This window comes from Chelonoidis abingdonii, chromosome 6 (genome assembly GCF_003597395.2).
Source record: "Chelonoidis abingdonii isolate Lonesome George chromosome 6, CheloAbing_2.0, whole genome shotgun sequence".
NCBI lineage: Eukaryota > Metazoa > Chordata > Testudines > Testudinidae > Chelonoidis > Chelonoidis abingdonii.
The window spans coordinates 73065610-73131622 of record NC_133774.1 but is presented as its reverse complement, the minus strand read 5'-3'; the positions used below and the strand labels follow the sequence as shown (position 1 = coordinate 73131622).

Sequence of the window (66013 nt, the reverse complement as noted above, 5' to 3'; positions counted from 1 at the left end):
TGGTAATTTGTCAATTGAGAACCGTCCATGCTGGAGCTCTTTTTGGATTTGGGACTGCATGGCCACCAGTGCTGATCAGAGCTCCACACTGGGCAAACAGGAAATGAAATTCAAAAGTTTGCGGGGCTTTTCCTGTCTACCTGGCCAGTGCATCTGAGTTCAGATTGCTTTCCAGAGCAGTCACAATGGTGCACTGTGGGATACCGCCCAAAGGCCAGGACCATTGATTTGCGGCCACACTGACCCTAATCCAACATGGCAATACCGATTTCAGTGCTACGCCTCTCGTCGTGGAGGAGTACAGAGACTGGTTTGAAGGGCCTCGTTGTGTGGATGGGTGCAGCGTTAAATCGGTTTAATGCTGCTAAATTCGGTTTAAACGCGTAGTGTAGACAATAAATCAGATCCTGGCAATCAAGTTGAGCACCTAGAAAATGAGAAACACACAACTACTGACCACTTATGAATCGTTTGGTTTCAGTGACTTGCTCAGCATCACATAGGAACGTAGGCAGAGGTAAAGGCTGGAATTCAGTACTCCAGGGCAGCATTTAATTTCCATAACTAGACTCTCCTTTCTTTCCCTGCAGTATGTGACTCTGGTTGTTATTTTGGATGCTAGTGAAGTCTCCCTATTTAGTTGTTGATTTCTCCCTCTTTTATGTACTGAGTCTTCCTGCAGTTTTTTCTGATAAAGAGAATTTTTAAATAAAAACAAATAATGTTTGATTAGCAAATTACCTAGTTATCCTGGGTCCGCCCTGTATTTAATTTTTTTTTATATATATTAGCTTTAGGTTTTAACTTATCTTTATATTGTTTAATGAGTTGCCATCTTAAAAAGGGCCGGCTATAAGCCGATTCCCCAGAATCACACCCGGCGCTTTTATATTTATTTTTTCTACTCACCCGGCGGTGGGTGGGGGTCCACTCTGAGGCTTTGGCGGCGGGGAGTCTTTCTGTGCCGCAGAAGATCTGGAGTGGATCCCCCGCTGCCAAAGTGCCACCAAAGCCGCGGACCGCCATCTAGTATTCAGATCGGGCCCCGCCGTTCATAAAACCGGCCCTGATCTTAAATATATAATATATAGAACATTCTTCCATGCATCTCTTTTCCTAACTGTGGATATTGCACATTCTAAGCTTATGTGAGAGAGATGTAGTGTGGACAAGACCATCCCCAGTGACGATCTAATGTTTGTCCATATTTCTTTTTATCCTACATTTCTAATATGTGAATTCTTAAGTTTTATTTTTAAAAAAATCAATTTTACAAAAGTTTAACCTCATAAAACTAAATCCTGCATTATCAAAGTAGTATAAAAAAAAGTTTTCCTCCTTTAAATCTAACAGAAGGAACTTTGTTGAATGCATTCTATACTCTTGCAAGTCCAATTTATATGGATAACTGATTTCCTCACTCCTTGTGTCCTGGTGCAGAGAGAAGAAACTGAAAGGGAGAGTGCAAGAGTTAGTGAGTGCCTTAGAGAGACTCACGAAGAGCAGCGAAATCAGACATCAGCAGTCTGCAGAGTTTGTTAATGACCTGAAAAGGGCAAACAGGTAAAAGATCTTCTAGTGAATGGATGCACACATTGATTTCTGCATTCTGGTAGTGCACTGTAATCCTCTCCTTTCCCTAATGAGTACTTCCTACATCCTCAGCTTGCTTGCCAGTAGAGTCTCGAAGAATACAAGATTAGAGTTGGGGAAAGAGACTAATCCTGGTCACTGAGTGCTCCATAACGGGTGTGTGTGTGTCGGGGGGGATTCTATTGTGGTTAAAAATAGCATCCATTATAAAACAGTTCTGTTTAATCATGTTTGTGAATTATTGCTGTTCTCGGTCACCTCCTCCCTGGCCAGGCTCATGCATCTCTTCTTATCCTTTCAGATTCTCCTATTATCAAGTTTCCTTCCATAGTCCCACTCAGTACTTTAAAGTGTAGCACTGACAGTGATACAGACTGTGCCCCCATCTCCCAGTTGGTCTGCATCAATAGGCTTTGATGGACTGAGGGGTTACAATTGTTATTGGTCAACCATTCACCATGTAATTTGTCACTCATGAGCCATACTTTGTGTTAGAGAAAGTCTTGGCCATTGAGGTGGTGGGCAAGACTTGATCTTCAGCTAGCACCCATTTGGTGTCTCCTACTGAGTGAAAGGGGAGGTTGAAGAGAGGGCATTTGGCAACTAAATGTAATACACTGTTGGACTTCAAAGGGACACTCTCATGCTCTATATAGGTACTTGTATGGCCCTCATCATTGTAATGCACTGATGAGTGTGAGGTGATCAGGTATTACCTTACAGGGACATATTATTTATCCCCATTTTATAGGTGGAGGACTGAAGCACAGAGATTAAATGAATTGCCCAGGTTCATGCCTGTGGTAGGATTTGAACAGTGGTTTCACAAGTCCCTGTCCTGTTCCCTATCCACCAGACCTTCCTCCCTGCTCCAGAACTCACCTTCCTTCTCATAAATAATGTGGCATTAAAAATATATAATACTTTAATTCCTTTTTGTATTTCATTCACTATGGAGAGACTAGACACGTCAGTGTCAACTTCTAGTTCTCAGGCACTAACATACCTTTGTTGATTCCCCACACTTTTGGGAAAGGCTTGGCAGGGGACAAAAACAGTAAAACACCTCATCCATTGAACTATTTGTGATTATTATTATTTAATTAAAACATTAATGTTCTATACATTTTTCTTTTATTTACAATATCTAAATTTTGATCATAAACCTACCTGACAGTGTCCCCTTAACAAAACACTTTGTGATACGCACCGAGGGTCCAGTCCTAGGTGATATGCTGAGCAGCCTCTACTCATACTCACACCAGGGAGGTGCGGGTGCTCAGCACCTCAAACAATTGGGCCCGCAATCCTCAGACATCATATGATAACCTGGAACTGCATAGTGCACTACTGCAGCAAGCACATAGTGATGCATCACAATAAATTATCACAATTAGATACGTTGCTTTAATGCCACAGGCATTAATAAAACACCAACAGTTATTCTGACAGAGATATTTTCATTCACAAATTAGACCTGTTCTCCCTGATTTGTGATTTGGGCCTCTCGGGCTTCCATTTGATATTTTTTTATTTTCTGGGAGGAACATTAGTTCTCCTATGGCTGAGAGTTTTTATAAACAAGGTCTTGGCTTGTGAGAGAATCATTTTGTAAACCTTGAAAAAACATGTTCAAAGTTTTATATTAAATTTACGGGGTGGAATCCCTTTGTCAAATTTTCAAAAGTGGCCACTGGTTTTCAGTGTCTGTTTCTAGGTGCTTAACTTGAGCTAGCTTTGTTGAATGATCTTGTATTGCTGTCTGTTTCTAACAGTAACCTTGTGGCAGCTTATGAAAAAGCAAAGAAGAAGCATCAAAACAAACTGAAGAAACTGGAGTCTCAAATGATGGCGATGGTTGAGAGGCATGAGACTCAAGTGAGGATGCTCAAACAAAGAATAGCATTGCTGGAGGAGGAGAACTCAAGACCTCACACCAATGAAACTTCACTTTAAAATTTTATATATATATATATATATATATATATATATATATATATATATATATATATATATATATATATATATATATGATGACAATTAGTGCCATTAAAAACCAGTTTTTTTTTTCCTTCACTGATTTTAGGTAGTGAACACTATTAAGGATTTGAAACATAACGGGCATAGATCAGCCTTGTGGCTTTGTCAAGTCAAGCCAGGAGGAATGGGGAGACTATTTTGGCAAAGGATTGTTTATTGATCACTGCTTGAAATGGACAGTGTCTGAAGGTAAAGTTTCTGGTCATACCAAGGTTACATTCACAGTATATGTGATTATGTGTATATACACACACATGCAGGATTATCGCCCATCCTCAAATCCTAATGGGTCGCAGTCTCTCCACACTTTTTTCATTTTAATCTTGATGCACTCCCTTGCTTTTAATTTACTACTAAAACAATGCCAAAATAGCACTTATTCAGATGCTTTTGTATGTTTGTTTGGACACAGACTAAGCCAGTTTGATAATCTCCCAGCCCCCATGTTCTCTTTGTCCTGAAATCTTGCAGTAAGATTTGCTGTTACATCTATTGTATGTAGATATTTGGTGAGGGGAGGTGTGCAAGATGACAGCCTGTTTGTACCCTGCACCAAACTTGCAGTTCTCCACACACAATCCAGCAGATGTAGGAGGATAACTCCTGCTAATTCAGAGGCATTTTACCCAGGCAGGATTCCTGAACACAGCAACTAGAAAGCTCTTACTGCAAGTCTACAATGCTGTTTTCTTTCTTATGCCTTTACAGGCAGTATGTGGCCACATGCTTTCTATTTACAGTGCAGGGGCCAAGACTGGGTAGGAAGTTACAAGGAAGTTTTTGTCCTTCATGTTATATGGTAGTGCTGACAGTCAATTTAGAAAAAGTTGGGTTTATTTTTCTAACACACACACAGTTTTCCTCAAACCAGCCTCTGTCAGGTGCAGAGTAATATTAGACCAGCATAATGTTCCATTACACTTGTGTGTGACCAAGAGGCAGAAACCCTCTCTGCACTTATAAATAAGTTCCTTTTTGGTCAATACATTGTAAGGAATGTACCTATTCAAAATTAAAATAAATGCACATGAATGTGCATATACATATAGATAGACACACACACAAAATGAGTGAGCAAATGGCTGGCTCTTAGTACAGTGAGTAGAAGTTATATGAACACAGCCTTCTGATGGCTGTTGTAAAATTACATTTATAGGCTATTTTTTAGTAAGTTACTGTTATACTGTGTGGACTCTGTTCAAGCCAGTCTGTTTCTCATATCATGCTAGCTAGCACATTGTAAGACTGAATGAGTCTGGTGTTTTTAGTAGAGGCTGAGTGAATCAGAGAGATCAGGTTGCCACCCTCCAGGAAGCAGGAGGTGTAGTCTCAGGCATGGCACTCATCCCAGCTCCCTTGGGCCTTGTTCACATGGCTTTTGTTTTCTCACTGTTGCTGAGATTGTCTGAGCACTTAAAACAAAACAACCCACCCTCATCAGTTTATCAACCTGGAGTCAGTTAACTTTGTTGTTGTTGTTATTACTACAGTGCTGATATGTTTAGTATTGGTCAAGATTGAGGTGCTTTCCTTGGCAAACAGATTTTCAAAAGTCTGCTGTCATTCCCATCTGTTACACAGGAATTTGTTGGGTTTTTCCTCTGTTTTGTCTTGAGTTTCCTAGACATGTTTAAAGTGATGTGAATTTCTCTCTAAAGGCTTTATTTCCAAAGAGCTGTGGCTATGGTTCTCTACGCTGAGTAACGCTTGCCTAGACTAAGCCTTTGGCCTTCCTAGCTGGTATCATGCTTTGCTGCTTCTAGATGTTAAGCAGGCACAATGAGGGGATTTGCTTTCAGGTTTTTAGGGAGCAGGTTAAAAACAGCCTTAGGTGAGAGAGAAACTTCAGTGGTTCTTAATGTTGGTTTCCAGTGCTTTCCTTTGGCAATTGCTGTTCTCTTTCCTTAAAAGCAGTGAAGGTTGAGTAGCAAATCTGAGACAACATAAGCTGCACCCATGCCAAACCTAGCCTCCCGACTACACCAGCATAAATGAGGAGAAAGACAGCATTACTTACAAATGAAGGGCCACCTGGGAGAGCCCTGCTACCTGACTTGCAACCACAGGGACCCAACTACATCTGTTGGGTCTGGGTCAGGTGGGAAAGCAAGCAGACCCTTAGGGAGTTAGGTTGAGAGTGGCTTTGTGCTCACAGTACACACAGCGCAGCAGCAGATGTTAAGACCAGTGCATGAAGCCCTCCCTGAACAAACCCCAAGGCAGAAGGAGAGCTCGGCAGGGAGTGCTGGGTCAAGTCAGAAAACAACTCGATCCTTTCAGGGTGGATCTGTGTCAGGCTTAAACATTAGGCCCAAACCAACCACTACCACCTTTTAGTTTGGGTGGGGCCAATCCTCTTTACTCACAAAACTGTATAATCTCCCACTTTGAACTGCAAATGATGATTTTTGCAAACCCCATTATCCAAGCAATATTCATATTGATTTTTCAGTGTCTGAGTGCAGCTTTGTCCATAGAATTATTTTGCTAAGCTAGAACTGTCCTTCACTGCAGTGGAAAGCTAACTGTAGTTTGAAGATAAACATTTTTTTAACATTGACCCTGCAAAAAAATATATATCTGTTTTGCCCACAGGTGTCCCTAACTGTGGAATTTTTTTTCCTGTCTTCCATTTCCCATGATGGCTGGCCAAAAAGAGCTTGAAAGGAGGAACCCCTCTTAAACACAGCTTTTTCTGCCTTGTTTTAAAGTAGTTTCTATATTTTGGGCCCAGTACCACACTCACTAAAATAAGTGAGTTTTGTCATGGGACTTTAGTGGAAGTAGGATCAAAGGATATGCCTGTTTATCATTGGGAAATCTTTGCTGATGCTGAAAGAATGGGTGCAACCCTATTTAGAAATGATAGTGGGAGAGATGCACTAAGCCAGTTCCCACAGGTTCAAGGACTCTCAAACCATCAACTTTGTTACCTCCTTGAGATCAGCCCTACATTAGGCAGTAGTGTTCAAGTCCTTAGGGTTAAGTCTAGATTAAGTGGCTAGATAATAGGTCCAAAACTGTAGTCCCCTTATTCAGGCAAAGCTCACATCAGCTTTAGCAGGAGTTTTGGATAAGTAAAGGCTGCAGCTACTTGCTTAAGCAAATGATTGGGACATTTTAGTATAACACATTTAAAATACGCAGCCAAAGCTTTTGTCTGGAGTAGTTTGCCTCCTTGTTTACGGTTCATTAACAAAATTCTGTGTAAGCTACAACAATCTCCATGCTGGAAAAATGTATTGGTGCGGGAGGCAGCCACTGCTAGGGCCTGACACAAGCACCAAGAGCTGACGTGCTTAGCTGGCTGACTTATAAATAAAACAAAAAACCCAAACCTATAGGCATATGGTTCAGGGGCTACAAAAGGGACATAATGGCATGGTTCACATTTCCTGGTTCCTTTGTAATTTGTGAGAGGGAAGAAAGCACATCACTGTTCTGTTTATTCCTGCTACAGGGGTTCAGTGTTTGATCCCTCTTATTCTGCACATGTTCTTATACTGACCTCCTCACCATGGTATCTTCCATTAAGCAAAGTTACTAAGATCTGTCACCGGTAGCTAGTTCTCTCATCCTCTCCCAAGGGAGTGTTTTAAGTTCTTTAAATGAAAATGCTGCCCTGTTTATATATTAGAAAAGGCAAGGGTGAGGTGTGCTTTGCATTTGTGATGTGCTTAACTTCTGCAGGAATTTGTTGCAGAGTTGGGCAGGCTCCCTAGAAACCATGGCTCTGGCTTTAGATCCTGAAGCCAAGTTGTTGACCGCAATCTTTAGCCATACAGAGCCCTGGTGAACAAAGGACAGATCCTGATGCAGTATTCTGTAGGAAGCCATGCTGGAGATTCAGTAATGGTGAATCAAGACAGCTGAAATTCTTCCACATGTAAGTTTGGCTACCCCAGATTGCAGGACTGTTTTTGTGATGATTTTTCCTAGTATCAGTTTTAGGAGGCCTCCTCACAGCTCTACAACATATGACACCTGAGCTACCAACTAGTAAGACATTTGCAGCAATTGTTAAAATCCCTTGCACTTCAACTTAATTATAAGTTATGGCTTTTAACTTCTCCAAGGAGGAAGTGAAAGGGGTTCTGTTTAGTAGAGGGTTTACTGTTTTAAATTAGGTAGAAGTTTTTATAGGACCAGGCTTGCCTTGTTACTCTCCAAAATAAGGCTGAGCTGAGCAGAACCTGTCCTGTGTATAGACAATTTCATTAGGCAAGAATATTGAGCCTGAACCTCAAATTTCAAAAGGGATGAGGAATGATGTACAAGTTTTCCAACTCATAAGGATTACGTATTATTTTGTGATAGTGCCAATTTTAACCTGCCTTTTGAATTTGTTTTTAGCAGATGTTTTATTTCAAATACATTTAAAGAATGCTATAAAGATTACAGCAAATAATTATATCAAAGGGATTAAAGGTAACCTACTCAACATTTCTTCCATGATGTTGATGAGCAAGACAGTATTTGCTTTGTCACAACCTCTGCCATGGAATCTTCAACAGTTAACAGGGAGATGTGGGTACCTACAAAGTATTGCTTCATTTGTTAGTATATTAGAAAAGGGAGTGGGGATAGGACTAATAGGAAATGATTTGGTGTTAAATAGTTTAGTGCTTCTTGTAATTGGTTAAAAGTAGCAGTCGCCCTAGTGCGCTAGTTATAAAAATGACCACTTTAAAACAGTAAAATTCCAAAAACTAATATTTAATTATGCAACTGTTTACATAATACTTCAAGCTGGTGTTTCAGTTTTTATTTAAACTGACAAGTGTGCATTCTATCTTCTTCAGAAGTAACTTGCATCACCTGTAGACACTGCAACCCAACTCCCACCAATTTAAAAAAACCTCATTTGAGTTCAAGAGTTAGGTTCTATTTATAAGAACCTATTCAGTTCTCCTTCAGTCTCTTAACAGACAAGTGCAACAGTGTATTACTTGTATCTTGTTCTAATGACTTTTTAAAAATTGTCTGTGTGCATGAAATTTTATATTTCATATTCTGAAAAAGTACTTTTCTAATTAAAAGGTATAAAAAACCTTTACATCAGCTTGAATGTATCATTAGTTATTAGAAAGCACATGTGACTAAGTTTGCATTAATGTCAGTATTCCACTGTTTATACTGGAAGTTCTTCATTTAAAAATGTCACTTAACATTGTACTAGAGGTTGTAATTTTAGAGACTTTTCACCTAACTGATTTGCTTAAATGTGTTCTGCTTTTTAGTTCATTAGCTGCTGTAAAATAGTTTGTTTTATTTGATATAGAATTGTAAAAACTGCATTTATTTATACAGAGACATTTATAATACTTTTTATTTTACAAAATGTTCTTATATTCTGAATAAATATTTCTAATGCTAATGTATGGGTTTCATTTGTTTGTATATAACTAGTTACAGGACAAACTCTCTAAAACTTAACTTGATACACATGTATTGAAGGCTTGATAGGTAGTCTGCACCACCTGAGCTAAGATGTAAAAAAATTATTTAAGTTGTATGTCGTTAATTTGAGGACTGCTCTGTCCACCCCATGCATTGACCTGGTATTGCAGTGTCTCCAGGACCAGTGCATCTCCTTGGAGGTGGGGAGATCTCTCAGTGGTTTGAGCACAGGCCTGCTAAATCCAGTGCTGAGTTCAACCCTTGAGGGGGCCATTTAGGGATATGGGGCAAAAAACTATCTGGGGGTTGGACTAGATAACCTCCTGAGGTCCCTTCCAACCCTGATATTCTATGATTTTCACTTTGACAATGCTTTAAAAAAAAAATCTTAATCTCCTTAAATTATGTCAATTCCAACATTAGTATAGATGCCTTAAGTGGAGGAGTAGTTTTTCCTACTAGAAGAACAGAAGTTTTACCACATTCCCCTATACTCCCCCCCCCCCCATGAAATGGAGACAGCTTTCCAGGACTGTATTAAAAACTTAAAAGTAGGTCTGCAGCTACCTCATTCTCCTTGTACAACTCCTCTATGAATCAGGCCCTCCAATTAAAAGGCAAACATTTTTAAATGGAGTGATTTGTCATTAAAAGAATCAAATACATTATATGTACCCTTCCATTTCACAAATACTTCAAAAAGCACTGATAGAGGTCTGACAGTAAATCCTCTCATCCAATGTTCCAAACACTGGAGCTGGACATAAGGGGATTCTTTTGACAGTCAGTTTTGACTTTAGCAATGCTTGCTATAACTGGCACATGTAGACTCAGTGCTACTAATGGGCATTTAAGGCAATATAAGTCAAAACATTCTACAGTGTAAGATTGTTAGCTGCCCCATGCAGCACAGACATCAAATTTCAAACCACCAACAGTGATGTTCACACTCATACTTCATTATTACAGTAACAATTTTCTCCAGCAAGTCATACTTTAAAGCATTTTTTTTACTGTCAGAATTACAAAGGAACAGCCAATGACTCTAAATGTTAATGGTCTAACAAACAATGTGCTTCAATGTCTAGATCAGTGAATGTACACAATGCTTCAAAAATACATGTAATGTTTGTTAGTGCGGTTACAGATCTTACCTGAATTTGAAGAGTCGAATGGTGCTCTTCAGGACTAGCTCATAGAAACTGAATAAAACCTGTAACTTTGTAGTATTATGCTACTTAAACATGAAAATACATTTTATTTAAGCCAGTATGAGCATTTAACACCCACCACCAGTAAAGATGGACCTCATTCTTAAAGTTCCACTGATACCTGGCCTATACAATAGACTATTTCCTCATCCCAGAACTAATCCTTGTCATTGCTTATGTTTCTGCAAGACAATCATAAAATTTAGACATTTTTTGTACAGCATGGAATAATCTCTCTTTGGATATTGTATGTGGTTGTCTGTTACAAGGCTGAGAAATATTTGCTCTCTAGAAATCAAGTAGCTCTTAGGATTTATTAGCATTTCATCTAATAGTTTTCTTACGTAACAGGATTGTTCCAAACTGGTAAGAATGAAAGGAGATCCCCTCCAACTATCTGAATGTCCTCAAGAGAGCTTATAAGATTCAATCACGTTGTCACAATCAGCAAAGCAAATTAAGTTTTAATTATGTACATCAACATCTCACTGAAAAATCTGTTGCATTCATCACAAAAATTGTGGCACTTTCAACATTTAGAACATTATTTCTATCTTATTACTATGAAGTTAGATTACATATCTTTTAATATTAGAGACTAGCAAGTTGTTAGTTTTCACTTCTTTGTACAGTTTACCTTTTGAGCAAATAATTCATACAGAATGAATGTTTTAAACAATTTCATGGTACAGTTTCGTTAAATTAAATATGAACAAGTTATTTCTACACACAATTTTTTCTTGCAGAATTACCAAATGTTATGTTTTTTCTTCCTATCCACCCAGAAATCATTTGAACAGATAATTTCACAAGTCATTGCGTAAAACTCCTTAAATCCCATCCTGCTCCGTCCCCAAATATCCTGTATGTGTTAGCTGGCAATCAGGAGCATAGGCCTTTCTGTAATACAGAACGTGCCATCATTTTGGTTCATGTTTCCTACAGATTGTCCTAAAATTGGAGTCACATTAGAAACCATGAAAATCAATGTTTGCTTTTTTCTTTAATCTAAAGTCACTGTAAAATTAAACTAAGCATTAGGTCAGTAGAAGAACACTTAAAATTGAGGCATTTATTCTTGCATGACCCTGAATGTGACCATGAAGAAAGGAATTGCTACATATGCAGTGTCACACCCTCACAGTAAGGCTTATAACTTACTTGGTGTGTTCTTCTTCTCCAAGTGTGCATTTCACTACTATTCCATTTCTTATCAGTGCTTACGTACAGTATAAAAACAGTGCAAATACTAGCTTTTAGCCCATTCTCTTGCTCCTTCCATTGTTGAATAAGAACATTGCTACAAATATATAAAAATAAAAGGGGCAAAAAAGCATGACCAGAGCTTAACTTTCTAAACCTCGTTTACTGTAATAGTGTACTCTCTTACAGGTGAATTAATTTCATGTATAAACTCCACATCTTAAATATTTTGGTTGCTTCAGCACTAAAATGCTGAAGTGGACTCAAATTCAGTGCAGGGTAGTGGTTTTCAACCTGTGATCTGCAGCCCCCTTGGCATCTATAGACTATGTCTAAGATTTCCAAAGGGGCCCGCACCTCCATTTGAAATTTTGTAGGGTCCACAAAGGTTAAAAAAAAAAAATCATTGGTCTAGTGTAATTCCAAAAGCCATTTGAAATCTATACCAACAAAGCTAAAACAGGCTTGTGCCTATATTTAAACTGCAAATTACTTAAGTCTATAAAGGTTTACACTATTCCACAAGCTCACTTATCCAAAAGTTTTGGCTTCCCAACATAGATTAGAATAAATTCCAGTAAATTTAGTTTTACAAGATTAGTGTACCTTGAGGTTGGCCCAGAGAAAAGACACTGGACTAACTCAAGACATTCTAGCTCCTAGACTGAAGCAGTCAGTATGATTTATTAATTCAGGATTTGAACCAGGTAGCTAAAAATGAAAAGCTCACTGAGCTAACACTATACAGTTGGGCCATATGGCCAGTTTTAACACCTCAAGTTCCAACACAGAGATAGAGCTTGATTCAGCCAGCCAGGGTTTAGGGGGAGGAGAGGTGGGGGAAAATCACACTGGAAAAAACACCTCTTAAAATCAGTGATCCCAAAAGAAAATGCACTGTTCATATTAAAATGACAATCTGATTGGAAACATGTTAAGAATAACCAGACTGCACACTTTGCCTGAACATTAAAATGCAGTTATACATGCAGCATTTTAAACAGTCAAAGAGTAAACACAGTGAACATTGTTTTTGTAGATCTCCAAAGTAAACTGTGATCAGAGCACAGTATGTAAACCTGTAGTTTTGTCAGAGAGACTTACTATAAACTAAACATACAGAAAGGGAAGCTTTCAATTGTGAAATAAAAAAAATATTTTTTCCCCTTCCATACCGCTTATCTCCAGAGATAACTCTGTGCAGGATTCAATAGCACGCATGTGTATTGAAAAATGGGAATTTTTAAAGACAACCAAATTACAAAACATGCTAAGTTAGTCTGTAGCCACAAAATCCTCAAATTAAAAACCAAACCCCCAGACACTGCATAAAGTGAATTGGGGGAAAATGCATACAACTGCACTAAAAAAACTAAAATAAAATTACTGTTTATGTAGTACTAGAGACGGCTATGTGAACTAATTCCAGAATTTCCAGTACCTGCATTGAGCTTTTTGTCCATTAAACATTCTTCCTCATAATTTCATAAGTCTTAACTTCAAGGACACAAATAGGTGAGCCACAATTTGATTAGCAACTGTAAGTGAGTTGTTTTATTCCAAGCACAGTAGACTGACATGCTTACTTTTCAAGCATCTTCACACCAAGCAGCACTTAGGTCTCTGAAGTCCATTCACAATCAATTTGACTAGATAATCTTGTCTCTCCAAATGTCCACCAATCTCAAAACCAAAAAATCCATTGAATGAAACTCAATCATCCATTTGCTGTTTCTTCACTCTTTTACAGACATTCCTGTAAGGTGTACTCCTACACTTTGGAATACAAGTATAAAATGATTCATTTAACATTTTGAACATAAAAAAAAACACATAAAAAGGACATACAAAAACTAGTAAGAGTAAACAATCTGAAATGTTCACAGTGCAGGGCACCCTGAAACCCAAAGGCAGGTCATATACAAACATTTAATAAGCTGTTTGAGACCTCAAGAAAGAAGGAAACTGTCAATACATATTTCTGAAACAGTACCTTGTACACAAAGAAATAGAAATTATTGCATATTTATCAAATTTATTTTCAACTCACATTTATGCTAGATTTCATAAAAATCAGGCCTGTTTTCTGCAGCCTTTGTTCGGGATTCCTCAGTGAGGAAGCCAGGTATTTTTGTCATTAATGAAAACTTTTGCCTTTTAAAAAACAAAAAACCTGTACTTAGTGATCCAGTATCCCATTTATGCACATTCTGCAGTTACTTCACTTTAGAGTCTTCCTCTCATATTGCTATGAGCCAGTTCACATCCCAAACCTGTCATCAAGTGAAAGTTTCAAGTTTAAAATTCACACAGCTATCAATCTTCCCCGTATTAATTCATGGTGCATTAAGTGAAGAGGCATAAAAGGAACAGATTTGAAAAGTCAATCTACCTATCAGAAATAAACTTGTCCAAAGCTTGATTTTTAATCATGCATTAAGAGAGTCTCATTAAACTGACTGGCATGAGCAGCCTGGAGGTCTGAGTGCTAACTTCTGATTCCTTATGAGCTAAAAACACTTATTTCTGGGAAATCAACCAGGGCTTTGGAGCGGAACCCAGAGCTGGAGCACTGAGCAGTGGAGCTGCAGGTTTTTGCCTGGAGCTGGAGCACAGCTCCAACCCCCTGAAATCAACTACTTACTCTAAGAGGACTGAACAAAGCTGTGTTTTCATTTGGATCTGAATAGGTAAATTGACATATTCATCCCTCCCCAACTTTACTATCCAGCCCTCTCAATTAAACAACAGGACATACGCATTTAGGCACAGATCTTCAAAAGGTATTAGGTACTTAACTCCCACAAATGTTACTGGAAGTTAGGAAACCTGAATAACTGAGGATCTGGGCCTTACTGATTTAAGCAACCTCTGCATATTATTTCTGGCTGTCAACCCGCCGCCACCACACCAAGGTGAACCAAAAGAGTCACTTCAACAACTATTCTAAAAGTAAACTGACCTGTTGTAAGACTATCTTATCCAAATGGAAAAACTGGAGTATATTTCTCCTGTTAACTGATACAGGAGTCCAGCTTTCCTGGCTAATGGGAAATGTTTTAACAACTGAAAATTCCTAGATTCCGTGGCCCAAAGGGATGAAAAGATTGGAAAATAAAAATAAGCTAACAAGCTATTTTGTGAGGGCAAATATAAAATCATAAATATTATAGGGTGTTTGCAAAAAGACACGGATTGTGTTTTGTGGATACCACACCAAAAAGATATAAAAGGCTGTCTGTGGGTGAACATACATTCTCTGACCACAGAAGATACGCAGCTTGGAACAGCCATTGATAGAAGGCAATTTAGTCATTCAGTCCTCCAAAATTACACATCATACCCACCTAGCTTAATTTTAGAACACCATCCACTTCTTTTTTAATAAAAGGAGGGGAAAAACATAGGCACTGGCTGCCGAGACAAATGAGGAGTTTCATGTCTCCCCCATTAAAATACTTTTGAAATGTATATTCAAAACTCTCTCAAGTGAATCATGACTTTTTTTTTTTTTACTTTATCATTTGCATTCCTACTGCTAATTTTTTCACATCTTTGATATACTTATTAAAAGGCTGTAGCCTCATTCATTTTCGTTACAGTTTTCAGATACTGAGATGCAACTGCAATATCAAATTCAATACTACTGGATATATAGCAAGAGAACACACACTAGACACCTCCAAAGACAACAGTATAGAACACAATAATGGACACTTAGAATAGTTATTGCAAACTTGATTAAGCCATTAGGTGGCACATGATGTTCTCTAGTCATCCACGTATCTGCCTCAGATACCAGAGAGAAGAAGAGAACTGTAAAGATGAGGTCAAACTGTAGACCTGAAATTTGTAATTTTTTAAAGCACAGAAGCTCCAAGATTTCAACATTGCTGGAATACAGAAGATGGGTGTTCTGAGAATTACTTTAATTGCTATACTACAGCAAAGTACTAGAAAATAAAGACTGAGTGTTCCAACAACTTTACATCAGAGCAGGTTCAAAGTTTAGTGTGTTAGTATACAGCCAACACTAAAATATTTCAAAGTTTAAAAAAAAAAATGCCCCCTAATGCAACAGCAGGAACTAGTGAACCAAACACTGGAAAGGTACTTTCATGGATAAAGGCGGAACTGCATTTAAAGTGCAACACTTCACTATGCCACTTCCATACTGCAAAGAGAATGAACTCTTCCAAATCACCTTTCAGTCCCTGCATTGCTTTAAAAAATAAAAACACCTGAGAACAAGTAAGGCTGGATTAGAAACCCACTCAATTGTAAAAGGTCAGTCTTTGATTTTTGTTCATCCATAATAGGTGTGCTGTCAGAGGTCAAAACTTTTCATTATGGCATCATGGTCAAACTTGAAGCTTAAGAAAGCTCTTGATGAGAAAGTGATTTTGTAATGACCATTACATGCCACAGAGTGTGCCTCTGTATGTTCCAGCAGGTCTTCAATGGAGAAACACATATCGTATGCTGCTGCATCTGCTTAAAAAAAGCGAGAGAGAGAGAGAGAGAAAAATATGTTCTACAATTGAAAGTTAGGTGGTATTGATCAATGAAGAGGTCATTAAAAATATGCTACTATTTAGGTTTAAAAAGCTGTATATGTTCAATTAGCATTTACTTACACTGGCAATTTTATCAGTTTGGTCATCATTTCAAACAAAAAGTGTAGCAAGGAATTCTCTCTCTTTATTGGCCACCTAGTGGTCAAAACAAGTTTTGTAGGAGTTACATTAACAACAGTTTTTACCCAAACGGTTAACTCTCTTCTGTAAAGCACAGGTTAGGGCAATAATTTTTTGCAAAGGTCCAAATTTCTTGGTGAAGGTATAGTCAAGGTCCAGACTCCAGAGAAAACAATCAGTAAATAAAAAGTTTGCAGTCCAATCAAAGGCATCTGGTGGTCTGGATTTGGCCCGCTGTCTGCCTGTTGAGTTAGGGTGACAAACTGCTTGGACACAGTCCCATTCCAAAGTGGAGACTGGACAAGGGGCTGGAGAGCCCCTCAGGGGCCTTAAGTCAGGTGGTGGCAATTTCAGAACAGCCCTTGCACCATCAGCAGCATCAGATGCTCCAGCTCCTATACTACCGTGGGAAGCCTTTTCAGTGACCTATTCAAATGGTCACCACCATGGCATGCCTCCCTGAGGCCCAGCCCAGATACACAGTGCTTTACTTTCTGCATCAGTGGTGATCTATGAGCAATTGTATATTCCACCATCCTACAGATTTCATAACTACAGTAAGGGATTTTAAACCTTTGTTTAATAAAAGGTTTCCCTCTTTGGCATGTACTGTAATAAGTTGACGCAGTCTCAAAAATTGTTTCAAGAGAAAAATTAGTATGTTCACATACAAATGAAAGCTAATATACTTGCCTGTTTCAAAGTTATCCTGAAGTCTTCTTGGATTAAGTTTTTTTTCACATTTCTGATTAAGAAAGTGAGCATACATTATACTCTTCAAAATACAGGTCTTAATTTTAACAGCATTCAAGGAAATAAAATATAATTGCTAATTAATACCAGACTGGTAGATTAAGTTCACTCTGCAGTGACAATCAATCATTCTTTAATTAGGCATTAAATATTTGTTTTAAATCAAAGCAGCTAGTTTATTATCAATCTATCTTTAAAAAAGTGAATTCTGTGATATTGCTATGAAGAATTATCTAGCAAGAGTACACCTATAAATCTTCTGAAAGCGTGAAATAGGCAGTTTACATATGCCAACTCTTGCTTTTAAAGGTTTTTAAAAGCAATCTAAAAAGCTTCTTTTCCTGTAAGTATTTGCTATTGCAGCCTGCTGAGAGCTGAAGACAAGCTATTTACTTACTCTTAGAGTGTAGGTATCGAACCAACATCTGAGATGTGGAAACTTTATTCATGGAAATGCTTATTTGCTTTAAGAAAAAGGGGCAGATTGAGGTGCATTAAGCACGTATTGTGAGACGTGCATGCTCCAAGAATAAGTGCTAACTGCAATTAGATCTACACTGTATCCCTGTAGTGAACAAGACCCCAGATTCCATGGAAATTGATGCAAAAATCAACCCTGACTCATAACTGTTTCAGAATCTCAGTTTTCATTTAAAAAAAAAAAAAAAAGTTTTTCTAGCCTAATGTTTGTAAGGACAACATTTAAAACCTGAACCAAGCATAAACTGATGCATTAATACCTGCTCAAGTCTGCCCACTGCCTGTAACAATAGCTACAAGGTGTAAACTGCCCCATTCATCAAGGTCTCATGTCCTCTATGTTTCCAAGGTTGTGAAATATGGTGTTTTCCCCAGAGTTTGCAGAAGTCAATATTTCTTCTGTCACCAACCTCCTCCTGACATTTCGTTCTCACCCCCTGCCTTACCAGGACTCAGCCTGCAGCTCCCTGTTGCTCCCCTGTTTTCGCCACAGTGCATGCTCCCTACACTGTTACATGGAACCCAACAGCAGGGAATTGGGAAGTCAGATTTTCAGCCAAGGAGAACCAAACATGTAGGCTGGCAAGATGAACTGCCTGGAGAACAGTGCAGCAAATGAGGTCTCCAAAGTCAAGATGAGGAGCCACTGAAGCTGACTACAAATCCCTTCTAGTCTCTGTCCCACTGGGGGTGGGGGAGATGGTGCAGTTTTCTGAGTTTGGCCAAATGGACAATACTGCAAAATACAGCGTGTAGAACTGGGCCACCTGGAGAGCATGGTGAAAAATCCATCCTCAAAACATACCACTGTCAAAAATAGTCATAAATTTTGTTAACAAGATTTTCCCTGACCAATGATCCAGCTGAGGGTGTTTGTGTGTAAGGAGATGGGAATTAATGTTATTTTATGGCTGAATAAGTTAATGTCATGGGATTTAGGGTTTGCTGAGGCAGAACTTGATCCCATTGTGCCATGGATATAGGTTTGAGGCCTACACCTCAAACTGTAGTCAGGCAGAAAGCATGGGAGTGACATTTTCAAACACTGTGGTTTTGCCATACCACAGTAAAATATTTATACACTCATTTTTGAGCAGCAGATATTTTGCAATTGCAATGTACAATACTAAACCATTCTCTGTCAAATACCTGGAATATTGCAGGAAGGATCACTTTAATATGCATTAGAATTCAATTACAAAATGCTAACTGGATAAATTATAGTCAATGCTCTGCAAGTGTACATGTATATGGGATGAGAAACGTCAACTGCAGTGCGCACATTGAATACTATCGTTAAGATCTGCATGCAATTTAACATTCCATCACCAAAACCTTAGTTTGCACACACAGTTAAATGTCATCAACATTTGTTAATGCAAGAACTATTGCTGTCAATCTTACCAATGTATGGTTCTGTTTTGTTGGCTGACTGTGGACCCCATTTGTCCTCTTCTTTTGGTTAGAAGTGTCTTGATATTGCTTTCTACCATTACCCCTCATGTTCTGAGTCAGCCACACCCAAAAAAGGTAATACAAATAAAAGTTAAGTGCTTGTGTCATATCCCACTACATTATGATACCACTTATATAGCAACTGTCATCCAAGTACCTCAAATCATTTTAAGGATTAGAAACTGAGGCACAAGGAAGTTACAGCTACTGTTCAAGGTTACTCTGCAAGCCAGTGGCAGAGGTGGGAAAAGATTCTCTGTCTGCTGATACCCAGTTCCCTGGTCTAATCACTAGACAATGCTATTTCCATGATATAATGAAGTCCCATCATTTAAAGGAATAAACCCAAGAGTTTATCCCCCTACAAATGATAATAAATAATAATTAAGTGAGTCTGAACAAAGCACACCACTGTTTTAAGGGGTCCAAACAAATCTAATGAATTTGGAAATCAAACCTACCTTTATTTTTAGAGCTTCAGACATGTCAGAATGATTGTTATATGGCTTCTGTTGCTGTGGTTGTCTGTACTTTGTCCACTGGTCTCCTGGAGAGCCATCTGTATACACCTGCTGGCTATAACGAAGTTTGGATCTATCTCATTAAAAAAAGAAAAAAAGATCTGAAAAAGAACTTTGATTCAAGACTATTATGATCAGAACAGAAGTACACATTGTTCTGCTTCTCCAGACAATCTTACAAGCTAAGCTAAAGCAGAGAAACATTGGATCTTAACTTAATATTCTCTCCACTCACTAAACTGTTTTTTCTTATTGGAGGAGAGCTATGCACAAAGGGGAAAAAAAATATGACTTCATAAAGCAACAGTAGGTAACAAGTTTGTTCTGCAAACAGAGCTTTACCGTCAAACGGGAGGTCCTGCATGGAGGTCTGCGCCTCGCTGGACAGCCCAGATAGAAAGATAGATGGATACAGCTGAGGCCATGGACTGTGCAGCTGTGTCCATTGCATCCGAAGCAGCCTGCAGGGTTGCCCTGACAGCCACAGTACCCTCCTCCACCAGCGCTTTGAACTCCTTCTTGTCGCGCTCCTAGAGGGAGTCCTTGAACTTGGGCAGGGAGCCCCACAAATTGAACTCATACAGCCCAGGAGAGCCTGGTAGTTTGCCACCCGTGACTGGTAGCTCAAGGACGAATACATTTTCCTTTCAAAAGAGTCCAGCCTCCTTTAATCTTTATTTTTCAGGGGAGGGGCTGGCTGGCCCTGCTGTTCCCTGTGGTTGACCGACTAGAACACCAAGGAGTTAGGAGCAGGGTGGGTGTAAAAGTATTCATGCCCCTTGGTGGGTACAAAATACATGCATTCTGCTCTCTTGGAGATGAGGGCCAACGAGGCCGGTGTTTACCACACGGCATTTGAAATTTTTGCCACCCCTTCATGGAGAGGTAAGGCCACATTAAACAGGGAGTCTGAGAGCTCCTCCATCTCCTCTGCTTGGAGGTGGAGGCTTGACGCCAGCCTTTTTAAGAGTTCTTGGCAGGCTCTAAAGTCCTCCTGCAGAACGGAGGGAGGCGGGGCTGTAATCGCTGCATCTGGGGAGGGCAAGGAGGCCAGCGCAGTACTTTGGGCATCCATTGGCACCAGAGGGTTCATCACCGGGTCGGTCTCCGGGCATGGTGCCGAGGATGTACATCCCACCAACTCCTTCCTCGGAGGTCTGGAGAGGGAAGCCGATGGTCCTTCTGAGGCTCCAGCCACCAAGCAAACCCCCCAGCAGGGGCTACGTTGGAGGCCATGGTGCCCACTGGTACCATTGAGCCGACCACATTGCCCTGTGCCACTGCACCTGCTGAGGCACCAGTGGGGCAGGCTGTTCAGCCTCGCTGGCCTGGCCCATCGATGGACGACTACAAAGGGAGGCTGGGCTGATGTACGACCTGCAGCTGTCCCCGGCCTGGGACAAGCGGCGGCGCCGGGAGCGGTGCCAACCACGGGACCATGATCCCGACATGGAGAACAGGACAGTCGGTAACAGCTACTCCACAATCAGCTCGGCGGGCAGACCCGCGAAGGTGCTGCTGTGGTTGGGTCCTAGCGAGGGACGTGGAAGGGAATGACATCGATGTCCGGGCTGTGACTGGCTACGATAACCCCTCTGACATGAGGGCCTCTGATGACATCAGCCTTGGTCCCATCGGTGTTCGCTCCTCGAGGCGAAGCAGTACCAAGACTCTAAACCGGACAGCCTGGTGGGTGTCGAAGGCGATTCATGTGGACTATGCCCTGAACGATCGCTGTGTGGCAAACGGCATCAGGAACGTTCCTGATAGGGAAAAACCCGACCCTGCCCAAGGCCTCAGGCTGCTTGCTAAGGGAGGCCCAAAAGCCTTTAGATCTAACAAAAAAACTTTTTCTTCTGTTAAACTTGTTTTTCTACACAAAGGGCACTGGGGCAGGGTATGGAATAAGGAAACCAGAAAAAGGGGAACTAGAAATAGGACGACCGGGGAGGGGGAGGGGGGGAGAGGGAGGTCATAAGTGCCAGCTTAGCATATGTCAGCTAAAATATGGTAATGGCTTTTGCAATATGTAATTGCAATTAGGAGGTTATAGAACAGTCAGCATAATTGCAAAAGAATAACAACAACAACAACAACAACAACAGGAAATAACCCAAATTGGACTGACAGTAAAATAACCTGCTGATTTGCAATATTAAATTACCAAATAAGGCAAATAACTTGTGTAACCAGCATATTATGTTTTGCGGTTTTAACCTTTATCAGCTTGGCAAAATTTGTGAAGGGCAGAGCAGCCTACCTGTTGCGTGGCGTTATGCTGTCTCTCCCTGTATGTATACTTGTATTTGTACGATCAATAAAGAAGCCTCAGGCTGTCTGATCTAAAATCAACCGTGTGGTCGATTTTCCACAACATTCCCTTGACTGAGACGAGTACCGAGCTGGGGGCAACTGCGGAGAGTCCAGCAGCGGCTTGCCTATGGAGCACAGGGCCGATATCAGCGGTGCTCCTGTACCGGCATGGACATAACATCCCAGGCCACCTGCAGGGTCTCTGGCATGGAGGGCGTCCGGACATCCGGGGAGGCCTGCCCTGAATAGGCCGGGCTACTGTGCACGACTTGAGTTGGAGGTATAGTGGCCGGTGGGAATCGAGGACTGCCCAACATGGGTCTAGCCTCTGTCTCGAGTTTACTCTGGTGTCACAGCAAAGAAGGCCTCTTTCTAGCCTTCTTGGCGTGCCCCGGGGACAGGAAGTGGTGCCAACTAGTTGATGGCACCAAAGGATGCCACCCCTTCATGGAGAGGTAAGGGCACATTAAACAAGGTGCCCGGTGCCGACTTGGAGCAGCACACTGGAGCCAGGGTCAGCGCTGACTCCATCAGAATAGCCCGGAGCCTAATGTCCCTTTCTCTCTTAGTCCTAGGTTTAAACGACTTGCAAATCTTGCAGCAAATCGCTGAGATGGGTTTCCCCCAAACAGCGCAGACAGTCTGCATGTGGATCACTCAGTGTCACAGATCACCTACAAGTGTCACACAACTTAAAACCCGGGGCACTGGGCATGCCCCAGCCCAGGAGCTCTAAACTAAACTAAACACTATCTAACTACAGGCACTGAACCAACAAGCAGTTATGGGGAGGAGCTACAGCAAAGCTGGAGCAGAGCAGTTCCGAAGCACCTTCACTGGCAGCAAGAAGGAACTGAGGGTGGGGGGAGCACGAAGTGCCCGTTATATCACATCATGGAGGCACCACTCCAGGGGTCGCTGGGGCGCTCTCCTACAGGTACTGCTAGGGGAAAAAACTTCCGGCACCGGTGCACATGGCGAGCACGCACACCTATTGTGGAATACACATGAGCAATCACTCGAAGAAGAAAGATTTTTCTTATTCTAGAATCCTGTCACCTGTAGTGTTGTGTGGATACCAAGTGGGTACACCTTGATACTTTATTGATGACACCAGTGCTGAACTGACCCAGACTGCTGATGGGGAACCTCCCTTTGTCAACTTGAACTGGTCTGAGAAGTTGCTCAGTCACATAACTGCTAGGAAACCCTACGACAAAATTGCCCATTTTAATCTAAGACCTCCCTGTGATTTAACATGTTACAAGATCATTTTTTCAATCACCCGTAAATCACCATGACAACATTGGTTTTATCCAGCTTTCTTTGAAATTGACATTACTTTGAAATTACCTTTAAGTACTATGGCTATCAGTGATTCTTCCTGACATTTTTGGCACCTCTCCCTCCTTTCAGCCCTACACTGATTATCTTAGAAAGCATATCTACCTGTTCTACCTTCTGATAAAGAATTTCAATTTTACAAAAAGTTTCTCTTTCACTTGCTTTTCATATTCCTGTATAGGAACTCAGGACATTCTCTCAGTTTGGCATATTCTAAAATTTTCCATACAGTAGTTTAAAGCACATCAGGGCACCAATTAACCTCTCCATACTACTACTACATACTACTAACAGTCCTATGGATCTCTCTATAATCTATTATATTAACCCATTCTGAAAAAAAAAAGAATGGACATTCTTCATCTTTGTGTAGCCAATGATTTATAAAAATGTTGTTGACAGACATGTCAAAATTATCTAGCTTCTTACCTTGTTTTCTCCATGTTGAGCTTGGATGGTGTGCTCCCAGCAGATGAAAATCCATTGTCACTATCAGAGGAGTCCCCATATCTTCGAGAAAGCCAGTCTCTCAAAGGTCTGTGAACAAGTTAATAGAGTTTTGTCAACACACTACAACACAAGTTAGTGTTTTGTCCAGCATCCTGAAAACAAAAGGCTAGACTTTGGCTTATCCTGAACATACCTGATGAAGGGAATGGCCATGAAAAACTTGTTAGGTGCCAAACCTAGCTTGGACTTTGGGGTCATGTCATTTCTATGACATGGTAATTTGTCAATTGAGAACCATTCAATGTTCTGAAACACAGAAAAAAGTAATTACTTTAGTGAAGTCATCAAGGGACTTAAGCAAATACACATCATCCACAATGATTTTCTTTAAAATCAAAAGACTACAGCAAGAGTCTGAATTAATGAACCATGACAGAGCTGCTAGCCGATACAGGTTATTTAAAATAATGTTAGGATCACTTTTCTGACCACAACCACAATGTAACATATTACAATGCAAGTTTGTAGTGTTATTGTAGCTGTGTTAGTCCCAGAATGAGAGAGGGACCTGAAGAAGTCCTGTGTGTAACTCGAAAGCCTGTCTCTTACACCAACAAAGGTGGTCCATTAAAAGATATTATACCATCTTGTGTCTCTGTTACAATACATAAACACTGTCGGGTGACAGAACCTCTAAAATGTGGAATGCAGTACACAATACCTCAGGTATTGAAAGTAAGTTCATTTAAAATAAAGTCTGCAACAACAGTAGTTCTTGAGTATGCACTAAATGTCCTAGAGAGAACAATGGTAATTAGAGGATACAAATAACTTTCAAAGCTTGTCTCTGTCCCCCGGCCACCTCACATGATATGCACTCAGGGAAGAGCATGCAAGATGCTGAAAGGCCTTTACCCAGAACACAAAAATGGAAATCAAGGTTTTAACTAGACCAGCGGTTCTTAAAACTGTGGGTTGGGATCCCAAAGTGGGTCACAACTCCACTTTAATGGGGTCACCAGGGCTAGCATTAGACTTGCTGGGGCCCTGGGCGGTGGGGCTCAGGCTTTGGCTACAGTCCCGGATGGCAGGACTCTGGTTACAGGCCCCCTGTCTGGGGCTGAAGCCCTCCCCCAACTTGGGGCCTTGAGCTTCAGCTTCAGTCCTGGGTGGCAGGGCTGAAGCCTTTGGGCTTCAGCTTTGCCCTCCTTCCCCCCCCACAGCTCAACCTGGAGCTTGTGCCGGCTCAGGCTGCAGTCCCCGCTCCTGGGGTTGTGTAGTAATTTTTGTTCTCAGAAGGGGGTCACGTGAAGTTTGAGAACCCCTGAAAGGGGTTTGAGAATCAAGTCAAGAGGGTCCTTAGATGAGGAGCTAGTAATTTACAACTCTGGGGCACCAACTTAAGGGGGAGAAGAGGAATGTTTCATAAGGTCCTGTTGTCCCTATTACACTTAGTATTCAAAAGATATAAAGTTGGCATTAATTTTAGTCTTAAAACAAAATTACTGTTAAAGTTAAAATGTTATCTGCACGATGACAGAAATTCAAGATTCAGAAGGCAATGAATGTCGCAGGCAGTGACAAGCATTTCTCAGCACATTAAGCACTTTAACTTCTTCTCCATCCCAACAGCTTTCTAGAAGTCCACTGAGTTCAGCTCACCCACACAATGGTTGGCTCTCACTGTGTCCCACAGCCAAGTCTACTCTCTGCTACCCATCATACACTAGATCTGGATTGTACAGAATGCTTATAGAAATAAGGCAAGCCCCATTTTCCTCTTCCAATGCGTAGATTAACATACAGTATCCTTAAATATTTATATCCTTACAAAAAATATGTATAAGAGATTAAAAAAAGGTTAACTACAAAAAATATTTACAAGACAAACTGGGATGTGCTTTATTGTTAGTCAGCCTGTACTCCAGTGCCAATTTATGATGAAGACAGGTGCCACAATGAGCAGTTGGCCAGCAATCAGTCTGCATACATGACCTGCAGAAAGTTGACAAAACCTAAAGTGTGACATGCTGCTTTTATTCCATTTGGGGCATTCACCAGCTTTTGTTTAATATTTAGTTTTAAATCAACCTTTGCTGAGGTAGTGGCAACCTGAAAAATCTTTAGAAATAAACATAACTATGTGTACCCGAATTTCTCTTCTGGTTTTGGGGTTGAATTTTGTGTCCTTTGGAACTCCTGGAATGATGTACAAGCGTGCTAGCTGATCATTGATTCGTAGTTCAATGTAGTCATCTTTGCAGATGTAATCTTTGATATCAAAACCAGTTTCTTCAAACACCTGAGAAACACACAGATCAAATTAGAATTGTTCAAGTCATACCTTCAAATAGATTTTTGAATATATAATATACATTTACTAACATACAGATTAAGCTACTAAATTCAAACTGGGCATCCAAAAGGATAGTGGAGATACAGAAGTCAGAATTACTCAGTCTGCTGACATACTATTACAACCTGTTACTCAGAAGGAATTGAAGTGCTAAGCCTGTCACAGGATCACTATACACACTGAAAAGAAAAAAAAAAAGTATTATGCATCAACATTTTAGTGGAGTATTTCACATTTCACCATTGGAGGGGGGAAGATCCTACCTCTTAGATATGGACACAAACTAAGACTAGATGCAGATTTAATTTTTAAAAAAAAATTTCATCCACTTCATATTATAAACAAAACATTTATACTCCTACCAGGTACCACTACTGAGACAAGCCGAACATGCAGTTATAAGATAATATTGGCATTTAAGTCTATTATTAATTTTTTGCAAAGTAATGTATGGGGTTAGGGGACTCCAGTTTCTCCCCTTCTCACCACACATACCATTTTAGAAACTGAAAAACTAGCATTTATGGAAGCTTTTGATCAGTGCCCTGGACTGAAAATGTTGCAGATGCCTTACAAAAATGCAGCCCTGAGGAATCTTAATGAAGGCATGTACATCTGTGAACCAGCACATACAACAGACTGGTTTGAAAAGACGTCTGTTCAGCATATGACAAATTTCATTGAGATCTGTGCCCACCTCTATATAAACTGAGTCTTCTTGATTAAACAGGTTTTCACAGTCTAGCTTGTCCCTGAGAGTCAGCATTGTTCTCTGGATTATTCATTTTGCCAAATACATAAGAAAAATAATTTGTAAAAATCTGTAAATTAAGTCTCTAAGTAGTTATGGGCAGACTGTTGGGAGTACAGATTTTCTAGAAGCAACAATCCTTCTACTGCTTCATATACATTGAGAAATTTTTGAAGATTAATGAAAAGAGAGCAAATTAAAATGCAACTGATGTCTTATCAGTTCCTTCTATGCGGCAAGACCATATTTATAAAACAGGGGAAGCTGTTTCATGAGGAGGAGTAAGGTTTAAGGGTCTGACATAAAAGCTTTTAAATAGGAAAAATTATTATATGCCCTAATAATCTTTAATATAGTGGTTCTCAAAGTTTTGTTTTGGTGACCCCTTTCACATAGCAAACCTCTGAGTGCAACCCCCTTTATAAATTAAAAACAAACACTTCTTTATATAATTTAACACCATTATAAATACTGGAGGCAAAGTGAGGTTTGGGGTAGAGGCTGACAGCTCGCGACTCCCCATGTAATAACTTCATGACTCCCTAAGGGGTCCCGACCCACAGTTTGAGATCCTCTGCTTTAATATATGAAATGGATGACAGCTCTAGGAGATAAACACAAATTTTGTGTTTATTTCAGTGCCAAAAGAAAGTCAATTTGTTTTACAGTCTCTGGGGACAAACGCAAGAGCTTTTAAAAGACAGTTCACCTAATGCTATTAACTGCGGACTAGTCTCCTATGCAAAAGGAAAGTGTTGGGTTACAAAAGAAGCTAAGTGAAAAAAATATGCAAGTTTTGGTGAATGATGTTCTAAACCAGAGGTGGGCAAACTACAGCCTGCAGGCCATATCCGACCCACAGGACCGTCCTGCCCAGCCTTTGAGCTCCTGGCCAGGCAGGCTAGCCCCGGCCCCTCCCCTGCTGTCCCCCGTCCTCCCACAGCCATAGCTCGCCGCACTACCAGCACTCTGGCCCACCATCCTACCAGGCAGCGCAGCTGGCTCCAGCCTGGCAGCGGGGCTGCGAGCTCCTGCTGCTCTGAGCAGCATGGTAATGGAGTGGAGATCAGGGTTGGATAAGGGGCAGAGGATCCCGGAGAGCGGTCAGGGGACAAGAAGTGGGGCAGTTGGATAAGGGGCAGGGGGTCGGGGGGGGGCAGTTAGGAGGGGTCCCAGGAGGGGCTCGGCGCAGGCGTTGGGAGGCACAGCCTTCCCTACCAGCCGCCACACAGTTTGGCAACCTGATGTGTCTTGGCCAAAAGTTGCCCACGCTGTTCAAACTGATGGTTTGTAAAAGCAATCTACCCACACACAAATGAAACCAAAAGTTTGTCGGATAGACCTATTCTCAACACAGCTCACGCAAAGAACAACAAGAAGATTAAGGCAAAAACATTTGTTAACCCAGAGTCAAGGCCGCCTAGTTGTAGTGTGCCCCTCAAAATCAACACAATCCCCATTGTGAAACCAGAAAACGAGTAAAGAACATTCCTATATAATAACTCTTCATCCCGGAGTAGTCATAGCCACTGAAGATCTGCACTCGCTAGTATACTGTTACTGTATGACAGTGAAGGATATACTGAGACAGTCTTCCAGACCACATTGGGATATAGAGATCTGGAGGGCGTGGCTCAACAGGGCAGGCCATCAAGAAAGAGGTGTATTGCACTGGGAGTATGCTACATTGCATTGTGTAGGCGCATTAGTAGGGAGGCACAGACTTCTTGCCATGGAGATTGTTGTTAAGTGAGCGTGGCCAGTTAGTTAATGAAGGTAAGTGTTGATGGTATTGTCCCTGAGAACCATTGAACTAGTATTTAACATATGGGGGGGGGGCTTTCTGAGGGTCAAACCAGTAGTTTGCCCAGTCGTCACTGCTGTTCCTATACTTCCTTCATGAAAACACAACTTCATTTCAAAAAATGATACTCAAAAGAATTTTTTAAACTAATTCAATAAGGTAAGTCAACTCAAGTTCACAAGCAGATTGCAGGCAATGTCAGTCCTATGATCTTGTCAAATATTTAGCGTGCACATCGTCACTTGGGGTATTTTTAAATCAAATTCATTGAGATAAAGAAATTCTTTGTACCACAGCCTTCTTAGTAATACTCCTGGTAGAACTGTACCAAAAAAAAAAAAAAAAATAATTCTGCATATAATATTAAATCTACATATTTTGTCAAAACAACATATAATCACGCCAGTTCAATTATTTGGCAATTTATTCAAAATATTGTCAGCAAGTATATCTAACAATAACAACAAAAAATATTAGCTGTGTTTTTGACAACAAGTCCTACTATGCTTTTATACAGAACTTTGAGTAATAATTCATTTACACCATAATACAGAAACATATTCCCACACTCGCAGCAGCTGCAAAGGCTTAGGAAAGAGGCAAGGGAGAGGGAAGTTAATGTGGGAAGGAGCCTAGCGTGAACCTGAAGGGTTGTGGGTGTGGGTGGGAGAAGTATGGAACGTGTTTGGTTTTCAGGGGGATGTGGGGGGGGGGGAAGAGAAATGTTGTTAGGGAGTTGGAGAGCTACCCCATACAGATCCTGGCTGACCCCTAGCCTCTCCCATTCAGTCAGGTACATCTGCCACCCTGTCCCTGTGTGTCCCTGCATTCCCCCTCCCATTCAGCCAATGGCTCAATCCTGTCACCCTACTAGCTCCTCTGCCCCCACCCATCTGTCCCCCAGCACTACCCCTTCTGAACCGCAGTCTATGTGACACCACCACCACCTCAGTAGCCCAGGTGTTCCGCTCTGTCTGTTCCCCCTCATTGGCCCCCCAAGGGCAATGCACTGTGCAGCCACTGGCCCCTCTGACCTTGAGCTTGCTGTCCTCGCTTCTGGTGCCACAGCAACCTCCCACCCCCACCCCGGACGGGGGGAGAGAATGTGACAAGTGTACCTGCAGCACCTCCCCAGCAGAATCTATTTTCTGCAGGGGATGGGTGACAAAATCTGCAGGGGACATGAATTCTGCATGTGTGCAGAATTCCTACAGGAGTAAACACCTTTAGGGTACATCTACATGACAGATACTACACCAGCTTAGTGATGCTGGCCTAACTCTGTAGTGTAAATGCAGCCTATGCCTATAGAAGGGATTTTCCATTGGTGTAAAAGCACCAGCTTCCTGAACCGTAGCTACATTGACAGAAGCATTTTCCCATCAACATAGCTATGTCTACGCTGGGGATTAGGTAGGTCTAGATACATCAGTCAGGAGTGTTTTCACACTCCAATAGATGTAGTTATTAAAAGTTCAGTTGACAAAGCTACAGTATGGTCTATGCTTATTAGCTGGCTTGATCCTTTCTTAATTTTGTAAGTTAGAACTCATTTTAATTTTTTCTTGCATGGTAATTGATTTAAAATAGTATAACATATGTCCCATCTTCATATTTTTGGCACTGTAACCAGTACTGAGTTCTAAGCAATGTAATTTATAGCTGAAAGAAAACCACCACGTTACAGATTTTGCACCATCTTTATGGCACCTGATATAGCTGGGGGGTCTTGCAGCTTATCTAAATTTGTTTTCTGTATCTCATACTTGATTTACAACATTAATGTACATTAATGATGCTCAAAATGATTCTCCTTATCTTTATATCTGTGAGCATAATTGTCTTATCCTCTCCCTGTATATTATTTTAGGTTAGAGTCTGTCTAGATGACATTACAGTGGACCGCTAGGTCTACTATACTTAAGATCAAGACCAGCTTTCTGTTTAAAACTCAACTCTTTCAAAATCTGTTACTTGGTGTGCCTCATGGGAGCATTGGCTAGGAATAATGATCCAAATCTGGGATTTTTTCACCAAGGGGTTCCTGAGATAGCTGTTTTGGGGGGTAACTCTTTTTCCTCAAGGATGACACATTATACTAGCTTATTTTTTTGCCCAGACCTGGAGCTCAAACTATGGCTCTGATCCTGGAACAAGAGTCTCACTCACTAGTAGGTTACCCCTCACGAGCATATGGCACCATCTAGCCCTTCAGGGGAACAAAATTCAGGATCGTACTAGCCAAAGAATTTGCTTCTTCAATTAGGTGTGTGCCCAGTGCTCTTGAACTAAATGGATTATACTGGGCACGTGCAGACAGAGGACACAAGAGAATTTGTAGGTGGATAGTTTCCACTGCAGATGTATAAGCAGTAAGTCTTTCATTTTAAATCCACCCACCTAGTGTCATCTCAAGTCCCATGTGAGGCAGAAATCTGGAAGAAGTCAGAAGGCATATAGCTAAAATCTGTACGTCAGGGGGTGGGGGCGGCGGCTTAGGAATCTAATCGCAATATTGTTGGACAAAAATAAGACATGCACATAGTTGCTGAGATGGGATTGGGGGTGAGGGAATAGGGGAAAGGGATTAGGGAGGACTCAGGTGAAGTAGAGTAAGGACATTCAGAGAGGAAACATGGAGGTGAGTTGCAGGGGAACTAGGGGAGAACAGGGGCAGTGGTTCCTGTCAGCCCCTTCCTGCGTGCACACACTGGGACCTTGTGGGCCTCTGAGCACCTCTCACTGGTCCTTCATGTGAGCTGGGATATATGGGGATCTTGCCCTTCTGGGGATGTTCGAAGCTGGAGGGGGCCTCTGCTCCTTTATTGCAGTTTGTTCCCCTCATTCCTTCTCATGAGCCAGTTTTGGGGGAATCTCCACCCTTTGGCGGTGTTTGTGCCCATCTCCCTACCCCCCCGCATGTGAGGTGGAATTCAAGGGGCTTATCCCTCAGTGGGATCTGAGCCCTTCTTCCTGCCCCCCATTATAAGCCAGCATCCAGGGAAGCTCTGCCCCTCTGCATGTGAAGCTGATAACAGGCATACTGGGAGCATGCACCAAGCATCAGCTACCGACACTGGGGTAAGAAGTTAAGACTGGGCATGCTTGATGAAACTCACAAGCTGCTCAATACAGGGGAAGGAAGATGGGAACACCCACTGACATGAATGGTCCACTTTACATCTCTCAGAGATTCTTGTGCTTTCACAGTTACCCTGTGCTGGGGATATGCATGCAGCAAAGCAGTTAATATAACAGAGGAGTGCTAGCTATGCTAACACTGAGACTGAGACAACTTTTCTGTAGTTAGAAATTAAGCTCTTCAGAGACCACGTATTTTAAATATTGGTGACACACTTATTGCTATATGAACAATGCTCTACACTCAAGCACCGTGTGCAAGTCGGACAATCCCTTGATGTTGTCTGATCTTATTTTCCTCCTTATACGAATCTTCAGGTATCCTCTAAAATAGCCTGAGTAAGACGGTAGACACACTCCAGAAATTAGAAATGAAAAGGCTATGATTCACCCATGCTTCCAATAGGTGTACCTAGAAAAGCTTAGATACTCATTTAATCCAGACAGGAAACCTCTAATTCTCTTAGTTTTTACAACCTTCCTTTGGTAATTTAATTTCATCTCCCAATAACTCGAGTGCAGCATGAGACTTTATTAGCCCTACCTTTACATAACTACAGGCAAGTCTTATCATACGCGGGGGTTCTGTTCTGTGGTTATCGCGTAAAACGAAAACCGCGTATACTGAAAATTATATCCCTGAGCCCTTTAAATCCCGCCCGCAGCTCTGGCGGCTGAGCCTGGGTGGCATTTAACGGGCTCCTCTGGGCTCCCCACAGCGGCGGGAGCCCAGAGGAGCCCTTTAAATGCCACCCCGGCCCAGCCGCCGGAGCTGCGGGCGGGATTTAAAGGGCTCCACCGGGTTTCTCAACGCTGCTTGGAGCCTGGAGGAGCCCTTTAAATCCCGCCCGCAGCTTTGGCAGCTGGGCTGGGGCCGGCATTTAATGGGCCTGAGGCTCCACGGTGGCTGGAGCCTTGGGCCCTTTAGTTTGCCCCAGGGGCTACCAGCCACCTTTGCAGCTGGGAGCCCACTGGGTGATTTAAAGGCCCTGGGACTCCCAGCCACAGCTGGTGCCCTAGGACCTTTACATCTTGAGGCCACGCCTCTTCCACTTGAGGCCACGCCCCCCGGACTCCGGGTCGTTCAGGGTAAAGCTGAAATCGCACATGTTAAATGTGCCTAAGTTGCGACAGACCTGTACAAATATTATTAGTCATAAAATTAATACAACCTCTTTTTACATGCAGCTGCACTATGTTCCTAGCTTTCCTCAATAGTAAATTCCATAATGCCTATAAACCCCCAGTCTGAGGGGGTCTTAACCTTTTCCTGACATTTACAGTACCCCTTTGTTCCAGTATTACAGAACAACTTAAGTGACAGCAGTGAAGTTGGAAGTTTATTAACATAGTGTTTTAGCCACAGGCTACTGTGCATAGTACAATAAATACAAGTCTTAAATGGACAGAACTCCAAAACAAAAAAACTGAAAACACAAGAGTAACCATCCTCTAAAGTCTGTTTCAGCTTTAAAATCAGCACACCTAAAACAATACATGAAAATGAGATAAAATATTAAGAGTACATTATTTCATTTGGGTCAAAACGGGATGGATAAAAATCAATTTTAAATTTTTTTTTAAAAAAAGATTTTTAATTTCAGTTAAATACTGGGTTTTATTTAAATAAACCTATTTAAAATAAAATTTGACAAGACAACAACCTATGTTAAGGTCTAAACTTACTATAATCTATTAAAATTATTTAAATTAAATGCAAAAAATATTAAATCAGTACATATTTGCTGCCAAGTTTTAACAAAAATCAATCTCCTAAACGGCTGGAAGTTATTGGTTAAGCATCTGGAACCAGAGTCTATTAAAGCCCTAAACCCGCTTTTTACAGCAGTAGCCTCTTCTGCCAGTGAAAAAAAAAATATTTTCTTCATTTCAGTTTATTCAACAAGTTCAGTTCAATGATTAGTTCACTGAAAGTTAAGAAAACAACCAGGGGTTGAAATAGCACAAAAGCTCGTTTTCCTCTTCTAAGCTATGAATAAAAAACTATGTAAGAGTTCTAAAATCTTGAAGGACAGGGTGACCAAAAACAATCAGTTCAATTAATTAAATAGAGATCATACTTTCTTCATTTAACAGATCAGTTATAAATATAAAACATTTTGATAAACTTTTTTCCTTATGAGTCCAGCCCTTAAAAGGTAATTTAATACAAGTAAAAATGCTGTTTGTGAATACTAAACTGAATTTGAATGTCCATTCAAATAGAGCTTGACAAAAAAAAAAAAAAAAAAAANCACACACACACACACACACACACACACACACACCTCAAAAAAAATATCTAGTAATTAAGAAATGCATCTTTCATCATTTTCTAAAATAAAAAAAAATGTAAAAATTAAGAATCTGAAAAAGGTAAAGTAAGCTAATTACTTTAAATTTGAAGTATATTTTTGCTAACCAGGATACACATATGTATACACATTTCTTTAAAAGTAAGTAAAGGCTATGCTTATTTGCTTTAATGGTTACCAACTAATTAAAAACAGCCTCTCGTTAGGAACATAATAAAAAGTACAAATGCAAAACAATCAAAATTGATTATTGAATTCAATGTTTCTTACTTTGCTGATTTAAGTTAATCCATCATAGGTCAAACGTGGCCTCTTTCACATACATTTTTCTTATTTAGGGGACCAAATGCTACAGCAGTAGATGTCAACAAGAATACATAATTTAATAGGAGCTTTCTGCAGAAATCCTAGCAATCCGGTGGTGTCGTCTTTTTGGTGTGCATGAAAATCCCACTCTCAACATGAGTGAAGGGAGTGTGTGTTAACTACTTTGTCTTAAAGAAAAAGGATTTAAATGTCTGGGTAAGGAATTTTTAAACATTCAGTCAATGGAACTCACCTCTCTAGCTGCACAGTCATGTGGAGCCTCTTCTTTATTTACTTTCCCTTTTGGAAATCCCCAGCCAGACTTTGCTAAATATCCTTGAACGAGCAGTACCTGCAGAATCCAAGCAATGCAGTAGTGAAATTCCCATTAATCTCATAGATTTGACTTAATTCCCAAAGTGATACTTTTGGTTGGAGGAAGAGATCTTTTGCCCGGCATTAGCCTATGTTCATTAGCATGACAGCTTACCAGACTTTGCAATAATTACAAATTTTAGTATAAGATTATATTAAAAATATATATAAAATTAAGTTTAGTGTAAAGACAAGGAAAATGTGCAGCTGCCTTTGGTACAATGGTAATAAAAGATACACCCAGCAAACCAGCTTTGCACAGAAACTCAATAAAAATGTGAAAAGGCCATGTTTATGATCTTTGGCCTGAAAATGTTTTTTAAAATCCCAAAAAATTGCTGGGATTGTTAAAAAGCTAGCTAACATCCTTTCCGCCCAGCCCTCGCCGTCTTGTATAAATGTTCACAGATTAGTTTTACACTTACATTTTCAAGTGTCTCATCAAGAATAATTGCACCATAGGTTGGTACTCCCATTTTATATTCCTTCCACTCATCCAAAACCCTTTGCACATCTTCACCTTGAGGCAGTAAAAAAGGGCAATGGCTGAAGAGTATAGAAACATGTCAAGGAAACTAACTGCACACCTAGACCCACCCAAGAGCAATATTTACAAGTACTGCTTTCTATACGGAATAGGGTTTTATTTGGAACCAGAAATTACGGTAATACGAATAATCTAATACTGAGTTATATTCTGCAGATTCAGGGAGCAGTGATTTACCAACTCCAATACAAGGCATTTATATAATGGCTCCTAAAGTTAGAGACGCCTCCCTTTGTTCAAAGGAAAGTACCCCAATAGTGGGTTTGTTTGTTTTAAATGGAGCCAAGTTCTCACCATGAGAAAAATTTTAAAACCGCAAAAGTAAAGTTAAAGAAATGTACCCTATTCTGATAAGCTATTTTTGTAAACCAAATATTCTGATTGTTTTAGTGAAGCATGGGTCCTCAAATGGGAGCTGGAGCACAGATATTTAAGCATTATAAAAGCTCAAATACTGCATACTATATTGGTTCCCACAGTTGACAGCCAAACTGTGGCATAAAAATCATACTTAAGTAGTTATGATTAAGGCTAAGATTTTGTCATGGATATTTTTAGTAAAAAAAGTCAGGGAGAGGTAATAAAGTCCATGACTTCTCCCTGACCTTTACTAAAAATATCCATGATAAAATGGGAAGGGACTGCGCAACTGTGGGGTAGCCAGGAGCCTCAGCTTGGGGGCCTGCTGCCTCAGCTCGGGGGCCTGCTGCCTCAGCTCCCAGCCACAAGAACTGAAGTCATGGATTCCATGACTTCCACCACCTCAGTGACAAAACCGTATCTTATGATCTAATCACATTTAAAATAAATGTTGCCTAAGCCATGTGCTCAGGTTTAAGACCCCTCACGAACATGATTAAAACCCACCATAAAAGAAATGTAAATAATTTGAATTATTACACAAACATCTTGAAAAAGCCACACTGCAAATGGAATAACCCCTCACAGTTGCACACCATCCCCAGAGAATTTATACTACTTCTACCAGAATTAACACCCATTTCAGTTTCTCCATGGAAATCCATGAAGTTAGGAGAGGGAATATACATTAAGACCCTCCTGGCCCTGACCGTGCTGAATACAGAAGGAAGTCTTAACGGTTAACTCTCAGTTACAGGATGAAGTCATAAAAGGCCTCAAAGCAGGCAATAAGCTGTTGAATTCAGGGCTCTTGGGAAGCTGGGAAAAAGATACTGTGGGTTTTTGTTTTTTTTCAAATGCTGTAATATTATGGCAGCTGTGAACATTAAAAGACTTTATGTCACTCAAACACAACAGGGACTGTTGTGCAAGCAGTTACTCAGGAAAACAAGATTTCACTACCATACTTCAGTATATAGTTTATCCACAAGCATTCAAAAAACAGTAATTGTACCAATAAAAAGGATATCAGCTTTAGCAAAGTCTCTTATCCCACACTGAGGTAATCCTGGTGTGTTCTGCATGTAGAAATCCAAGTAAAACCAATGGGCAAGTTCAATCTGAAAACACACTCTGATTGCATTGTCTCTTTCCTCACTTGGAATGTGCAAAATAAATCGACTGCCAGAGGGAAAGAAAAAACAAAGGTGGGGGAGGTGGGAGAAGAGAGCTAGATTAACAGAATTTGCAGATTGATATCATTTTGAAAACTTCGAACACTGAAAATGCATTACAGCATGGAGTTTCAAACGATAATGTACGGACCCCAGTACTAGTCTGCACAATTAAAGGTTTTGAAATTCACAAAGCAGGTGCTTTTAGCATTGGGAGGGAAAGCAGATAATGAGATGCTCTCTTTTACAAAGTTGCGTTCAGAATGAACAATGGAGAACCCCTGGGTCACAATAAAAAAACTAGAAACAAATCAATCTAAAATAAGACGTTGTGGGGACAAGGGTAGGGACAGTCCATCCAATCAACTGGTACACATTAAAAAAAAATGAATTTTAAACTCTCAGTAAAGATGTTTAATAAACTCAGATTAGGTGTGCTAAAATACACTCATTGTGGATGCTGTCAGGTTTAAGATATATGAAAAATATATGTTTAGTCACCTGGCATTAACACCATTATGAGTTATTAAAAATACTGTAACATACAAGCTAATCTATTTTCCCCACCATTTATCTTCACTTTTAGTGCACAGTTCTCAGTTTGACGCTAGCAATGGACAGGTTAAATAGAACTGATCAGTTTCCCTGTACATTGTCACCTCATGCACTAACACAGGGGTTGGCAATGTGTGGCACATGTGCCAAAGGCAGCACGCAAGCCGATTTTTACTGGCATGCTGCTGTCAGCCAGGGTTCCAGCCACCGGCCCCACTCAGCCCGTTGCCTGTCTGGGTGAACGGAACCCTGGGTCGGAAGTGGGCTGAGCGGGGCCAGTGGCCATGACCCTGGCTGGCAGGAGCCAGTGGACAGAACCCCAGACTGGCACTGGGCTGAGCAGGGTGGCAGACAGCACCCCGGACCAGCAACGGCTCACCTGCTGCCAGTCTGGGGTTCCACCGGCTCCTGCCAGCCGGGGTCCTGGCCACCGGCCCCACTCAGCCCACTGCCAGCCGAGGGTTCAGTTCACCACTGAACTTTTGAACCCAACTTTTAAGATATGCAAGATAAGCCCCATAGGAGATCATGGGATGCTGATGCGACAACTAAGAGTCAGAAAGATTATTAAATTTTATTAAGTTGTAATTATATTGAATAATCCCATATAAAAAATAAAATTTGCCAGGCCTGCTGCATGATGGTTCTCTTCTACTGAAATAGCTGTATGCTTTAACAGATAACATTTTCAAGATTTATTATTCTAAGCACAGGATGTAGCATTGTTGCAAGTTAGAGAAAAATGTCTTTTTCTATTTAATAAGTCTGTTTACTTTGTGAATTTTACTGTTTGATGGTACATGCCCTTCCCAATGACAGCAGCATAAACATGAACACCAAAATTCAAGAAGTAACATGCAGGAGAGCATCCAGATAGAAATGGAGAAAGGACCAGAGCACGGTCTGCTCTCAGGCCCAACCATAAGAACACCAACAGGAAAACACAAATCCCACCCCCACCTTTTTTTTTTTTTTTTTTTTTTTTTTTTAAGTTAATGTAGAACATACCCATGCACATAGTATCCAGTAAATCAGCAACACAGCCCAACGTTAAGGTAAACTGCAATTTTTAAAAAGAGCAGAAATTATCTGCCAACTGCAGTGAAGAAGCCATACAACTTCCCAGCAAACATTGCTGGGTATACGCTTGTAATTTATTACTGTTACAACATCAAGTTGATGAGCCTTTACATAAACCAGACTGACAATTTTGCTTAAAAGGATAATGCCACCGTTAAACAATTTTAACTTCGCAGTTCATTGGAACAAAAAGGAAAAGGCTGGGGAAAGCAAAGGAAAAAATTATAAAAATCGAAAAGCAACTTTAGGATATCTGCTCTATAGCCATCAATAAAGAAACGTGTTTCAACCATGTTCACCACAGACAGAATACACTGTTAGAGACTACGATTAATATTAAAATAACAGCTGCAACATGATATGGAAGATTTTATTTTAGAACTTACATTACCATTTGAACAGAGATCAGATTCCTTGAATGATGCAGTCTTTGGTTCTTTGTTCAAGCATTATCTGTCCTCATCTGGATTGAATTTAACTCTAGCGTTATGTTGCATATAGTTACACTCTGATCACATAATAACCTATGCAATAAATTTCATATTAAGGTAACAGAAAGTGATTTTTAAAAATGCCTTCTTCAGACTGCACAGATTCAAGCACACTACTAGTGGTAAAAAGTATTATAAAATACCAGAGTGCCACAAGTGCACAATTCTCTGCAAAAAAAGTGAACATATTTTCTGTCTCACAGAGCTGATGAAAAGTGCTTAGGTACTATGGTGATGAAACTTAAGACAGATAAGAAGATCTGGAGTTGCCTTAAGAGGTAGGTTTTAATGAAGAATGCTTGGCAGAAAAGGATAGGGAGACTGTATCTCTACCCCGATATAATGTTGTCCTCAGCAGCCAAAAAAAAAAATCTTACCATGTTATAGGTGAAACCATGTTATATCGAGCTTGCTTTGATCTGCCAGAGTGCGCAGCCCTGCTCCCCCTTCCCCCAGCACTGCTTTACCACATTATATCCGAATTCGTGTTATATCGAGTTGTGTTATATCGGGTAGAGGGGTATCTCTTATGTAGACATGGATGTTCTAGAAGGCTCAAAGAAAGTGGTGGGGGGAAAAAATGAATGCATTAGTACCACAAGTGAACTTGGAGGTGGGGGCGCAACTGAAGGACACGAGAAACAATGAAATTAAAGAACAAAAAAGTGTAGATGGGAATGAGATTCAGATTTATTGTATTTGGTCCATCAGAAAATTAAAAGCTAGAAAAGAATTTAAGTTACAGCATTTTAGACAAACTGGGTTTGTCCAAAGAGGAGTGACAGGCAAGGAGGATACAGTTTAAAAAAAAAAAAAAATGAGAGAACTAGGGTTTGAACAGAGAAGATAGTGGAAAAAAAAAAAAACAGCATACTTATGAGTAAGGCATAATTAGTCATGGGTATTTTTATTAAAAATCATGGACAGGTCATGGGCAGTAAACAAAAATTCAGGGCCCACGGTCTATCTATGACTCATACTATACCTCTGACTAAATCTTGGGAGTGCCATGAGTGCTGGGGAGGCTGGGGTTGGCAGGACTGGCAGGCTCTCTATCGGGCTTCCCAGAAGCAGCAACATGCCCCTTCCCTAAGTTCCTAGCTCTGGACGCCGTCAGTCCCGCAGCTCTGTGGGGGCAGTGCCTGCAGGCAGAGGAAGCGTGCACTGCTAGGAGCTGAGAGAGAGGGACATATTGCCACTTCCGGGGAGCCCCCAAAGGCAAGGACCACCCAGAGCCCTCACCTCCTCCTGTGCCCCAACCTCCAGCCCTGGACCCCCTCCCACCTCCAAAGTCCTCCCGCTGCTGGGACGGTGGGCGTAGTGGTCCGAGTCTTCCCCAGCCCTAGCCACAGTGGCCACTGCAGAAGTCACGGAGGTCATGGAAATTCATGGAATCTGTGACTTCTGTGACAAACTCATAGCCTTACTTATGAGACATTAGGGAGAAAAAGCAACAGGATTTCAGAGAGTGGCTCTTTTCTCCCTCTCCTGTATCCCTGAAGATTGCACCAAAGTTGCAAACCTGGAAAACAGGAAAGCAGGGGAGTTATAAATGCTGAAAGAGGACACAGTTTCAAGATTAAACAAATTCGGCTTGTTAGAACTGAATGTTGGACACCTAAGTGGAGATATCAGAGAGGCAGCTAGAAACACAGACTGGTCGGAGGTAGATTTAAGGTATGTCTACACTGCCTACATTACAATGTGGCCACAACTGTGCTGTGGGCAGTGTAGTCATGCTTTAATCACTGGGGGAGAGCTCTCCCAGCGAAAAAAAATAACCACCCTGAATGAGGGGTGGTAGCTTTATTGCTGGGATAAAGCACTGTCTATACAGGCGCTTTTCAGCATTAAAACTTCTGCTGCTCGGGGAGGAGGGTGTTTTTTCACACCCCTGATCAACTAAAGTTTTAGCACTGAATGTGGCAGTGTAGACACAGCCTTAGGTAACATATAGAAGTGATAGTATTGCCTCCTGTCACTGCAATGAATGATCAGATGCTGTTTGCAATACATTATTATTTCACAGTGTACATTCAACATCTGATTTAACAGATGGCTAGTTGATTAATCCAGGACTAAGTATATTGATTAGTATATGCAAAAGCAGTCAGTAAACTTGTGTAATCTAAAGAGTGATTTTGTGACTATTAGTGGAAACAGATCAAAAGAGGTCAACAAATTCATACCATGAGAATGGAAGATCTTCCTGAGATGTTCAATATAGCTGATAGCCATTTTACTCTTAGCTAAAACTACTCACATCATGGACAGATTGAGTAACCAACAAAAAAGTACTGGCGATTATCAGAACTCAGAAAACTCTAATCAGAGATCTTATAAAAAATATATATTTTATGCGCAGGACACACTTTAAGAAGTTCAGTGTGCAACGTATGTTTATGGACATTGGAAGGGAAAGTTGATGGCAGAACACGAGGAAGAAAAAAAAAGGATCTCGGATGGACAATGTGGTATTCTGGGTGCCTCAGCAAGATTATACATCCATAAAAAGATTAGCAGAGCATCATACAGAATGGGCTACCAGTTGCAAACCTCCAACAATGGAGATGACTCTGAATAAGAAAGAAACTACTTAAAAGGTAAACCACTTGAAAATCCAACATACAAACAATTCTGCTGGCGTGTCCGCAGAAAGCGATTATATATTTCCAAGTTCTTCCTATACCCAAGTTACTTAGCTCACAAAAGTTGAACTGCAAGATGTATGATAAATCCTTTGTGACTTCACAAGTTACCAAAACAAAGAACAAACTTCAATTCTCACCAGAAATTGTGTATACTCATGAAAGATTTCCTCAAAATCAACGTGTCTCAAAAAGAACTGCAAATCGGATCTTTCAACTCCCTCATCACAGGCCAGGTCACATAACATACTGCAGTCCCAAACTTACCTCCCCCCACACCTCCAGTGCAGGAGCACTAAAAAACGTGAACCCCAACATTCCAAGCTCTCTACTGACCCAAATTTTAGGTATTTTAGCTTAAAGCCACTCACACAGGGACCAAGCCTTACAGCAAAGGTGAAAGGGGCAGCAGTTATCCTTCTTAGCATGTCACCATAACAGTAATTTCTAACGGTCCTTCCTAATAATGACACCATATCTTAATTATCAAAATTCACTTTAGCCCACTTGTACTTTTCATTAACTTGCTATTGACTATCGCAACGGGCACCACCGGAATAGCGAGAAAATTCCGTTTGTTTTTCCACGCAGTTTCACTTTCAACTATGCTATCATTAGCACAGCCGTGTAATATTGGGCTCTAAACTCAAAGCTAGAGGGCGGCAGGGGCCCGGCTCAAGGCGCCCCGCGAGGGAGACGACGGCGGGGAGCAGGGTCCCGGCTCAAAATGCCCCGCGGCCGAGTGGGCAGGGGCCCGTCTCAAGCCATAGGGTGGCGGCTCAAGGCGCCCCGCGGCGGGGGGGAGGGGCGGCGGCAGGGGCCCGGCTCAAGACGCCCCGCGGCGGGGGGGGAGGGAGGAAAGGGACAGGGGCCCAGTTCAAAATGCCCCGCAGCCGAGGGGGCAGGGGCCCTGCTCAAGCAGTGAGGAGGCAGGGGCCTGGCACAAGGCGCCCCGCAGCGGAGAGCGAGGGAGACAGGGGAGCACGGACTCGGCTCAAAATGTTCCGCAGCCGAGGGGGCAGGGGCCCGGCTCAAGCCGTGGGGCGGACACGGGGGCGGCGAGGGCGGCAGGGGCCCGGATTGAGCCGTGGGGCGGCGAGGGAGGGCAGGATCTCCGTTACCTGCACAGATCGTCCAGGACGCTGCTGGGAATCTCGACCCGTTTGGTCTCCATGGGGAAGCGCGGCTCATCCCGACGCCACAGGGCCCGCAGGAACAGTGCAGCGGGGCGGGGAGACCTCACACAGCACGAACCCAGCGACCGAACAAGGGGCGGGGCCAATCGCTTCTGTCCCACTCCCGCTGGGCTTGGGCGCAGGCCCTGTCGTGGGACAGACACCCTGATCTACCAACCACCAGTGCCCGCCCATGAGTGACGCGAGACCGTTCAAACGTCATCTTATTGTCAAACCAATTATCGGGAGAGTTAGTGTGGGGGAATTGACCAATCGCCGGCGAGACAGGATAGACAGACACTGTAGCAGGTTTTCTGAGCACGCGCACTTTTTTTTTTTTTTTTAAACTCCTCGGCGTGAGCAGGTTTGCGGGGCTCCTGTTTGCCGCGGAGAAGGGATGGGCCGTCCCCTCGGCTCTTCCTCGCGGCGCTCAGCCCCGCGAACGGGGAAGCTCCTGGGGGCTGGGCTCCCTCAACGTAGCGCGCCGCTCCGCTAGCAGCCTGGAGAGGCGGTCATAGCAGGGCTCAGCTGAGAGGTCACCTGCAAGCACCAGGGTGGGCGGGTATTTACGCATGTCCTAGCCGCACCCCATTGTGCCTCTTCACACTGCATCCTGGCCTTGCTTGACTCCGTGTCCCCAACCCCACTTAACTAGAACTAAGAGACCCAAAAGAAATACAACTCCCATAAAATATTGCACCGAGGCCCCCTCACCCTGCAGTGACACACCACTGAGACACGGAGAGCGAGCGAGCGAGCAGCAAGGCAATGCAGCATGGAGGATTTATTCCTTACAGCACCTGCAATGGCCTGTCGCATCAAGTATTTCTTTAAAGGAGAGGCTTGGGGTCCTGCACATGACCCTCCAGGTAAGCACATTGTCATACTAGAATATTCCCACCAGGAACTCTCCATGGCCTTTGTCACGGTTGAGAGTATTATGAATACCAGAATCTGCTTACCTCTTGTGCTCCCTTAAAACCCCTCAGTGTTTGCTATACACTGAAATGGAACACCAACATGCTTACAAAACAAAAGTTTTTTTAATCACATAACTTAGGCTCCATCAACACTGGAAAGCTTCTGCAGAGGAAAGCAGCTTTGAGTACTGTTAACTCCTGAGGCGTACACACTGCCAAACGACTTAATGCAAGGAAACTGTGTAGATGCAGCCCTCTAAAAATACCACCCCACTGAGAGGTGTAGAGCATTCTGCACCAGGACTACATAGAATGTTTTTTCCAATGTGAATTCTGATACATCATTTGCTGTGTTTAAATAGAGAATATAAAACCTCTAATAACTCATTTTTGTTATTTCATTTTCTTTGCCATAAATATTTTGAAGCTTAAGTTCTGTGTTGGTCTGATGCTGCAGATTCAATAAATGTTTAAAATGTATTACTGGCACACAAAACCTTAAATTAGAGTGAATAAATGAAGACTCAGCACACCACTTCTGAAAGGTTGCTGACTCCTGATCTAAATTCACATAAAACAATTTCTCGTATAACTACAGCCACCAAAGGGTGTCCACTGCTCTTTTTTACTATTTAGATGACACTGCAAAGAAGGGGCATGCTTCAGCTGACTTAAACTACAGCAGGAGGGGCCAGTAATTGCAATTCCCTGGCATTTAGAGTAAAAGCCTATAACTCACAGCCTGCTTCTCAGAATTCTTTTTTTTGACATTCCCATGAACCCTGGCTCCTCTCTCTGTGACTCTGCTTTGGTTAGGTACCCACATTCACATATAGCTTAGCCTATTCCTCACTAATGTTTGCCTGATCTCCTTCAGAGTCCCCACATGTCCAAAGCTCATCTGAATATCTGAAGAGTTCTAAGATTTCTGGCTCTACAAAATGCTGCAGCTGTGCTGCTGTAGTGCTTCAGTAAAGACACTACCTACACAGACCAGGGGGGGCACAGATACACTCCACATCCCAAGAGGCAGTAGCTAGGTCGATGGGAGACTCCTCCCATCATCCTAGCATCTTCTAGGCTGGGGTTACGTAAATTTAACTGCATGGCTCAAGGGTGTGGATATTTCACATCTCTGAGCAACAGTTATACTGACCTAATTTCCTTCTGAAGACTAGGCCTAAAATATTTGAAGAGTTGCTTTTTAGATTAAGCTAGAGTGCATTTACAATGACTCCTGTAGAAGTGATGTGATGGGGACAGTTAAATTGGGCTAACATCTCAACTTATTTCAGAGAACCCCCTGAATAGCCTTCAGATGATCATGATCTTCACTGACTGCTAATATAAGAAACACCCAGATCAGTTCTGCACTGCCTCACATACAAATCCATTCCCAAGCTCATACTAGTGTTTTCTCAATGCAGGTTTCACAGTTTCAGGGCTTTTCAAGTGCCTTTCACCAGATGATCTATTCAGACCTTCATTTGAGAGGGGTGGGGTTTGAGCAAGCTGTGGTAGAAGTCATTTCCCTTCAAATTGCAGTTGGTTGTCCTCCCCCAGCTTGTATATTACAATTTAAAAGGCTGGGTTCTTAGGGGTAAGTCTGCCTGCACTTCAGGGGGAGGAGCAGAGATAAAGAGGAGACAGACCCACTATCTTTTCAGAGGGGATGAGGGGAGAGAGAAGCAGCTTTTATAATCTACCCTGTGTGAAGGGGGCAAAGTGGGCTGTAGCCCACAAAAACTTATGCTGAAATAAATTTGATAGTTTCTAAGGTGCCACAAGTACTTCTGTTTTGTTTTTAGAGAAAAGTAGTGGGAGACAGATATATTAGCCCCAGGCTAAACCAATCCCTGTTTCCAGGATAAGTAAATGGCAGCTGCTCCAGTTCAATTAAGACACCTGGGGCCAATTAAGATCTTTCCAAAAGGCAAGGAAGATATCTAGGTTGATTGGGACACCTGAAGCCAATTAGGGGCTATCTGAAACTAGTTAAAAGCCTCCCCCAGTTAATCAGTTGGGCATGTGTGTCAGGAGCTGTAGGAGAAATGAAACAGTACAAACCATATCAGGTGCAAGGTGGGAAACCCTGAGGTAATGGTGAAGTAGATATTAAGGAAGTGGGGGCTGCTGTGGGGAAGTGGTCCAGGGAATTGTACATGTCCTATTTCCAAAATGTCAGCTACCATAGCTGCTATTATTAGGCTCCCTGGGATGGAGCCTGGAGTACAGGGTGGACCTAGGCTTCCCGCTGATTAATCACTAAGACTGTCTCTGGAAATTTCCACTACATGCATCCGACAAAGTGGGTAATCACCCACGAAAGCTTATGCTCCAATACATTTGTTAGTCTCCAAAGGTGCCATAGACTGTCACTTTTTATGAAGAATCTTCTTCGCCCACAGCTATCTATACCTTGATTAGGAGATTACTTTAAAACATCAAGAACCTTTGAAAAGACTGGCAAACTCTGTAGAGGTTCCTCTGGAACTTATTCAAGACAAACTATGACATTTTGCAACCCACCACTCAAGGCAGAACACTCCAACCTATTAATGAGGTAATTCTTGAGCCTGCCAAGGAATTACAAACTACTTCAGAGAGCTGGATGGAAGTAACAAATTCCACCTAAAGAATCTGAATAGTTTTATTTGCACCTAACACCACAGAATATCAGGATTGGAAGGGACCTCAGGAGGTCATCTAGTCCAACCCCTTCTCAAGGCAGGTCCAATCCCCAACTAAATCATCCCAGCCAGGGCTTTGTCAAGCCTGACCTTAAAAACCTCTAAGGAAGGAGATTCCACCACCTCCCTAGGTAACCCATTCCAGTGCTTCACCACCATCCTAGTGAAAAAGTTTTCTTAATATCCAACCTAAACCTCCACGCTCGCAACTTGAGGGACCATTACCCTTGTTGTGTCACCTGCTGCCACTGGAACAGTCTAAATCCATCCCTTTGAAACTCCTTTCACGTAGTTGAAAGCCAGCTATCAAATCCCGCCTCATTCTTCTCTTCTGCAGACTAAACATCCCAGTTCCCTCAGCCCTTCCTCATAAGTCATGTGCTCCAGCCTCCTAATCATTTTTGGTTGTCTCCACTGAGCTGTTTCTAATTTTGCCCATCCTTCTTGTAGTGTGGGGCCAAAATGGACACACTACTCCAGCTGAGGCCTCAGCAACATTGAAAAGAGAGAATGTCACGTCCCTCAATCTCTTCTGGCAATGCCCTTACTTATACTGGCACAAAATGCCATGCTCTTCTTGGCAACAAAGGGCACACTGCTACTATCCAGTCTTCTCTCATGCACTGCTACTCTAGGTCCTTTCTGAGAACTGCCTGCGTAGCCATCTGTCCCTAGTCTGTAGGCAGGGGCAAGGATTCCTGCACTTAGGACGAAGACTCTGCCACTTGTCCTTGGTTGGAACCTCATCAGGGTTTACTTTTGGCCCAAATCCTCTAATTTGTCTAGGGCCTCTGTATCCTATCTACCACTCCTCCATTTTAGTGCCTTTCTGCCAAACTTGCTGAGGGTGCAGTACACACCATCGCAGATCAGGTTTCATTGGCACCTTTTGGTCCACGTTGGCCCACAGCGTAAGTCCCCTGATGGACGGGCCAATTTGTTACCTGCCGTGTCCCAGGTTCAGCCGATCACGGCTCCCACTGGCCATGGTTCATCGCACCAGGCCCAATGGGGGCCAGTGGGAATGGCACAGGCCGAGGGATTATGCCTGGCTGCTGTTTCCCACTGCCCCATTGGTCTGAGTGGTGAACTGTCACAGTGGTAGCCACGGCAATAGCCAAACCTCGCAAATGTGGAAGCGTAAACAAACTGGCCCGACCCGCCAGAGGGCTTACCCTGGCGGGCTGCGCCTGCCAAAAGGTCCGATCTCTCTCAAGATCATTAGTGGAAGATATTGAACAAAACTGACACCAGGACAATTCACAGGCACTCATTTGATATCAGCTGCCACTTAGACATGGAGCCATTGACCACTACTTGTTGCAGCCCGACAATCTACCAGCTTTCGTATCCATCTCACAGTTCCCTCACCCAGACCCATACTACTGTTAACTTGCTGGCAAGAATACCGTGTGGAGACGCATATCAAAAGCTTTGCTTAGTCAAGGAATAAACACATCACTGCTTTCACCCTTATCCACAGAGGCCAGTTATTTGTCATGACTGGCCCATTGGTGATCCATGGCTGGCTTTCGCTGATCACTTTCCTCTCCTCAAGTGCTTCAAAACTGATTCCTTGAGAACCTGCTCTATGATTTTTCCAGGGACTGAGGAGAGGCTGACTGGCCTGTAGTTCCCCAGATCTTTCTTCTTCCCTTTTTAAAAGATGGGCACTATGTTAGCCTTTTTCCAGTCATCCGGGACATCCCCAGATCACCATGAGTTTTCAAAGACAATAGCTAATGGTTCTGCAATCACATCCGCCAACTCCTTTAGCACCCTCGGATGCAGCGCATCCGGCCCAATGGACGTGTACTCATCCACCTTTTCTAAATAGTCCTGAACCACTTTTTTCTCTCCACAGAGGGCTGGTCACCTCCTCCCCATACTGTGTTGCCCAGTGCAGCAGTTTGGGAGCTGACCTTGTTTGTGAAGACGGGCAAAAAAAGCATTGAGTACATTAACTTTTTCCATATCCTGTCACTAGGTTGCCTCCCTCATTCAGTGAGGGGCTCACACTTTCCTTGACTTTCTTCTTGTTGCTAACATACCTGAAGAAACCCTTCTTGTTACTCTTAGCATCTCTTGCTAGCTGCAACTCCAAGTGTTATTTGGCCTTCCTGATTTCACTTCTGCATGCCTGAGCAATATTTTTATAGTCCTCCCTGGTCATTTGTCCAATCTTCTGCTTCTTGTAAGCTTCTTTTTTATGTTTAAGATCAGCAAGGATTTCACTGTTAAGCCAAGCTGGTTGCCTGCCATATTTACTATTCTTTCTACACATTGGGATGGTTTGTTCTTGCAACCTCAATAAGGATTCTTTAAAATACAGCTAGCTCTCCTGAACTCCTTTCCCCATCCCCATCATGTTATTCATCGAGGGGATTCTGCTTATCAGTTCCCTGAGGAAGTCTGCTTTTCTGAAGTCCAGGGTCTGTATTTTGCTTCTCTCTTTTCTTCCTTGTGTCAGGATCCTGAACTTGACCATTTCATGGTCACTGCCTCCCAGGTTCCCATTCACTTTTGCTTCTCTGTTTGTGAGCAGCAGGTCAAGAAGAGCTCTGCCCCTAGTTAGTTCCTCCAGCACTTCACCAGGAAGTTGTCCTCCACACTTTCGAAAAACTTCCTGGATTGTCTGTGCACTGCTGAATTGCTCTCCCAGCAGATATCAGAGTGATTGAAATCTCCCATGAGAACCAGGGCCTGTGATCTAGTAACTTCTGTTAGTTGCCAGAAGAAAGTCTTGTCCACCTTATTTCCCTGGTCTGGTGGTCTATAGCAGACTCCCACCATGACATCACCCTTGTTGCTCACACTTCTAATCTTAATCCAGAGACTCTTAGGTTTTTCTGCAGTTTCAAACCGGAGCTCTGAGCAGTCATAGTCCTCTCTTACATACAATGCAACTCCCCCACTTTTTCTGCCCTGCCTGTCCTTTCTGAACAGTTTAGATCCATCCATGACAGTACTCCAGTCATGTGAGTTATCCCACCAAACCTGTTATTCCAATTGCATCATAATTCCTTGACTGTGCAGGACTTCCAGTTCTCCCTGCCTGTTTCCCAGGCTTCTAGTGGTCACTGCAGTGCATGAAAAATATAAGCCTGCTTAGACCTATCACCCCACAAGGTAAAACGAGCCAAAGAAATTGGATCTGTTTGGCCAAAAGGTTTATTCAGTGGCATCTCTTCAGGTCAGGATTGCAAACTACTTGTGTATAATTATATTTGGCTCGCATAGCCAATGGAACAAAGTTGCAGACTTTTCGAACAAGTTACCTCCAGATCTGAAGGATGAATTTAAATTGATTTGCTCAGGTCAATTTTTTTTTGCAAAAGCTTCTGTGGACACAGGAGCTATATCAATGGCCACTGGAATTTCCATGACAAAGGTCTCATGGTTATCTGCACCTGGTCCACCTAAGGAAGTTAAAAATGTAGTGTAAGTCTTACCCTTTGAGGAAAGGGATCTATTCAGTCTGCGGGGGAAAGAGGGGAACCCAGATGAAACAATGCATTCTGTGAAGGATTTTAGGACCACACTCTGATCATTAGTCCTCTCCACCTCAAGTTTGAAGAGAAAGCAATATAAGGCACAGTTCTCTTCAAGGCAGAGATCTCAACCATACAGTTGGTCTTACCATTATCAGAAGCAACAAAATCAGTTTTAGAAAGAGAGATTCTAAAAGAAAGAAAGTCAGCCTCTACTCAACCAGCTCATTCTCAGAGGCAACAAGTTTGATGCTTTGATCAAAAATGTACTACACTAGGCTATGTGAATCTGTACCCTTCCCTCTTTTGGTACCCACTTTTCCTTTTACAAGGGTACATGGACTTCAATACCTTTGGACTGTTGAATCTTACAGGTCATCCAGGATAATTTCATACCATACCCTCCCCACCCCAGTCCATCTTTAGGGACCAATCTCACATGAATCTCATGTGTCAAGAAATACTATTGCTATTGGGGTTAGATAGCTTGGACAAAAAGCAGTATTTGCGATATTATCCATTGAACAAATACTCAGCTAACTCACTACCTCATCTAATTTGTTTGGGAATCAATTCTCTTCTTTGGGCTTGATCTTGTGAGGTGCTTAGCACCTCCTGAGAGATGCTGAGCAGCCTCAACTTCCACTGACTTTTAGATAGATGCTCACCACTTTGCAAAAGTAGGTCCAGTGCTTTCATCAACCTGAGCATCTTTTTTCCTGAAACTGATTCTATTTGGAAGTTCCATAGACCCAACATTATGTTTTGTGTGTGCTATCAGCAGCTCCAGGAAGTCAACTGTTCAGTTTAAAGCTTGATATAGTACTGTTCCAGTACTATAAACTGACTTACTGACAGTCATTTACATTACAAGTCTAGAATTGATACAATCATCAGTATATATTTTTGTAAGGGTGGTCATCAAGGTGGTCTCCATATAAAAACCTAAGAATGGTTATACCGAGTCAGACCAGTGTCCATCTATCCCAGTATCCTGTCTTTTGACAGTGATTAGTGCCAGATGTTTCAGAGGGAATGAACAAATCAGGGCAATTGAATGTCATCCAGTCCTAGCTTCTGGTAGTCAGAGGTTTAGGGACACCCAGAGCACGCATGGAGTTCAGTCCCTGACCATCTTGGCTAATAAGCATTGATTGACCTACCTATCCACCAGGAACTTAAAAAATAAAAAATTTTAAAAAAGAGCACAGTTATACTTTGGTATTCACAACATCCCTGGCAATGACTTCCACAGGTTGATGGGTGGGAGCTCAGTGGTTTGAGCATTGGCCTGTTAAAACAGGGTTGTGAGCTCAATCCTTGAGGAGGCCATTTAGGGATCTGGGGCAAAAAAAAATAGTTGGGGATTGGTCCTGCCTTGAACACGGGGTTGGAATAGATGACCTCCTGAGGTGTCTTCCAACCCTGATATTCTATGTTTCTTTAAACCTGCTGCTTTCATTGGGTGACCCCTGGTTCTCATGTTATGTGAAGGAGTAAATAATGCTTCCCTATTCACTTTTTGTACTTCTTCATGATTTTCTAGACCTCTGTCATGTTCCCCCTTGAGTAGTCTCATAACTAGAACAGCAGATGTTATTTCAGTTTCTTCATATTGTTTGTCCATTTTATAGTATTATGCAAACATAAAAAAGGCAAACTAAAAAGCAGTCAGGATAATAGTAGTAACAAGAATTAGATGCTCCAACCATCTACCCAAGTAGAAGAATGCATAGTTATAAAATTAGATGAGAATTGTAATAAATATTTCCACAGATCTTTGCAACCTTGAAACTCTTAGATTAATCAATAAATGTTTACAGTGTGTGATGCTGTATGGAATCTGGGGGATACTTGAGGATATTAGGATTATCAATACTTTAAAATTACAATGAGTTGTGCCAGATATGCCTTGTAAGGTATTTGTTAGATATGATAATCCATTTGTGTTTGTATCACCTTTGAATTATGAGTTATAGATATGTATGTCTATATTTCAAATCTGTGCTGTGCTATGCATCTGAGTGACACCCCCAGACAGTTTGGCAGCAGCACTGCCTAGCCTGCTTGATCACTCATTAAGGACAATCAGCTATACAACTGACCCACTGAGAGAAGGCAGAGGATGGATACACCTTATGACTCAGCAAGGCATACAGGGACATGCCTATGGACAGAAAAGGCTTCCAAGCCATGTGCCAGGCAGTTTGTGTTTGAAACAAAGGAAGCACAAGCTGCATGGCAAAAGATATAAAAGGCAGCTGCATCATCTGTATTTTGTCTTCAATCCTGCTTCTTACCTCTGGAGGAACTTTGCTACAAACTGAAGCTCTGAACAAAGGACTGAATGACCCATCCAAGCTGTGGATGTGTTCCAGAGGGACTTTCAAGCCAGCAAACTCACCAATACTGCTAGGAACCTAATATATGGACTTTGAAGTCTTTGTATGTATGTGACTGTTTTACAATTTAATATCTCTCCCTGTTTTTTCTTTATAAATTTTTAGTTTTAGACACTAAAGGATTGGCTGGCAGAGTGGTATTTTGGGTAAGATCCAAACCTAAACTGACCTGGTAATGGAGCTGACCTTTTGGGGTCAGAAGAACTATTTGCATATGAGAGCAGAGTTATTTTAAGTAACTTCTCATTTTACTGGTCCTAGGTGCTGATGGGGAGTGAGAGACCTGGAATGCTATAAGGGGCTGCGTGATCACTTTTTCTTCCTTCTTGATAAGCGATGTGGGGGATCAGAAGCACAGTTTGTGACTGGTTGGGGTATTTAACTTTGGTGTTACTCCCGACTGGAGGGTATCTGTGCTCCCTTTTTCAGCCTGCCCTGGCCTTGGCATTTCCAGTGAGGGCTGCCCCAGGCAGCATGGGTCACACTATGCACCAGGTAGGTGCTCTCCATTTTACAGACTTGTGGGGTAGCAGGGGAAGGAGGCAGAGACAGAATACTTGTACAAGAGCTCAGAGTGAAAACAGTGCTGTTGGTGTCACTAAGCATAACCCTAAGTAACTTAAAAAAGTGGAAGGCAATAAGAATATGGAGTCTTCCTGTTTAGGCCTCTGGCGAGCAAAAGTCTTTCCATGTTTGAACTCTAATCGACCTAAAAGATGGGATGGCCAGGAGTAACAGCCGTTATCAGTTGCAACAGTTCTAACTGGTCTAAAGCAGAAATAATGAGGCCTGTGCACCTTTAGCAGAAGGACAAGATAACTTGCAGAAGGAAAACTTACTAACGAGCTGCCACAGCCAACTATTACTTAATGCACCTGCGCTTACGTAACTGCTACAGGGGGAAGAGGAGAGGGAGGGGGAAGACAAAGAAGTGTGTGAGAAAAGAATGCTGCAGCCGGACAGAAGAGGGAGGGGAAACAGGGGCTTGCTAGTCAGCGAGAAAAGTTCTCATGGATATAAAGGAACACACTGCTTGTTTTAGCTGGGCTGGATCTGAGGAGTACTAAGTCTCCCAGCACCGCTTTGGGATCCCAGATAAACTTGTGTTTTGCTTCTCCATCTCGGTGTGTTTATTGGTGCTAAGCACTCTGGGCACGGACCACTGTTGCTCACCTTGGGCATTCTTCTGTGCCTGCAACAGTGCCAGAGCCAGGATAAAGTAATACATTTTTTAAATAGCTAAGGCATGATCCTTATTTCCTTTCACAGGCAAAACTTCCACTGAACTCAATGGAAGTTTGTCCTGCCATAGGACTGCATATTTGCTATGCAAATATATAGATAAGCCTTGCCTCATCTATCTGCCTTAAGCACTCAGCAGTGAATGTGTCAGCTGGAACAACTAGAGACTTTATGGAGTAAGGATTAAATGATTAATTCCATTTTCCACAAGTTCTCATCTGAATGATAAATTACACTACATTTTCCCACAGGAGTCCCTGCCTCATTTAATGTACAATATGGATGAGTCTGAGAAAATCAGTCTGGCTTGTGTGAAGTGAGCTACTGTCTGTAGGTTCCTTGCCTCATCTGTTGCAGAAGATAGAAGGTGGTCTAGTGAATGAGGCCAGGAACTGCAAACAGAGAAACTTTTTATATAGCATACAACCTAAGAGCTAGTCCTCACAGGATAGAGACCACAAGGAACTCCTAGAAAAATGAAAAAATGGTTCAAGATGCTGAAGGACATGAAGGTGGTTGATGTCAGCTTTGAAAATGCATTTGATAGGAATGCTTGGTGACAAAGATCAACCCCACCACTCCCAATTGATCGGTCAAAGTGAAGGCACAAAAGAATAGTAAATCCTCCAGGAAGTGTAGAGATACTATACATCTAGATGCAGTCTTTGGTTTACCACGACAGACTTCCTCCCTGCTGGAACAGAGAGAAGGACAGGACAGTCACAGGCTCCAGCTACACTGAGGTATAGGAAGTCTTGTTACATTGTTTCTTTACTCTCTTGACTCAGGCACAGAAGCCCTAGATCAGGCCTGCACAACTGGTAAAGCAGCGAGGGCTATATTACTCCGAAGAAAACAGCTGAGGGCTGAAATCCCCCAGCTGGCCCCCCCAAAACACATCCTTCTCCCACCCCAAAACACATCCCCTGCCCCAGCACCACTCGGCCCTGAGGAAACACCCCACCTCCCCCCAAAGTATAAAGCCTCGCCATCCCTGCCCGCTCAGCTCATCATTTCCCCCATAAAATAAGGGGAGGGGGAAAGGGGAACAGTTTGAAAGGATTTTCTGGGGCTATAACCTAAGGGGAGGGGGAAGGGATTGGATATGACTGTCCAACACACTAACACAGGGGCCATAGGGAGCCCAGGGGGAAAGGGGCAGTGTGATAGGGGCCAGGGAGGGGGAAGGTCCCTGGACCAAGGAAGGGGGCAGCAGTCGGGGCAGGGCAGGTGCAATAACAGACATGTCTCCCCCAGGGATTTCCTGGCTGCCCACAGACAGTTCAACACATCCCCATCCCACCCCCTGATCACTACGGAGGCTGCCCTGGGAGCAACCAGCGCAGTAGCCGCTCCGACCCCAACCAAAGGGAGGGGCTTGGGGGGGGTGTTTCGGCCTAGTCCCCCCCCCACCCCCCAAGCTGCTGCTCAAGTCCAGGCTGCGCACCCCTCCCCTCGTTCGGCACTTACTGTCTCTGCCTCATGCCCAGCACTTCCCACCTCAGCAGGCCCCAGAAGTGACGCACCCGCTGTACACCAGGCAGGGTGGGGGGACAGGAGACAGAGACACATGTGGTTCTGGCCGTTAGGGCGGTTGAAGTGTGGCGCACGCATGCAGGGTTGTGAGGCATACCCCCCACCCTCGGCAGGAGGCAAACCCAGCAATCCCACCCCAACACTTGCCCGCAAGCCGCACAGTGAGCCTACGTGGGTCACGTGACCGAGGGGCCGCATGTTGTGTGGGCCCGCCCTAGATGTATACTATGCATTCCATACAGCTTATGGGGGGGGAAAAGGATGTTAGAGGAACATCGTGTCCCCCCTCCAAAAATCTTACTTATGAGAGATAGACAGGACAAGAATACAGAATGAAGGGGAAACAACAGATGAGTTTGGGGTCACGTAATTAAAACTAAAATCAGTCCTCTGAATACAGAATATTAAAAGACTCAGACTAGATTATCCTGGGGTGTAAATAGTAAGAGTCCAGGAATGGTTAATAAGGGAGATGGATGAGACATTAGAAAGGTCAATATGTATGTGCCCAGCAGCAGGATAGACAAAAACAAAAAGCCCAGAGAAGGGCACAGTGCATATGACAGAGAGTATTGTAGCTAAGCCAGCAAGGAAAAAATTCATAGAAATTGAATTGGCCATGGAGAGGAACAGGGAATGTGGCATCCATTTTGAGTATAGGAAATATCCAGCATTCAGGCAAATATGCAGAAACTGTAATAAGCCCAACCATTATGCAAAGATGTGCAGAGAAAGCAGGACAATGTATGTATTAAGGGCAAAAATGGCTTCCTCAAATTAAAAGGAAGAGCTGTTCATAAGCACAATAAGGAGGAAAATGACAACTCAAAAATTATCCAGTTAAAATGTGTATTATAACAGGGACACTCACCACTGAGGCACCTCTTCCTGGCAGCTCTGGGGATTAGGTCCTTCCAGATTTGACTCCCCCACCTGTTGCTTTTCTGCATGCCTGGCAGTTTCCCTCTCTATCTGTGACTTAGGCCACTCTTTGTGGCTGCTCTTTCTGGGGTATCAAAGACCTTCAAGACAAACTATTCCAGGTAGTCTTCAAATCCACTACTCTAACTGTGCCACTTCCCTAGTGGATGATATGGGAATCCAGGCCCATCCTCTACTATGGGTTCCAGCTTAGGGACCCTCTAATCACCAGCCAAGATCTGCAACATCCCATCTATTCCTTCTCAGCTAGACTTCATCATCAATCCAGGGTTATTTATCCACCTAATTCCCCTCATATGTTACCTACATGGTTAGTTGGCCCCTTCTCAACCTCATTAACCCTTTCCATGCTAGTATCGGGTGAACACCCCATCACATGCAGAAATGGCATTTGTGTAACACACAAGATAGATACTGGGGCACAAGGAAATGTAATAACAGAAACTGAAATAGAGAGATGCAAGAGGCAGCTGAAAGTAGATTAGTTTAAAGCAGGGGTCAGCAACCTTTCAGAAGTGGTGTGCTGAGTCTTCATTTATTCACTCTAATTTAAGGTTTCATGTGCCATTAATACATTTTAATGTTTTTAGAAGGTCTCTTTCTGTAAGTCTATAATATATAACTAAACTATTGTTGCATATAAAGTAAATAAGGTTTTTAAAATGTTTAGGAAGCTTCATTTAAAATTAAATTAAAATGCAGAGTCCCCCAGACTGGTGGCTGGGTCCCAGGCAGTGTGAGTGCCACTGCAAATCAGCTCATGTACCACCTTTGGCACACGTGCCACAGGTTGCCTACCCTTGGTCTAAAGAATCTGTGAAAGGTTATAATGCAGGAACAATTCCAGTATTGGGAGACTGCATACTTATATTACAAAGGGAAAATGATAAAAACAAGAGAATGCAGTGGTACACAGAGACAAGCAACCATCTACACCCATATGAGGTGTTTGGTCTTGTTAAGAGGATGTATACTATAGAGCAGTGGTTCTCAGCCTTTCCAGACTACTGTACCTCTTTCAGGAGTCTGATTTGTCTTGCATACCCTCAAGTTTCACCTCACTTAAAAACTAATTGTTTACGCAATCAGACATAAAAATACAAAAGTGTCTCAGCCCAATATTACTGAAAAATTGCTTACTTTCTTATTTTGTTTGTGTGAAATTTTAGTTTGTACTGACTTTGGTAGTGTTTTTATGTAGCCTGTTGTAAAACTAGGCAAATATCTGATGAGTTGATGTACCCCCTGGAAGACCTGTGTACCCCCACACACCTCATTGAAAACCACTGCTATTAAGAGATAGAAAGACAATACAGAACCAGCTATGTAAGTATTATCAGTATCATATGACAATGTATTTGAAAAACACAGGTATTCCCAGTACCATACAAGATATGATGATCAAGAGAAGCTACAGAACCTGTAGTACGTGCTACACAAAATGTTCTACAAGTCTTAAGAAAGAGGCTATCCAAGCTCCAAAACATAGCAGCAAATGGTATCATTCAGAAAAGATACAACAGTTTGGGTTCACTACTTAATAACTGTGGAGGAAAAAAAGGAGGGGAACTATAGCTTCCTCCCTAGATTTCTTCCTACACTGACCTTCCTTCAGGCCCATTCCCACAGCCCTTCCCTAGAACTATTATAGATCTACCTCTCTCTAGACATTTAACAACCAGACAGAAACTACAACATTCTTCCTCTTTAACTCCTCATCTGGGCTTCCTCCCCTTATGCTCAGCTACCATCTGGGCCTGGCCCAGCCTTCAGGTGCAACCGGGTACCTTAATCAAATTCTCTAACTCCAGTTAACCCTTTTAGTATCAGTATGGGGTATGTACCTCAGTAACATATTTAAAATATTTTGTTCCCTAGGGTTTACTTTGAATAGTTAGTACATAAAATTACAACTGCCTTGTTTGGACTAAAAAGTAACAAAGAGTCCCGTGGCACTTTAAAAACTAAAAGATGTATTGGAACATAAGCTTTCATGGGTGAATACTCACTTCACCAGATGTCATGACATCTGTAAGTCTTTAAGGTGCCACAGGAGTCTTTGTTGCTTTTTACAGATCCAGACTAACATGGCTACCCCTCTGATACTTGTTTAGACTAGGATTTTAACAAAGTAATCATATTACTAACATATAAGAATTCATTTTTCCTAGTGTATATGTGGTCTGTATGTTCCCATCTCTGACTCTCTCTTCTTTCTTTCTTTCTTTCTTTCTGCCTCCTGCCCCCTCTGGCCGATCAAGAGTTTATATGCTGATGATCCTGCCTTTTAAAATCCATTTAGATCTTGTTAGTGTGTACAGTTGTTTGAATTTAATTTAAGGTATGACATGAAACCATTTAGCTGAACCAAGAGACTCTTAATTTGGTTTAGCTGAATCGATTACACACAGACTAAAGGTAAACTGAAGTAAGGACTTCTTACACCAAAATAAAAGTGGTCACACAAGGTTTGCACCAGTTTAACTAAACTAGTTTAATTATATTGGTATAAGTTTGAATATACACAATGCCTCAGAACCTGATTGTGTTGACTTGGTGCAACCCCTATATATGGATACTTATTGCAGTTCAAGAATACATTGTAATGATTTAGCCTAAGTGATTATCAACTGAAATTTATCATGCAGAAGGTCAAGGTGGATGAGGTAATATCTTTTATTGGACCAACTTCTGTTAGTGAGAGAGACACACTTTTGAACTTACATGGACTCTTTTGAACTCTTCTTTGGGTCAGCTTAGGGTAAACTCAAAAGCTTGTCTCTCACAACAGATATTACCTCACCCACCTTCTCTCTCTAATATCCTGGGAATGACATGGCTACAACAGCACTGCATAAGTCACACAGCAAACATCAGAGCAGGTAGTTTGTGTCATTCTGTGGTCAATGTTGTTCCTATTTTCGGATGGCAAGTGGAGACAGAACAGGATTTGATCACTAAAGAGAGACGATAAAGTTGGAGAAAGAAACTGAAAAGATTTAAAAATTTTATTAAAGTAAATGTTTGAAATGAAATATACACAGGTTGAAAGGGAAGGTACTGTACATCTGGGGTCAGGCTTGGGTTATGGGGGGTTACAGATACCGTTTGCAAGGATGAAAAGATACATACATATCGCATAACCGGCATAGATCCAGATTGGGGTGCAAGAGTTTTTAAAGTGTCAGTGAATAAGTGGGCTCGGGTTTGCCACCCATGGAATGAATAAGGAGTCGGAGATCCTGCGAGACGTAGCCCAAATTGACTCCTCCCTGCTTGCCCCCGGCAAAAGATCAATGGCCTCAACACCTTCCTGATCCCCCGCATCTCCTTTGTCCTCAGGGTATTGCCAAGGTGCCCCTGAACAAGGCCGACAGCACCATCAGACAGCTGGTGAAGAAATGACTCCACCTTCCCCAGAGGGCATGCACGGACATCATCTACATTTCCCACAGACAGGGCGGTGCCAACGTACCACGGATGGGTGACCTGTGCAACGTGGTGGCAATGACCCATGCCTTCCGACTCCTGACGTGCCCGGACCCAACAGTAAGGAGCATCGCACAGGAATCTGTATGGGGTGTGGTCAGGAAACGCATCGCCAGGGCCCCCTTGAAGCGGGACATTGCCACTTACCTCAATGGCTCCCTGGAGGCTGAGTTTGGGAGAGAGGGGGGAGACCTATCCTCTCTCTGGTCCCGTGCCCGCAACGCCACAAGATGCCTGGGTAAGAGGATCGGCTGCTGCTGGAAGTGGTGCGAGGGAGCTGGGAATACTGGTGCCACGCGTAAAGACTCCGGACCACACCATCGTCACCCCGACCGCCAGAGCCATGCTAGAAAGGTCCCTGAAAGATGCCATCCGCTACCACTATGCCAAGAACCTCAAGCGGAAGCCAGACCAGGGCAAGGTGTTCGAGGTGTCCAGCAAGTGGGACGCCAGTAACCACTTCCTCCCCAGGGGCAGCTTCACCAGGTTCGCCCACTGGCAGTTCCTCCACAGGACCTGACTCAACTGCGTTCCCCTCAACGGAGCCATCTGCCACAGAAGCTGGGACAAGCACTGCAGGAAGTGCGGCTACGTGAACGATACCCTGCCGCACATCCTGTGTGGATGCAAGCAGCACTCCGGAGCCTGGCGGCACCGCCACAACACCATCCAGAACCGTCTAGTGAAAGTCATCCCACCGTCCCTGGGGAAGATCACCATCGACTCTGCCATCCCTGGGACAGACAGCTCACTGCGACCCGACATCGTCATGACGGACGCAGAAAAGAAGGTCCTCCTGGTAGACGTCAGGGTGCTTTTCGAAAACCGGTCCCCTGCCTTCCACAAGGCCCGAGCACGGAAGGAAAGAAAGTGGTGGAAATACAAGGGACTCATGAAAGAAGTAGTTTTGCAGTGCTAGGTATATTGTCTGAGTCCTTTGCAAGAAGCACTTTTCCATAGACTACAAGAATTGTGCACTTGAGGAGAACAGATAGCAAATGTGAAAAGTTATACCTTTGAAGGGAGGTTGTGGTACTTACATTTGAAACATTCCCAGGTATGGATAATAAGAAGCAAAGCCTCCTAAAAAAGCTGTCGTCATTTGGCCATCATGGCTAATTAATCTTTTTCTGAATGTTTATGGCTTACAGAGATTTGAGGGAGGTGTGAAATCCTTTTAGTCAGAAGTTATAAAGCTGAGTCACATGAGTAAATGATATCAAGGAGCTTCTGATAAGGGACCAGGGCTAAAACAAAGGAGTTTAGTAGTCAGCAGGCCAACAAAGCTTCCAAGATTGCATCATACTTTGTAAATTACATATTGTTAGCAGAGAAAATGTTCTAAACCTGTGGGAGACCTGACTTCCAGGTCATGCATGCTTCCCAGTAAAAGCACAGTCATTTTAACACAAACTTTGGTCTTCCTCACCTCATCCTTCCCTAGTTTGTTACCCTGACTCATTGCTTCAAATTTATAATTAGATTGTCAGCACAGATTGAGACTTCTATTTAATCTGTATACAATTTTGGGTACTGTAAGCCCTGTCAAAAGTAAACAAATATAAAATAAGAATGGATTCCAACCAAGAATGATCACCCAGCCCTATTTGCACAAAATATCACTAAAGTTCCAAAAAATTCAACACCTTCTCAGTGATAGCTGAGAGGTCAAGAAAACCTAAGCATCCAATTAGTATCAGTTTACTGATTTGGTATCACACATACAGGGGCACTGTTAGGGGGCCAGAGCTGCGTTTGGGAGAGGGGGATGAGAACTGGAGATCTGGAAAACACAATCTACCAGATCTCAGCCGCCACGCAGCGCATACTCAAATCCCGCTGTGTGCGCTAGACTGTGTTTACTGGAGGTTTGACGTCCCAGGAAAATATGTCCCCCGCCCTGCAGCCCACAGCCTGGTCTATTTGCCTGTGTTTTATCATCTTCCAGCACCACCCCCCTCTCTTGCCATAGCAACCGCAAAGGCTCCTGCAGACCCGCCCCTGCTGCGGCAGCTGCCGGGCTGGGCGTGGTGTTTGCACTGCGGGGGAGGGCAGGGCTGACGCTCAGCTCACGTGTCCCATGATGGTGTCGCGTGCCCACGCCCTCCTCCTCCGCGGCCAGGGTTTTCCGGGAAGCGCAGCAGCCGCCGCCGCAGCCCGTGTCTCGTCGTGCCAAGGCTGGGCGAAAGGATCTGGGCGTTGCGTGCTCTCCAGCCAGCGGGGAGCCCAGCGGTCTCGCCATGACGGCGTCCATGAGGCAGCGGTTTGATAAGTTTCTCCACGAGAAGAACTGCATGACCAGCCTGCTGGAGAAGATCGAGACCAAGACGGGGGTGAACCGATCCTACATCGCCATCGGTGAGTGAATGCCCCGCTTCCCGCCGCTGCTGGCCCCCGGGCACGCCCGGCCTGTGGGCAGGAGCTGGGTCAGTGCCCCCGAGCGCGGGCAGCGGCTCTGCCGCGGACACGCTGCTGAGGAGTGGCCTGCCGGGTCCCTGCTCTGGGTTATGTAACTGGGTTTTGGTGAGGAGGAGGAGGTGGAGGTGTGGGGAAGCCTCCGGCCGACCAGAGGAGCAGTGGACGAGGAGGAGGTACTGTGTGTCTGGGATTGGGTGTCTGCAGCAGCTGAGACAGAGGAGCGACAGCGGCAATGTTGTGCTCTCCGGTTACGCCAGCTCAGCTCCCGCCTCCCCCTTATTGCATCCCCGGCCCTGCCTTCTCCTTGGGGCGATTTCTGCTGCATGGAGCTCCTGAGCCATATTGTCAATCCCCCCCCCACCCCCCCCCAAGAAAAAGCGCGCACCGAAAGAAACCCCCTCTCCAGGGTAAACCCTTCCTAGGCGATGACGTCTGGCCCAGCGTATTTGCATAGAACGGGGAGGAGGGGGAAGGGCGAGTTACTCCCAGGAGGTGGAAATGGACTAGCCAGCGCGGCGGACGTGTCTGCACCTGGACACTGCTTCCGCCCCGATCCGGCATGATGTACCACTTTAGTGTTACAGGTGAGGGGCTGCTCCCCGGGCTGGCTTGTCGGGGGCTGGCAATAGGCGACTGGGGCTCCAAGCAGCAGCGGGAGAGCGAGTGGCTGACTGGGTAGCTTGGTTTCTTTCCCTCTGGTCCAGAGCCATTAAGAAAACGCCCCGTCTGTATATAACCGGTTGCTTCCCCCTGTCTAATGCTCTATCTGCTTTTTCCCTGTGTAGCTATCATTGGCGTGCTGGCCGTGTACTTGGTGATCGGCTATGGAGCATCTCTGCTGTGCAACCTGATCGGATTTGCTTATCCTGCCTACATCTCGTAAGTGCCTCAAACGCACCCTCCTGCACAGTGCTGTCCCGGAAACAAGCCATCTGAAAGGGGAGGAGGGGAGGGAGCACCTTTCTTGAGAGAGAACTGTTCCATTGCTCTGTGGGGATAATTTTTTAGGCAATGTTTGTAGCATTTCAAGTTTGTGGTGATTTTATCCTGTTCATTATTTTCTCTTCTTGCATTCAAATTGGCCGAGTTTGAGACAATCTGGTGGATGAATGTGCTAGTGAAATGTAAAGATGGTGAAACTTCCCGAGGGCTTTATGTTCACAGCTTGCGAAAACGTTGCCTGTAGCTTTTTAAAAAGACAATGCCTCTCTGGATTTCTGACTGTGCGAATAGGCTTCCTTACTACAAGGTGAAATGTTAGTCATTGGGTGCTTATTTCTGTAAAATTGTGTTCAGGCTGGCCCTTGGTATAGATTATAGCTGTTATAGATTATGACTTTCAAGTTTTAATTTTTCTTGAATTAAAGACTTGCCACTTTGGAACCAGGGTGGGCAGATGTTACAAAACAACTGAACAATGTTGAGTAAGACCAATGAGTACTGCAAAGTTGAGACTCTGCCCAGAAAGCTAATAAAGAGTTGGAATTTCGGAAACATACATGAGATCAAATATCAGTTGGATGGGGAGGCAGTGCCTGTGACTTAAAAAATATTTCCATGGCTTTTGCCCTTTCTATTTAGCTAGTTTATTTTATTTTTTTGAAACTTTGTATTAATGCAAAGTTACAATAAAACATGAACATACAATAAAACATCATACATTTCTTATTCAGGATCAGCATAATATTCAAATAACTTGGGTAAAGATTCTAGCTTGCTGGCTAAGAGGCTTTCCTCCTTTGAGTATGCTAGAAAGGGTGGCCAAATTTCTAAATACCTATCCTTTTTTTGGTGCTTTTCTTGTAATGGAAAAGTTCACACAATAAATATGTACACAAGAATAATCTGTTTTACTGTGCCTCAATTTCAGAGGAGGAAGGGGTTGCATTTTTCCAATTTAGTGGATATTTTTCTAAAGATTTTTTTTAATTACCATTGCAAAATCAGTCATCTCACTTAAGCTCTTTATAGTGCCTGTGGCATCGAAGTACCATATTCCGGAACTTTGTCACTCCTTTGAACATTTTTAGTTTATGCTAGTATGTGTAGTCGGTAATGGGAAAACTCACTTGTCTTACATGGTTAAAGTGGAAACATGAAAATCTGTCATTTTCCCTCACAATACCCCACCAAGATTTTTTTTCTCTTGCGTATACTAGATGGTAAGGTATTATGTTAGGCAATCTTAATGATTAAAAACCTGTTCTTCTTATGTTCCAACTTTTTGGTTTTGAAGTGTGATGCCTTAATGAAAGGTTGAATCCTATGTTGCATTTGCTTCTAGTGATGAGAGAAATCCAATATTGTAACAATAGTAACTATTTCTAAGACTGATATGGATATTTTAGTTCAGAGTACACTGCGAGATATTCACTAGCACAGTGATCTAGTGTAAGCATATAATCTAGGCCATGATAAAATAAACATCATTGTATAAAGGATCTGAGAATAGATCAATATTTAAGGAGGCCTCCTTGCTCCAAAATGACTTTGCTGTTCAAGAGGCTAGAAGTAACATGTGGGAGCAGCATTTGACAGTAAACAAGAGAGAGGATTAAAAATCCACAAGACAATATGGGGAAGCAGTCTGAACTTGTTCCGTAGCAAGGGCAGTCAATCTGGTACCTTTCACAAGTACTACATTAACTGTAAAAATGGAAAAAATGTTTCCTGTAAGGAGAGAATACAATATACAATATTGTAAAAGGTCTTGGAAATGTATTTAAAAACTTCTATTTAACTAAATCTGTTCATAAAATGGAACTTTTTCTAACTGTACTAATGCTTTCCAAATCTGTTTGCCTTTCACACAATAGTGCTTTTGTTTTAAGTATAGTCAGCAGCATTTGTAAGCGCACAATCCATGGCCAGCATATGGCCAGCCCCTTTCTGGTTTGCAAGAGAAAATGCAAACTATATTGCAATGTTTGTTCTTCCTCTTGCTTATTCTAACATCTTGAAGGTTGGATCAGCTTTCGGCTGTGACTGGTTTAATGCTACCTTCTTTCAAGAACTTATGATCATTGTTTATGTTTAATACAGTTAGACTTTTCCATAATTAGATAAGTTCATAGGTCACTCAATGGCAATTAAGCTAAGATGGTCAGGGACACAACCCCGTTCTCTGGGTGTCCCTAAACCTCTGAGGATACAGCCCATGCCATGCCAGCTGACTTGAGTTTGTGAGGGTTGGGCTAAAGGGCTGTTTGGACTCAAAGAGCTCTGGGGCCTTCCCACCTCGCAGGGTCCTAGACCCGTGGCTCCAGTCCAGACCTGAACACCTGCAACTCAATTAAACATCCCTTTAGCCCAGGGGTTCTCAAACTGGGGGTTGGGACCCCTCAGGTGGTTGCAAGCTGTCAGCCTCCACCCCAATCACCAGTTTGCCTCCAGTATTTGTAATGGTGTTAAATACATAGTGTGTTTAATTTATAAGGTGGGAGGGTGTTATCTTTATTTTTTTTTTCTTGTTGGCCTCAGTTCATAAAAAATATCCACATGGCAGCTGTGATTATGGAACATTTTCTATGGCTAGTTGAGTCCCATTGTATACTTCAACATCAAGTAATTATATAACATGTGGATGGGGTTTCTTTTTACTGACTTTTTTTTTTTTTTAACAGCACTCATCACAGTACAGTAACTCCTCACTTAACATCCTCCTGCTTAATGTTGTTTCGAAGTTATGTTGCTGCTCCATTAGGGAACATACTCGTTTAAAGTTGTGCAATGCTCCCTTATAAATAGTTTGGCTGACTTTTTTTTACAAGGGAGCATTGCATAAGTTCCTCTTCTCCGCCTCCCCTACCTCCCCTCCCCAGGCAGGCAGGACCGCCTGGAACGCAGGGGCTTTAGGGGCTGCAGACCCCTGGGGTAAGGGGGCCCTGGGGCCCTGGCCTGCAGCGCTAAAGCCCCTTCGGAATGTGGCCCTGTGAGCATGGGCCGGAGGACTCGGGAGGAGTGGGGCAGCCATGCAGCCAGCTACCGGAGAGAAGTGGTGCTTTCCCTTTCAAAGCCGGCTGGATAGAAGCGGTGCTTCTCTCTGGCTGCCTGGCTGCCCCTGCTCCTCCTGAGTCCTTAGGCCTGTGGAGGAGCAGGGGCAGCAGTGCAGCCAGAGGCCAGAAAGAAGCGGCGCTTTCCCCTTCAAAGACGGCCGAAGAGAAGCGGCACTTCTCTCTGGCTGTGCGGCTGCCCAGGACCGGCGCTAGGGTTTCTGGCGCCGTAGGCGCCGGGTCATTTCACCGCCCCGCGTGCGGGTCTCGCGGCTCTGCGGCAGGTCCACTGGAGCCGCGGGACCGGCAGACTGTCGGCAGATACGACTGCGGCAGCCCCACCGGAGCCGCC

The 66013-nt window shown here is 42.8% G+C and overlaps 3 protein-coding genes across 8 annotated transcripts in view; 2 read left to right on the top strand and 1 right to left on the bottom strand.

Annotated features, from left to right (window-relative positions):
• MCC (MCC regulator of Wnt signaling pathway) overlaps window positions 1–3549 on the top strand; it is a 381812-nt gene extending 378263 nt beyond the window's left edge. For all 5 annotated transcript variants that reach the window (XM_075067156.1, XM_075067155.1, XM_075067154.1 and 2 more), the window contains 2 exons: window positions 1441–1563; window positions 3369–3549. In XM_075067156.1, the coding sequence (XP_074923257.1) occupies window positions 1441–1563; window positions 3369–3549 (304 nt within the window). The remainder of the gene's footprint in view (window positions 1–1440; window positions 1564–3368) is intronic.
• A 6422-nt stretch (window positions 3550–9971) lies between these two features.
• On the bottom strand, window positions 9972–42649 carry DCP2 (decapping mRNA 2). 2 transcript variants are annotated; one of them, XM_032768266.2, is made up of 11 exons: window positions 42486–42649; window positions 36446–36597; window positions 34934–35061; window positions 34387–34485; window positions 25610–25762; window positions 23654–23766; window positions 23440–23547; window positions 19294–19426; window positions 18782–18883; window positions 16838–16889; window positions 9972–15938 (listed from the first exon to the last, which is right to left on the bottom strand). In XM_032768266.2, the coding sequence occupies exons 1-11, from the start codon at window positions 42536–42538 to the stop codon at window positions 15775–15777; spliced, it is 1257 nt and encodes a 418-aa protein (XP_032624157.1). In that variant the 5' UTR covers window positions 42539–42649; the 3' UTR covers window positions 9972–15774. The 2 variants fall into 2 exon arrangements, with proteins under 2 accessions (XP_032624157.1, XP_032624161.1); XM_032768270.2 differs by lacking the exon at window positions 18782–18883 and having other exon boundaries at window positions 42486–42642.
• An 18666-nt stretch (window positions 42650–61315) lies between these two features.
• REEP5 (receptor accessory protein 5) overlaps window positions 61316–66013 on the top strand; it is a 27231-nt gene continuing 22533 nt past the window's right edge. The window contains exons 1-2 of the mRNA XM_032768256.2: window positions 61316–61609; window positions 62455–62548. Coding sequence (XP_032624147.1) covers window positions 61492–61609; window positions 62455–62548 — 212 coding nt within the window. The 5' untranslated portion in view covers window positions 61316–61491. The remainder of the gene's footprint in view (window positions 61610–62454; window positions 62549–66013) is intronic.

Bases quoted from the DNA above. Each gene is read 5' to 3' on its own strand.
- DCP2 (XM_032768266.2), bottom strand. From the start codon at position 42,538: ATGGAGACCAAACGGGTCGAGATTCCCAGCAGCGTCCTGGACGATCTG. The intron at 19,427-23,439 runs GTAAGAAGCTAG...TTAATGAGATAG, and splicing joins CTCAACATGGAGAAAACAAG to ATCCAAACTTCGTTATAGCC. The intron at 16,890-18,781 runs GTAAGATTGACA...TTTCTTAATCAG, and splicing joins CAAAACAGAACCATACATTG to AAATGTGAAAAAAAACTTAA.